Raw genomic sequence first — 72,089 nt, forward strand, 5'->3', positions numbered from 1 at the left:
ATTAAGTATAATACCTGAAAAATATCAGAAAACATTCGAATTTAAAAATAAATTTCAAAATATTTGTCTAGGAAATATCCCAAAAATATTTAAATATCATTTTCTAACCATTCGAGATTATTTGAAAATGGATTGGGATTCGAAAATTACAAAAATAATTTTGGATTTTGAAAAGTGGAACCAAATAAGCCTTATGACCAGTGTCCTAGAGGTTGGGTCTGATTTTACCGATTTTGGCTCGGACGGGCTTGGTCTAGACTAGGGTGGTCTGGATCGGGGCTTGGACACTCGGTCAAGGGACCAGAGGGTTCGGTCCTGGGGTTCAAGAGGATTAGTCTTGAACTTAGGTTGTTCTGTCTTAAGTCTGGGAGGCTCGGTCCAAGATTTGGCTTCCTCGGTCGTGTGATTTGAGAGTCTCGGTTCCTGGTCGGACCTCTTGGTCTTAGGTTAGAATCTTTGGTCAGATTTCTCGGTCCTTGTTTAAGAACACCGGTCCTAGGTCTCGGTCCTAATTCAAGAATACTGGTCCTAAGTCTTAGTCTCAACTCAAGAACATCGGTCATATGTCTCGGTCCTAGGTCGATTCTCTCGTTCCTTTGATTTGGTTAGGACCGAGGTCCTACTTCTCTGTCTTGGTCCTACAGGACTTGGTCATTGGGGACCGAGTGTTCTTCATTTGTTATAAATAATTGTAGGTTTGTATCTTTTGAAATAGATCATGAAATCATGATCTGTAAGTTTCAAACAATTTATATGAATATAAAGATCATAACCCCTAACCTTAAACACAATCAATCGAACTCTATAACAATTGATTTTTCAAAATTGTTTTTAGGAAAAAATTTAAGAGCTTTTGATTTAGGACATCTCATGGACTAATTCTTGTTCCTACAACTTTGAAATGATGACTATAGTCGAACACAACCAAAACAAGAACATCATACAAGTCTGTAACAACTTTCAAAACTGAATTTCAAACTTAATTTTTTTTTAAATTTCAGTTTGATCAAATATGATCGGGATGTTAATTTTATGATTTGGAAATCATCCTAACATATTTACAAACTTATTGGGCAACTATTTGAATCAAAATTCAAGCCTAAAAGCTCAAGAACACAAAATTAAAATTTTCTAGATTTTCAAATCAAATTTGGATTTTTTTCATTAAGGTTGAATTGATCAAATCTCTTTCAACAGAAAACTTATAAACCATCTAGGGATTGGTTTCAAATAAAGAAAACAAAAAATTGAACCATAAATATGACCAACCCGATCAAACTTGGAAAAATCCAATTTTGAATCATAAAATAATTTACAACAGGTCTGGTAGCTTACCAATGATTGGAGAACCCTCTAATGATGTGTATGAAGCTTTCCTAATCCCTGGATCAAAGCTTTGATTGTTGTAGAAGATTTTTACATAAATTAGTTTGTCGGAGTTCTTCAAGATCTTCAATCGGGCTGTAATGTTTGATGATTATTTGATGGATTGGAAGCTTAATACCTTTGGAGTATTAATACTAAACTATGTCAGTTATTGAAGTCGAATTCGACTTCAATTTTGCTTCTATAATCTTATCCCTTGAATTCTTTTTCGTCTTTGGCAGTCTAGCTAGAGCGTAGGTTTTGACTTCAAAGACTAAGAGAATTGAAGGTAAGGTAGAGACGTGCACGAGGGTGAAAAAATGAGGGAATAATGTCCAACGACTTGTACAGAATATTTTTGGCAACATTATCCAGGTTATTCATCTTCTTATCTTCAGTTGTCCATTTGCATTTTGGCTTCTAATTCTTTATCGGGCCATCAGTGATAACATACCACATGTCTTCGTCTTGTGAGGCCAGATGCACCTCCATGTGAATCTTCTAATCAACATATTCTTCAATGCAGAACATGGGGGGCTCATTGATGAAAGACACGATGATAATCGAATTATTGAGAATAGAAACAACTTGCTCTGATACCACTTGTTGGGATCGGGGTCGGCGATGGAGACGGGGGTCTCACAACGTTAAATGCTTACACACACTTTGTTTGATATTAACTCAGTTAGAAGTTAATATAGGTTTCTATTCTTCACAAGTCGTCATAAACTCTTGAACCGAGTTCAAGTGCGGAAGTGTTTGTTTCGACTTGAAGCTAACAAATAAATGGTTAGAAGATTCAGAAAGTAAAGAATACAGGACATAAGAAATGTTTATGGATGTTTTGAGTAAACTCTCCTACGTCACCCCTTCTTCTCGACCTTGAGAAGGATATTCTTCTCAACCTTGGGAAGAATATTCACTAGAAGATTTGGTTAAATACAACACACATGTACAACCCAGTCGAACAACCGGGACTTAGTTACTGCCTATTTTCAAACTCCTGGCACACACACAACACTTGTTAATAGACACTCTATCAACTTATAAAGAACTCACGATGATGGAAAAGTGATACAATGATTTTCGGTATGAAAACACTCTCTCACAGAAATATACTAAGGCAAAAGCTTGAATATATATATTGGTAGAGAGAGCGTATTTAATTTTCAGGATACCTAGAGAGCCAAGTCTATCTATCTATTTTTCCTTAATCTTCTTATATATCCAAAGCACAGCAACGGCCATATTTTCTTCAATGGACACTTGTCCTCCTTCCGTTGAATGAGTGTCAGGATAGTACATCAGAAAAGATCCTCTTTGATCTTGTCTGTACTGAATGATAATGAACCAATAATTCATTTAATAGAGCCTATTGTACTAAGAACGTTCATTGAAGAGAATTTGAATAGTCTTGGTGCTTTTAGCAGAACTTCAACATGATACCGGACAATATCAATTTTTCAGAATTTTGGTATTTACTCAAATTGGTCAGTTTTTTAAGGTTTCGGTATTTTCTCAAACTGGTCGGTTTTTCAGGGTTTTGGTATTTTCTCGAACTAGTAAGTTTTTCAGGGTTTCGTTATTTTCTCAAACAGATTTCGGTATTTGCTCAGTCGGATGCGTGCAACTTTAATATTTGCGCTTGGTGAGATTCAAACTGTTGGGTCAAATTATTTTAACTAAGTGTTGAAATAATTTAACCACTGAGATTTTGATGATGAAATAACTTATGAGTTTTGATACAGGTGTATTGAAACAATATGTTATAAGACTTGGATCTAATGAGGGTCATTAGACCGATTTTGGCTTTCGTTGCATAAGATTAGACTTACAGTCTAACTCATCGGAGTTAGACATGTAGTCTAATAGACATGTAATTAGACGGATGGTCTAATAGATACACGGAATTAGACGTAAGTCTAATGCATAAAATTAGACATAAGTCTAATGCATAGAATTAGACGTACAGTCTAACTCATCGGAGTTAGACGTGTAGTCTAATGAATGCACGGAATTAGACGTACAGTCTAACTCATCGAAGTTAGACGTGTAGTCTAATGAATGTAAAGAATTAGACGTAAGTCTAATGAATACGCGGAATTAGACGTAAGTCTAATATGTTTGTAATTAGACGGATAGTCTAATTGATATTAGAAATTAGACGTACAGTCTAACTCATCGGAGTTAGACGTATATTCTAATATATTTGCAATTAGACGGGTAGTCTAATTTATGCGGAATTAGACGTGCAGTCTAACTCATCGGAGTTAGACGTGTAGTCTAATAGAATGTGAAAGTTAGACGTGCGTCTAACTCCTTCAGACAAGTCTAAGGTAGAACCGGAATTAGACGTGCAGTCTAACTCAGTGGAGTTAGACGTGCAGTCTAATGGTTATTGGATAATTAGACGCGTAGTCTAATTAGTGAAAGTTAGACGTGCGTCTAACTCCTTCAGACAAGTCTGAGGTAGAACCAAAATTAGACGTGCAGTCTAACTCAGTGGAGTTAGACGTGTAGTTTAATGGTTATTGGATAATTAGACGCGTAGTCTAATTAGTGAAAGTTAGACGTGCGTCTAATTCCTTCAGATAAGTCTGAGGTAGAACCGGAATTAGACGTGCAGTCTAACTTAGTGGAGTTAGACGTGCAGTCTAATGGTTATTGTAATTAGACGCGAGTCTAATTCTATTAGACCAGGCGGTCTAATAGACGTTTTTCTATTAGAAGGAGATGACTTATTTCATTAGACTGATTTTCACAATCCGTCTAACTGAAACACGTCTAATGCTCAGATTAAGCAGTACGCTTGAATCTAGCATTTCACCTACCCACGTGCTATAGCTATACCCTACTTTTGTTCCACTTTCTAGTGAAGATTAGTACAACAGCTATATGCATCCAATTAAGGAATGCCACGTAAGAGAATTTTTCTCACATTACCTATTTTGCAGGTACATCCCTGATGGAATATTCGACGCACTACCTGTGATGTACGGCCACGATCCTTGTGCTCAGAACCTGCTGTGTACAATGGAGGTTTTCCAATGGAAGAGTGCCACGTATCATTCTTGAAGATTCGACCGTTAGCTCCTGCTCAGTATTTAATAAATCTCAAGGACAACAGACAATCTACCTCACGTAGTATCCTAACGAACAAGCAATCTGATTTTGCAGAGAGAGAATACTGAACTCATACTGTGAAGCTTCTTTCTGATTGTACTGTGTGTGAATCGAGAGAGAGAGCTAGAATCAAAACACCTTTAGCTGAGTGATATTCTTCATCTTGTAATTGAACATAAAGTGTTCTGTTCAATAGTGAGCTAAGTGTGTGTAAATTGTATTTGATTCGAACCATATTATAGTGAATCCTTCCGGTGGTTGGAAGAAGGGGTGACGTAGGAGAGTTTCTCCGAACATCCATAAACAAACTGCTGTGTTCTTCATTTCTATCATCTTTTCATATTTCATCTTGTGCTTCAAACCCAAGTAAACAATTCTGCCTTGAATCTGTTTCAAGTGTTTACACAAGTTTGCGTAGAATAGAAAGAGAATTAAATCCCTAACGGGATTTCTTTCAAACCGTTTTTCATAAGCCTTCATCCTTAGCCAGACCCCCGTCTCTATCGATAAAGTCGATCCTATCAATTGGTATCAGAGCCCTGTTTCTATTCTCAAGCCTTTCCTGAAATATGTCGACCATACCTAAAGATTCCAGTGCTACAACCATTCCAACCTTCTCTCGTGAAAACTACATTGTTTGGAAAAAAAGAGTTCGTGCTCATCACTCTTCTCTTCATGATGACATATGGAGAATTGTCACAGAAGGTCCTATCAAGATTGATAAGGAGAAGGCTGACTGGACTGCTGATGAAAAGAGGCAGAACAACCTCAACAACATGGCTCTTGATGTTCTGTACAGATCTCTCGATGACAGTATGTTCAACTACATCATCGAATGTGACACTGCCAAAGAGGTCTGGGACAGACTCACTCAACTGTGTGAGGGCAATGAGCAAACTAAGGAAAACAAGATCATGGTTGCCACTCAACAGTTCGACAACTTCAAAATGCGTCCTGGTGAAACAATGAACGATTTCGACACTAGATTCAGCAAGATAGTCTCCTCTCTGTCCATCCTAGGCAAGACCTATAGCAACCGGGAGCTTGTTATCAAGGTCATGCGTGCTCTTCCAAGAGAATGGGACATAAAGACTATGGCGATGAGAGAATCCAAAGATCTTAACAAGATCTCTCTCTTTGATCTCTTCGCTGACCTCAAGGCCTATGAGTTCGAGCTGAACTGTAGGATGGAAGAAGATCAACCCACGTCCGTTATCATTTCCAAGGCGCTGGTGACTGCTGAAGAGCCACCAACTGCTCCGGATGTGAAGATGGCAGCTCAGCAGCTGAGCAGCGATGCCATGTCTCTCTTTGTGAAGAAGTTTGGCGACTTCATGAAGAAAAGCAACTCTAACTCAAACTCTTCAAATTCTAATGATAATAGAAAATCTAAAGCTAATGTTACTTGTTTTAACTGTGATATTAAATGTCATTATGCATCGGAATGTCGGAATCCAAAGCGTGAAGATGCCAAGGATGATGGAAAAGAGTTGAAGGCTCTTATGGCTGGTGACGGAAAGAAAAGAGGAAGCAGCCATGGCTCGTACTTTTCATCCAGTGAAAGTGATGAAGAAGACGTGGCTTGCTTCATGGCCAGAGAAGATGAAGAAGGAAATCAGGAGACTAAGGTATTTGATTTCTCTTCCGAAAGGTTTTCAAGGGAACAACTGGTAGCTGCACTAGATGACATGGTCATCGAGTACAGAAAGCTAGCAGAATCTCTAAATGAAACTAAATCTTCATCAGATTTAAATAAATCAAATCTATCTAAAAGGGAAGAGTCAAATGTTTTTGAAAAGAAGATTGAAGAGATCTCATCTGAGAATGAGATACTCAAGGAACAAATTCAAACTCTTTCATCTGAAAACAAAAGGCTTAACTATGTTGTCAGTGCATGGACAAGATCTGGTGATTCTGTCAAATATCAGATCAGCATGTTGAAACCTGCTGGATCTAGATCCGGATTGGGATTTGATGGCAATGACCCTAATCTGTCATGCAAAAAGTCAAAACCAAATGACAAACTTAAGACAATAAGTTTTGTTAAAGGAAGTATGACTGACATTGAATCTGATCCTATTAATGAAGAAGTTGCCTTTAAAAATGAAATAGTCTATGTTCCGCCGACTATTAACTGGCTTAAGAATAAGCTAGAAAAAGCTAATAAGTCTGGGAATTTAAAACCTGACTCTAAGTCAAGGAGTTTTAAAAGAAAACCTTCTTCAAAAGCTAAAGGATCAGTGGTTAGCAGGAAGTCATCTGCTAAGTCAAAATCTTATGCATTAATTACAACACAAAATGGGAAGTCCATCAGAATAACTCAAATATGGATTCCTAGGGGACTAATTGATCGAGGACCCAATTAAGTATGGGTACCAAAATGTGTAAATAGTTTATTTTGTAGGTGATTCAGGAGGATCACAGGAAGGAAGCTAAAAGAGTACTCTTCTGAGTACACAGCTTGGAAGATCAACAATGGCATTTGCCATTCTGGAAGAATAAATGTTTTTATTTGTTAAAAATGTTTTTGGTCTTTGGACCACAATTTTTTTTATTAAACTCTAATGTCTATATTCATAATGAGAGGGAAAAATTACTTTGAAAGTAAAGATATTCTCTAGACGAATATCCTTAATCGGTCTAAATAGACAAGGGTGTCTAGAAGAAACAGTGTGTACTTATACGTATTTTTGCTCATAATCTATACATCTAAGTCTATATGTTGAGGTGTTATATCTACGCGATTAGACGGACACGTCTAATAGACGCTAGACGTTTTTACGTCATGAGCAAAAGGATGCTCACGTCTAATCAACACACGTCTAACACGTGGTGTTTATGCGGAATTAGACGTACACGTCTAATAAACATTATACGGATTTTTATAAACACGGAATTAGACGTATGCGTCTAATAGACTCATCCGTCTAATAGATGCTGTGTTATATGGATTTGTGGAGTAAGAAAAACGTCTAACTACGTGTCGATTAGCCTGATTAAGGACAGCTGTCCCACGTTGAGAGCTATCTGCTTTTCCCACTCAAAACATCAAACAGTCATCTCTTATTAACATGAAGACACGTGTCTATCAAGTTAGAGAAAATGACTGATATACCCTCATTTTTAATGATGACTTCTTGAAAAAGGACGTCTAACATTTATTAATGGGCCATACCCCTAGAATAGACGGTTATTCTGTATTTCCCTCTTTCATCTATATAAGGACATTATTGCATGAATTTGAAAGCTTTCAATCCTTCAAAATTCCTAAGAACCCTAGCTTTCTTTGCATTTCTCTCACTAAATCTCTCTGAATCCTGTGTCTATTTATATTTTTTCGAAAATGGTGAAGAAAATCACTCTCGGTCACTATACTTTGCAGGTGGATTTTCCATCGGTGTATACGTTTGATCAACCAGAGGTGGTGAAGATGTTCCAAACCCTATAATATTTTGGGTTAAGGAAGTATCTAGGCGGACCGTTCATCTTCTACGAAGACGAAGTTCGCGAGTTCTTCAAAACGGCAACTATGGTGGGTGAATCCATCGTAGCAACCGTCAACGGAACGGAGTTTTCTTTCGACGAAGTAGTTTATGCGGAGTTCTTTGAACTTCCAACAGAGGGTCATCTATTCGACTTGGTTCTCTCTTCAGAAATCATGGAGGAGATGAAGACAACCTTTTCTGAAGACGGTTCGAATATCCATGTGAATGGATTCAAGAAGGTATTCAAACCGCATTTCATTCTTCTGAACGACGTGGTGGCGAAGGCGCTACAAGGAAAAGCTGGTTCCTTCAATCTCTATAGCCAAGACCGTTCTGACTATATGTGTGCTATCTCAAAAGGGATCCAGGTAAACTGGGCTCATACCCTTTTCCAGAACTTGTGTTATTCTATCAGTCAGACGAACAAAGAAAGTATAACATATGCGGCTCAACTGAGTCACTTGTTGAAGCATTTGGGGGTTCCTGTTGGTAAACCGGTGCAGATCAACTCTCCAAGAGTATTTACTGCTCTTACAGTGGCTAGCACGCTGATGAGGTTGAAGAATAACCTTGAATCTTGCATCTGGTGCTTCCAGTTACCAGACTAGTGGAAAACCTTCTACCCGATCAAAGCCCTCTGCTTCTGTTCTGTCAACAGGAGCAAAGAGAACCAAAATAGTGAACGAATCGGAGGCTAGTTCCTCCAGTCTGAAAAGTTCAAACAAGAAGGACTCTGAATTTGTTGATTCACGGTTGAAGCAAGGTCCAGGCGCACTTGCTGCAACTCCAATGTCATCATTATCCACTCCCTCAACCTTTTGAGGAAACCTTCGAGGTCTTGTGCCTCAAAGGAGAAGAAAACAAGAGCGCCCCACGCGTCTAAATCTGCGAAAGTAAAGTCTTCTAAATCTTTGGCCGCTGTGTCTAAATTTGATGTTCCCGTAGTGGAACAAGATGAATCTATATTTTCTCCTTTGAGAGAATCTGTTGAAGGGTCTGCTGTTGAGTCAGCCGGTCCAAATGATGAAACTGTTGACAGGATTGAGTCTCCTATTGTTCAAACTAATCTTGTAGCCGTCGGTGCTACAGAGTCATCGCAACCAGAACAAGGTGTTGTTCTTACCCTTGTGGCTGGTGAACCCATTATTCCAGTTCCTAAAGATTCATTGGTAGCTGGGAAAGTTTTTCGTATGGAGCTTCCTGCTGAGCTCTGTAAGAAACCACAATCTGCGTTCGAACTGATGCGTTCCAGAAAAGGGACAGGTGGAATCGTGATTGGTGAACCAAGACCTGCTCCAAAACCTGTAGAGGTTGTTGGAAAAGGCAAAAAGATAGCAACTCAAGTTCCTGAAAAGGTATCGGAGGCAACAGGAATCGTTGACCTCATTTTAGATCAAGTTAAAGTTCTTACTACTGAGAAATTGGGAATTTATGAATCTTGGTCCATGGAGAGGCTGTCTTCCAAGTACAACGATTCTTTGTCAAACGCTGCCATAACTAAAGAATGGAAGAAGAGGGTGGCAAACGAGAAGAAAGTTTTGAAATGGGCAAGAACTTCAGAAGTTGGTGAGGCTCTTAAGAAAAGAGAACTGGTGGAAGCTTGCATATTTGGAAAAGCTCTTTTTCCAATTATCAAAGCCAGGAAAGCTAATTTTAATCCTGATGTGAAAGGAGCTGATGTTGAAATGAAGGTATTGAAGAAGTTAAACGATATCCTGGATAGTTATGTCTCTGTTGTTTCTAGACACATTCATGGCGTTGATTGCTCTGGTGCAGAACCTCTCAATGAAGAAGAAGCTATGGATATTCCAGATGATGATAATGATGCTGATGAGCTAGATGCTGCTCTCTTGATCGAATTCGGGAATCTTTCTGCCGAAGAGAGACGCATTCTAGATCAACCCTTTCAAGAAAATGTGATTGTCCAAGAGCCTGAACAAGATCTTGAGACAAATGAAGAAGAAGTTATCATAGAAGATGTGACTGAGGAGGCTTTTAAAGCTCCTTTTGAAGAAAATGTGATTTTAACCCCTGTTGCGAGAACAAAGGATGTTCAAGAGAAATTGGCCGAGGATACTCAAGCAGAAACTGTCAGAACTGAGGGGGAACCCTCTAAAGAGAAAGTCAATGAAGAAGAAAGTTCCTCATCTGAGGAGGAACAGGATCAGCAAGCAACTTTTGTGAAGCCTCGTCTATTTCCCGACACCATTGTGGGAAATTTTCACGAAAACCTCAATAATCCTATTCACTACTCTGGAAATCTGCTTGAGAGATTTCAGAGAGCTGAAGAAGAAATCTTAAAAGAAGAGCGAGAAGAAGCTGCTAAGAAAGCGAAAATGAATCAACCGGAGCAATCCTTATAGGTTCATACAAACTTTGAGCCTATTCAAAGCATGGCAGTGGAAACCGAAGAAATTTCGTCTCATGGAGAGTCATCTGCCGGAGGAAACAAAGTGCTAAGATCTATGAGGTCTATGCTTTCATCAATTCAGAAGACCATGTCTCAGGCCATGACCTTAAGGGAAGAAGAAAGAGAGAGTTTTAACAAGATTTTCACGGTTCTCACTGAGCTGGATAACACTTTGAAGAAGAACACATATGAGACTCATATCGCCAATGTAAACTTCTCAAAGTTTGAAAAACAACTTGTCAATCGTCAAACGGAATTCTTTGATATTGAAAGACAATTCAATGATGAACGCCACAAGGAAACCTTGGAAGAATTCAGTCTGGTGAAGAATCAGATGGTGGAAATTCGGGGATGTTTGAGCAGGAATGATAATGAACGTCAGGAATTTGCTGATTCCATTGCTAGGAAGTTTCAAGAAAAGGAGGATGCAAAGGCCAATGCTGAAGGTGCTCAACCCCGACCAGCTCAAGGAGAATCAGAAATGATGGTGTGTCAACTGGCACAAGATCCAGACGAGCTCCAAGCACTGATGACAATTTGTTAGACTTTAAATTATGACCGAGCCTTTCAAGTTCTTTAATTCAAGAAACGAGTTTTTGATGATCGGGGCCGATGGTGGAATTCAACACTCAAGCGCAGCGGATATAGAATGAGAGGAGAATTCGAGGTTAGGGAGAGAAAAGCCGAAGGGGAGGAGAGAAATACCACTAGATTACACCTAGCGGTCCAAGAAGGGGGAGGAGGGCCGAGAGATAACTTATAGCACCAAGTTCCAAAATATTCAATTCATAGCCCCAAAAAATGGGGTGGGCATCACCATTTAAAGAGGCTGGTTTGCCCAAGAGTATTCGGTTACAACAAACTTTCAAAATAACAGAATTCAGTTCAAGAGAAATAAGAGAGAAAGTAAACAAAATATAATTATTCCATAAAAAACATAAACTGGCCCATATGGACACTTGGGCCGAGAGACGGGTGCATAAAATATTTTAGGACCGAGGTTTTTGATGAGCAGTTCGTAACATAATCTCCCCCTTCGAGGTTCGTCGCCCTCGATGAAAAGAACATGGACTGGTCAGCCTCTAATACACATCTTCAACTTCAAAACTATTGCTTCGGTCGGGCTTCGGCACATTCAGCAAGGGTCGCAGCATAAGACTGTATTTTCTCAAAAAACTTTCGGCAGAATCGCTTCAGTAGTGGAACTGGTCGGGTCCTTGCGGTCTTTTGCGATGCTGGGTCGCTTGCCACTCCGCCCATGTGAGGAATTTCTGTGCACCTAAGGTCGAGTTTTTCAGTATTTAGAGCTGGCCTTGGTTGCTGCAATGTCCCCAGCGCCTGGTGCAAAAATAATTTCTTCCAACTTTGATTAAACTCCATACTTGTCTCAAAAATCTAGGCCAAGTCTTTTTCCCGAACCAGCATAATAGCAGCATCGAAGGAGCCATAGCTTCTAATTAGATCGTTAGGAATATCTTCCAAGGTCAATGCCGCGAGTGAAACAGTTTGGCCTTCGGGCTTACTCTTTATTTGTATTTTGGCAGCAACATTATATTCATCTAAGGTCTTTTCCAGCTGGTTTCCATGCATCAGACTGGCCTGCAACCGAGGAATCCCCTTTAGGACCGTGGTTCTGTCTTGCTTCTCATAGGATAGGGTCAACTTTTCAAAGTCCCAAGAAGACGGGCCTAGAGTAATCAGCCATTCAATTCCCAGCACAATATCATATCCGTCCATGGAAATTACCTTCATTTCTATTTGGTATTCATTGCCTTCCATCGACCACTTCAAGTCCTTGCAAACACTAGAACATAACACATTAGACCCATCGACCACTTTAACCGATTGCACCCTGGTTGCTATGCTTTTGTGGTCTATTTTCTCCAAAATCCTGCTATTGATAAAATTGTGGGTGCTGCCTGTATCAATCAGGATCACCACCGGCAGGTTCCCAACTTTGCCAAGAATCTGGAGCATTTGGAAAGCTTTAGACTCGGTCAAGGCATGTAAGGATATGGCTGGTTCATCCCTTGAGCCGAGCAATGAAGGTAGATCATCCAAAACAGGTTCTTGGTCAGGTTCTTTATCTTCTTGATTGGCCGAGACCATGAATAACTTTGATTTACACCTATGGTTTGGTTGCCATTTTTCATTGCAAGAGTAGCATAGGCCCTTCTTTCTCTTTTCATCCATTGATGCTGGGTCTAATTGCTTAACATGGCCCTGGTTTGCATTTGAAAATGACCCATATGATGAATTCTTGAAGTCAGTATTGGTGCTCGGCCCGGCTGTGTTGATATTGGATGGCCTGGGCAGCAAGGATGCTTCAGCGCTGTACAAGTTACCACTGCTCATTAAGGACCGATATGTTGCTTCTTGGACTTTAGCCATGGCCATGGCTTCATTTAAAGAATCTGGGAATCGCAGCCTGATGCAGTTTGCAATTTCCTCCCTTAGACCGGACAAATAACAATCTATGACGTACTCCCTTGGCATGCTGTAGAGTTTTTGAGAGATCGACATGTATCGTAGATTATATTTTTGAACCAACCCAACCTGTTTTAAATTCATCAGCTGTCTCATTGGTGTGTCATGTATAGAGGGCCCGAATTGAGTCATAAGGTCTCTTTTGAACACGTCCCAAGATAAGGCTTCCATATGATTTCGGTTTTGAAGATATGACCCGTACCACATTCTTGCTTCTCCAGAAAAATGAATGGGGGCGATTTCTAATTTAGTGGCATCCTTAGTTTTGTCCACTCTAAAAAATTGCTCGGCAGAAATTAGCCAGCCCTCAACATCCGACCCATCAAACTGAGGAAAATCGACCTTGGTTAGCCGAGTAGGAGGAGCATAGTGTTGGTCGCGATTCTGGCCAGGGTGCGGGGGCCTAAATGGGAAGTAACTGTGGCAAGAATTATCTTCATAGGGTCTGTGGCGGGGTTCTTGCACATTTCCAGATGCCCCGCTCTCAAAGGCTGCCATTCTTTCTTCAGCCGCATCAAATCTTCGGTCTATGGCAGCTTGCATCGCAGCTGTTTGTTGGGACAGGTTTTCAATGAGGGCCTTGAGCGCATCCATTTCTGATTGCTGGCGAGTTTCTACCATGTTGAGAATCGGCCAACTCTGATACCAAGATGTTAGACTTTAAATTATGACCGAGCCTTTCAAGTTCTTTAATTCAAGAAACGGGTTCTTGATGATCGGGGCCGATGGTGGAATTCAACACTCAAGCGCAGCGGATTTAGAATGAGAGGAGAATTCGAGGTTAGGGAGAGAAGAGCCGAAGGGGAGGAGAGAAATACCACTAGATTATACCTAGCGGTCCAAGAAGGGGGAGGAGGGCCGAGAGATAACTTAGAGCACCAAGTTCCAAAATATTCAATTCATAGCCCCAAAAAGTGGGGTGGGCATCACCATTTAATGAGGCTGGTTTACCCAAGAGTATTCGGTTTACCCAATGTTTCGGTATTTTCTCAAACTGGTCGGTTTTTCAGGGTTTCGGTATTTTCTCAAACTGGTCAGTTTTTTAGGGTTTCGTTATTTTCTCAAACAGATTTCGGTATTTGCTCAGTCGGATGTGTGCAACTTTAATATTTGCGCTTGGTGAGATTCAAACTGTTGGGTCAAATTATTTTAACTAAGTGTTGAAATAATTTAACCACTGAGATTTTGATGATGAAATAACTTATGAGTTTTGATACAGGTGTATTGAAACAATATGTTATAAGACTTGGATCTAATGAGGGTCATTAAACCGATTTTGGCTTTCGTTGCATAAGATTAGACTTATAGTCTATCTCATCGGAGTTAGACATGTAGTCTAATAGACGTGTAATTAGACGGATGGTCTAATAGATACACGGAATTAGAGGTAAGTCTAATGCATAAAATTAGACGTAAGTCTAATGCATAGAATTAGACGTACAGTCTAACTCATCGGAGTTAGACGTGTAGTCTAATGAATGCACGGAATTAGATGTACAGTCTAACTCATCGGAGTTAGACGTGTAGTCTAATGAATGTAAAGAATTAGACGTAAGTCTAATGAATACGCGGAATTAGACATAAGTCTAATATGTTTGTAATTAGACGGATAGTCTAATTGATATTCGGAATTAGACGTACAGTCTAACTCATCGGAGTTAGACGTGTAGTCTAATATATTTGCAATTAGACGGGTAGTCTAATTTATGCGGAATTAGACGTGCAGTCTAACTCATCGGAGTTAGACGTGTAGTCTAATAGAATGTGAAAGTTAGACGTGCGTCTAACTCCTTCAGACAAGTCTGAGGTAGAACCGGAATTAGACGTGCAGTCTAACTCAGTAGAGTTAGACGTGCAGTCTAATGGTTATTGGATAATTAGACGCGTAGTCTAATTAGTGAAAGTTAGACGTGCGTCTAACTCCTTCAGACGAGTCTGAGGTAGAACCGGAATTAGACGTGCAGTCTAACTCAGTGGAGTTAGACGTGCAGTCTAATGTTTATTGGATAATTAGACGCGTAGTCTAATTAGTGAAAGTTAGACGTGCGTCTAACTCCTTCAGATAAGTCTGAGGTAGAATCAGAATTAGACGTACAGTCTAACTTAGTGGAGTTAGACGTGCAGTCTAATGGTTATTGTAATTAGACGCGAGTCTAATTCTATTAGACTAGGCGGTCTAATAGACGTTTTTCTATTAGAAGGAGATGACTTATTTCATTAGACTGATTTTCACAATCCGTCTAACTGAAACACGTCTAATGCTCAGATTAAGTAGTACGCTTGAATCTAGCATTTCACCTACCCACGTGCTATAGTTGTACCCTACTTCTGCTCCACTTTCTAGTGAAGATTAGTACAACAGCTATATGCATCCAATCAAGGAATGCCACGTAAGAGAATTTCTTCACATTACCTATTTTGTAGGTACATCCCTGATGGAATATTCGGCGCACTACCAGTTATGTACGGCCACGATCCTTGTGCTCAGAACCTGCTGTGTACAATGGAGGCTTTCCAATGGAAGAGTGCCACGTATCATTCTTGAAGATTCGACCGTTAGCTCCTGCTCAGTATTTAACAAATCTCAAGGACAACAGACAATCTGCCTCACGAAGTATCTTAACGAACAAGCAATCTGATTTTGCAGAGAGAGAATACTCAATCATCTTGCTTACTGAACTCATACTGTGAAGCTTCTTTCTAATTGTACTGTGTGTGAATCGAGAGAGAGAGCTAGAATCAAAACACCTTTAGCTGAGTGATATTCTTCATCTTATAATTGAACAGTGGTTGGAAGAAGGGGTGACGTAGGAGAGTTTCTCCGAACCTTCATAAACAAACTGTTGTGTTCTTCATTTCTGTCATCTTTTCATATTTCATCTTGTGCTTCAAACCTTGAATCCGTTTCAAGTGTTTACACAAGTTTGCGTAGAATAGAAAGCGAATTAAATCCCTAACAGGATTTCTTTCAAACCGTTTTTCATAAGCCTTCATCCTTAGCCAGACCCCCGTCTCTATCGATAAAGTCGATCCTATCACAAACTCTGGTCACCCGCGTGATAGGCGAGAATACTTACCACTATACTACAGCGATATGTTGTTATCTTTAAATATATTAATATACTTGATATGACTTAGCAGTTTTATATATATATATATATATATATATTTAACTTATATAATTGAACTTAGTTTTATCTATTCATTATTAAAACTTTTTCATAAATTATATTCTAACATAGTCCTTCCTTCACCATCCATGAAGATGAATGTGTTGTCGTCTCTCACTCACTAGGCACACATACAACTTCATCCATCAATAAAACATTCAAGAAAAAGAAAGAAACTTTCACCGAGAAGGGAAAGTTTCCACACACAAAATCGAAAACACTTCAACAAATTATGGATTCAAGGTTTGATAAGTTTAGAAGCAAATTTGAGTGCATTTGTGATCAAATGACATCACATTATGTTGTTATTACAAATGTTTTTGATTGTGTATTCTAATAAATCTGAATCCCTAAATGCTGAAAAGATGCATGATGTTATGTTTAATTAATTAACATTAGCAAAAGTAGTTGAGATTTGCTAAAAATAAACTTGCGAAAGTATAAGTTCTTTTCGCGTTGCCATGTCATTTGAGACGGTCCTTTATCCTTGAGTTTGTTCATCCATCTTTCGATTTGTGAGTTATGTATGGAATTTATGGTTATGTTAGATTTTTGTTTGCTGAATTTTGTGTATAATTCTAACATTTTTTTTATATAACATAACCACCTAGATTTGCTGAAGAAACACCTAGTGTTGTGATAGTGTATTTAGCCTATATAGGTAAAACGGATGTTATTGACCTAGATGGACATTTTTTTAATTATTTTGTTATAATGTCATTATTTGTATCAATAAAGATGAAAACTGCAGTAAGTATATTTTGATCCATCATTAGTGTATAATAATAATTTGGAGCTTATATCTTATTTTGTTTATTTTATATTTTATGGCGAATTGTGAAATTAGGGTACTTGATCAAGAGATAATTGAAATTTTGAATCTCTTTATTTAAACTTCACACTTTAGGCTCCTTATTGTTAAAATCATATAAAATGAGGTTTTACTTTGACGATTTTAATGTTGTTAACTTATTTAACTAGATGACATTTATAAATAAATAAAATATTTATATCACTAATTTAATTATAAATTTTTACCGATTTTGATTTTTTTATTTGTTTATTTATAAATGTTAGGTAGATAATATTTGTGTTTGAAATCGTTATGACAAAACCTCATTTTGTATAAATTTAACAATAAAAAGTCTCAAATTGTCAGTTTTAAATAAAGATGTCCGCAATCTCAATTAGCCCAATAACGAGTCTCAATTCGACAATTCGACTATTATTTTATTAAATTATGACACCCATAAATATTTTTTAAAATTTTTAAAAACTATAATAACAAGATTTTTATATTTTTAATTAAATAAAATATATAATAAAAAGACGTGATATATTAATATTATTTTTTTTAGACCATCTTCAACACATAAATCCATTTTTAAACCTAAAATACAGTAAATATCACATCAAATAGTAATTCATCTTTAACTCAAAAACTCATTTCATATTCTTTCTTTACCCTAACTTCTTAATCTTATTAATATTATTTAATTATTTATCAACTTTACATGTTTAATCCTAATCATTTCTTATTCATTTAATAAAATTAATTATACATCAATAATTCATACCTAATAAAATAATTTAATAATATTTTTTAAATAAATCAACATATTTTATTAAAACAAACATTATTAATATAAAAAAACACCTACTACACATAACATTTTAATAATGTTATTTAATCACCATGTCAAAAGTTAAAAAAAAAAATACTATTTTACTTGTCAAAAATTAATAATATTAATAATTATAGCATCAAAAGTTATAATATATATATATATATATATATATATATATATATATATATATATATATATATATATATATATATATATATATAATTTAAGGGTCATTTTGAGATGGGATGAATAGTACTAAAGCATATTTGTGTTTAGCCGGAAAAGAGCGAGCATGATGTATTATGCGAAGGAAGGACACCTAAAACTCATTATCAGTGCTAGTTGAAGATACACTTACATTGCAAATTAAACATCATTAATATTAGTGTCAATTTTAATAATTCCCTTCAAATCAAACATTGTCAGTAATTATAATGATTATTTATTTTTAACAATCACTTAAATCAAATATATCAATTCTCAACTTTCATGAATCTCATCCGATAGTTCTGAATAGTTCTGAAGTTCGTTTCTCATCTCATCTATTTTCTTTTCATTCATTTCTTTTTTCTTTTTGTGTATGTTATATTCTGTGTGTTTGAAAAAATACATTTTTGTTTTATTTACTGAACTCAAACTAATTAAATTAAAAACAAAATAATAATAATAATAATAAACTGTTTTTTTTTTTTTTTACTTTTAACTGATAAATGGTTACCTGAATCTCTGCCCACAGCACAATAATAACTATTAACCATTATTACTCCTTGTGTTTCTATCCTATCACTTGACATATTTGTTTGCAGAAGCACCATTAATGCTACCCGTTCAATGGATTAAATCATATAACAAACCAATCCAACTTTTTTCAACAATACTTACCCAAAATATATTTGAGAACAATAATTGTAAAGTTTGTTTTGCTTTTTATTAATTATTTTACTTAAAAAGTTAGCAAGATTAAATCATTTTTAATTATGAGTGAAAATCAAACAACTAATTCTATTAAAAAATTATTGAATTTTTAAGTTGTACCAAAGGAAAAAATATATATATATTATATTTCATTTTAGTTTAACTTTTCCCAAACGCAATGGTATCTCTTTCTGGAAAGACCCAAACTGAAATCTTTAATTTGTTTTATTATTGGATAAAAAATCAGAACTAACTCATTAGATGATCATGTTTCCAAAATGGTATTTAAAAACAAAACAAAGATGGACAAATTTTATGAAAATTGATAACCAGTACCAATGAACAATTGAATCTGATTCGGATTCAACTCGATTTGCTTAACAATGCTTTAAACAACAGATGTACATAAAAATAGAGCAATTTTTTTGAATTGGTTATATTCATCAAACACAGAAACAACAATCTAATAGAAACAAGAAGTGATTACATATAGATGAAGACAGTTTCTTTTCTCATTAGAGATCCTTAATTATTTCAAAATTTAACAACACTATCGGGTTTGGACCGACAAACCTTCAACTTTTACAATGTTGTGGCCATCATCTGCTGCGACCCAATCATAGGTGAATCCCTGCGCTTTAATATAGATTTGTAGATCTCAATGATAATCTTCTCATCGTACTCCTTTATTGGTCGAGAACCGAACCCAGAAACACCATCTCCTCCTAAACCACCAGGTCCTATAAGACCCGAATTGGCAAATCGAAGCATGAAATTCATGTAGGCATCTCTCATCCTCCTAAGAAATGTCTTGGGAGAGAACCGGATCTTTATCTTCCGCCCGATTTTAATCCCCCATTTCCGTCTTTTCCGGATCGGGTCCTCGCCGATTTCGGTGGCAACTTGAACTGGAGGCCTGCAAGAGGTGGAGTCAAGGCGCTCGTAATGCCTTTTAGTCCAGTAGCCCTTCAGACTCTTGTAAACCTTCACTGATACACCTTCCATTGATTAAGCAAATGGGTAGTTTACTTCTTCTTCTTCTCAAGTCACAAATGAAGTAAATAAACACAAAGATATATAGAGAGAAAAAAAATTGTGAAGCCCTTAGGGAAGTGTGTTAACTGTTAATAGAGGGCGGGGGGTCGGTGGGATGTCATAAATGAAGTGCCATCTTTCTTCTTTACTTTATTTTTCTGATAAATCTAGTTGATTCTATGATTATTAAAAAAGTAGATTTTGACCACTAAATAAAAAATTAGGAAAAAATAGATATACTTTTATTTATTTTTTAAAGCTATATTTTTCACAAGAGTTATTCAAATAATTTTTTACTTTTTCTCATAATGAAATTAATAAATTAAAAAAAATTACTTTTATTAAATATTAATATCTTTTAAATATTTATATATAAGAATTTAAATTTTGATAACACAAACCTATAAATTATAATAAAATAATTGATCTTTTAATAGGAATTCTCATATTATTCTTAATAAATATGCTCTTTTTAATATTAAATAAGTATAAAATATATTCTTCATTCATTTTAAAAACTCAACACATTTAAATATTATATATATATTTTAATATTATATTTTTTTCAAATAAATAAATTGTTTTTTCATTTAAATATTATATATATATATATTTTAATATTATATTTTTTTCAAATAAATAAATTGTTTTTATAAAATAATTTATTTTAAAAATTTTATTAAGATTAAAACTTTTTTATTTATAATCTATTTAATTCAGAATAACTAATAAAATATTTATATGATCTTATTATTTAAAATAATATTTTATTTTATATAAAAAATAAAAAAACTAATTTTTAAAAATATTTTAAATAGAATTGTTATCTCAAAATATTGTATAATTATGTAGTTTAGTTGGATATTTATTTAATAAATATTTCTATAATTTAAATGAAATATATTATTTATATATATATATATATATATATATATATATATTATAATATAATATTATTGAAGTTTTTAAAATAAAAACATTATTTTAAAGTATTTTATTTTTAATAATTATAAATAATTTATATATATTGGATTATTATGTTATTAAAAAAATTAAAATCAAATTATATTTTTAAAATATTTTATCACTTATTATTTTAAAATAAAATCATAAAATAATAATTAATAAATTAGTTAGTGGTTTGGTTTGACTTTTTTTTCTTAGTTGCCTCGTGAATGAAACCATCAATTACCTTTCTCATTCTGAGTTAAAAACTATAAACCAAACATTTCCTTAGATGTAAGAGTTCATATAGTTAAATTATATTTTATGGTATTAAATTCTTAACTATAACTTTCTTCACACTTATATTTATATCTAAATGAATTACATGTCATTTTCTACTTACTACACCTATTACAAATCAGTCTCAATCATCATGTGCATTCACATGTTATACATAATTTATCTAATTTAATATTCGCAGCATTATAACAAGCACAACACATTGAACAATTGAGATTATGGGTTACTTATTGAATTAGAGTGAGGATAGGGAGCACGATTTTGGGATCGACTCGTACAGTGAAAGTGACATCGCTGTTATACGAAAGTTATACGAAAGTGACTCCGCTGTATCTCTTTTGTATAACAACGAGGTCTCTTTTGTAAAACAGCGAGGTCACTTTCGTATAACAGCAAAGTCACTTTCGCTGTAAGAGTCGCTCCCCAAACGGGCCCAAAGTCGTGTTCCCAATCATTTTTTTAACAAAGTCGTGTTTCCAATCATTTTTCATTGAATTAAAAATGTTTAACATTGAGAATAAAAGCACAACATGAGAGGTGAAAATTCATACAGATAAATTATAAGCATTCTTGATCTTCTTGTGGAAACAAAAACATCTTAATTTTAGTGTTTATTTGTAACAAGAATTGTTGACTTTATTTGTTTAAGTCATTCAAATTGTCATTAAAGTTTTATCACTCCCAACAAATCAACTGTGGGCAGTTTCTGATTTAGACATATTCACATTCTTCTCCATAAATTGACCTTGGTATTGAATATAGATGTACTAAACTCATAACACTAACAAAAGTAAATGGGTTGAATAATAATTTAAATTATTAACAAAGAATTGGGTATCAGGATGAACCATTTACAGAACCAAGAGTTGGGTCTTTTCTTTCATCCTTCAGATCCGATCACTGAAAATCCGACCTGACCATATAATTGATCTTACTGCTGGAAGAGGTGTACAACTGATCTTGGTGAGGGTTAAAAACAATTCTTCAAGAAGATATCTAAAAAACATACAAATTTCATGATAATAAGATAGTTGAATGGTTTGTGGTAAGCAAATTGGCTGCACGGGTCACATGTTTCATAGTAAATGTATCTGGATATCTGTAGAGATTTACTGCCGGTTTCTTAGCATATCAGAATACAGATCCCTAACCATGTTAAAAAGTCTTTCCAAATGAAGTAATTAAATAATTGTTGCATCACAGTTTATCTAAAGCTAAAGTTTCAATGGGGTTTCTTGGTCATTCCCATTGTACACTATAAATCTCAGTTCCATTCAATCTACATGTAAAAATGCACCCCAAAATGGTACAAACTAGAAAAATCTCCCTCTCTTCTCTGCGTACGAAAATCAGATTCTCCAACAGGGATTTCTGGAATGGTGATAACACACAAGAACTCAGGGATTCAAATGATCTACATTGCTTTCAAGCCTGCAAGCTCACGTAATTTCTCACAAAGAATGAAGGTGATAGTCGTCTGGGGACCTAATCTGGCAAAAATTGTAAGTCCCCTGAAAAGAAGGCATGTTAGCTAGCATAGCAATAGGAATGTACATCATATTTACAGTCTTCTGCATTGGGAGGGAGTGGGAAAAAAGGAAGGATTTTTACAGTATTGCAACTTTACCCCTTGTATAGTCCTCTTGTGCCTTCTGTACTGACCACCTGAAAACGGCAAGAGAATGCAAATAAAATAGATAGATAGACCAATCACAAGTACACAGAAATGCTTTTGATTTTGTTCTCTAGACATAAGAACATCAACTTGGGATGAAAAGGAACACAAAGGTATGTTAATAATACCTGGTATGCACAATGAAATCCATTTCTGTACTTTGTATCCGTAGCAGTATTGCGTTGCAACATAAGACGGGTTTTAATCATATCCATGGGTGCAGTGACAAGGGTGCTTACCGTGCCTGCTACTGTACTTGATCTTCAAAAAAACAATGTGGAGAATGTGAATAACATATCAAGAAAGAAAAGAAAAAAAAGGTAAAGGAGTCATACACTAGGTGTAGGGGAAACCCTTCTTCTAGAGAAGTCCATCGGATCAAAGCCTGCAATAATAATAAAAATGCAAGAGAAAATAAGGACATCAAAATATAAATTTGGGCTAAAGACAAGAATATCACGGGGACCCAGACTGTGCTGATTTCTTCATCAATCAAAGTTGAAAAATAGCATTGCTTAGAACTTAACCCGCTTAGATTCATCATATGTTGCCAGCTGCGACGCAGTCAGAGCACCTGCCCTCGCCATTGCAGGGCCTACACCTTTCCAAAGGGCAGTTATTCTCTCTTCTGAAACAATTTTCCGAACTTCTCTAATGGCTCCTCCTTTAGAGTCAGGATTCATCTGCAACCGAACCTACAACGAAACTGAACACAAAATTAGACAAGGTCTGGAATTCTAAGGATTATGTAGAAGAAAAGTGGGAAATAACCTTAAGAACTTCTACGGGATTTGTAAGAGCAGTAGCAAAAGCACCGGAAAATGCTCCACATGCAATCTTGAGCAAAATATTGGTGGAATCAAAAGCCAATTCGCATATGTACTTTGACGGCTCATATAATCCAAGTCGAAGACCTCCATAAAGAACTGACCTTATTAATGCAGGCATCAACCCCAAGTATAGGGACGTTGGCCCCTCATTCTTCACTGTCTGGGTAAGAAGTCGACCCTATGAATGAATTCAATCAAGAAACTTCTCAAGCAAGCCGTGAAGGGAAACAATAATTCTCAGAAAGATTTGATGACAACTCTCAGTATCCTACCATTCCAATTAAAGGACCCCTCTTGCCTACGAGTTGCATTTGTAGTCGAACTTTGAGAACATCTGCAACAAAAATTACTATGATATCTAAGTTGTCTACTCCATACTCGAACTCCTCTAAAAATAATCGAACTCCACAAACCCAACATTTCACTGAATCTGTTGTCCTAATAAAAGGTTACTCAAGTACACATATTTCTTATTGTTCTTGGTTAACTTTTCTTATATTATCCACTATAATCAGCCCTTAGCATACTATACAACAATCCACCAAAGGATCCTAGCTATTGCCATCATTAGAAATAGACAGCTTGAATGCCCACCCTTCCACTCTGTATCATAAGAGCATAGCAATCTCAAGTTACCATCTTTCCTAAAACTATAGCATAAGAATGGACAAAACTTTGGTGCATTCATCCCAAACAATGACTGGGTTAGGGGAACAACTTATATTTGAGATTTTTAATTGAGAGCTACAACAATGTAGTAAAATATGAGATGTTAACAAAGAAGAGAAAGTGTAGAAGAAAAAGATTAACTTAACCTAGAGGGTGGGTGATGCTTGTAGCAGCAGCTACAGAAATCCCACTTGTACCGAAATGATAAATGACATCAGATGCCGAAAATCCCCATTTCCTCTTCGTTATACCTGTCACATAACATTTTTTGTTTCGGATCAAGCACTTACAAGCAAATCAGATTGGGAATCAGGGTCAGAAGAAGAAGGAAGCCGACAAGATCGCAAGAGTGTTCAATCTTTGGTCAATAGATAATAGTAAAGAAAGAGGATATTGGGATACCTGATGACAGCGGGAGGGAATTGGGGTTAGGAGAGCCAGAACCCATTCTCTCTAATCTTGGTACTTTTTCAAAACACGGATGGGAAGGGGGGCCGAATTATTTAACCATTTAAGGGCTCTTTGGTGCTGCCGTTCTCAAATCGAATTCCTAAATCTCTTCCTCTTAATTGATCTTTTCTTTTTGATTCATCATCTGATTTTTTTCTCCTGTATCGATATAGTGTTGATTGATGATGGTTTTAACTATTTTGAAACCAAGGGTTTTAGTTATTATGAAGGTTGTTGCGGTTTTGGACAATCATTTGGTTTCTCCTTTTCATGTTCAAACGATGAATTTGGTTTTATTTTTCCTAGGAAAACAAAGATTGTTAAGCACATGAAATAAAATAGGGCAAATCAGAACCAATACAATCACCAACTGAACTAAAAGTCTTGATGGACAGGCAAATAAGATCGTTGAACAAAAAGATGTGGGAGAAAAACCCGACAATAACTCTGCTACATTGAAGTGTCTCAAAACTATTGGCTTGGTTATATCCATATTCCATAGCATACATGAGAATTATTGGAAGAGTTTGATCCTATAAAACAAAGATGTCATGTCTTTTATTCATGTATTTGATTGTACTTACTTTGTCATCCCTCAACTTTTGAGTTGTCCTAGTTTGATATATATATATATTTCTAGGTGTTGTTCATATTTGGGTTATTTTAATAACATGGTAGGTGTCACACGGTATTAATTCGCAGCGGAATTTTTACTCAATTTTTCACCCTTGTGCGGCTTGTTTTGCGCACCAAAACAATCAGCCAACTCCGAGGTTCACTTCTCTCACAAAAATGAACGACTCACTCAACAAACAGTCAAGTCCCACAATAATAAATCAAACATTCAACAAAGAGAAACACACACAACGATTACGGGCAAATGCCCAACTTTATAATATATTCACTCACAAATATCGATTACAAAGAGGCTATAAATTCTCAAGGCTGCACACAAAATGACTCTCACTTGTGGGGGATATTTTTCTATCCAAAAATCCAACAATTTGTCTTGTGCAGTTCAAAAGATATTTATAGCCCTAAAGAAATAACAATCTGCCTAGGAAAATAATCATTTTAGTGTGTGGGGGTCAATCTTCCGGGCAGTTGGTGCTGATCGTGGGTCTAGCTGGTGGGCGGTTGCTGCTGAACGTGGGTCTCAACTGCCAGTCGTGGGTCTCAACCGTCCACTACTGCAGCCCACGTTCTCCATCGGTTTTTGCTGCACACCTGCTGCTGGACATGGGTCCTAACTGACCGAAATCGTCAATTATTCCCACGTTCTCGACCGAGCCCAACTGGTGCTGACTTTTTCCCCCACTCGACCCATCATGCCGATATTTCCGGGTCCACGACCCATCATGCCGACATTTTCGGGACCCCACTCTGATCGCCCTTGGTCCTTCTTTAACCGTCTTCGGCCGACTCCGTATTTTCCGCACTCGATGCGCGCACACTCAATACGTTGGTTGTTGTCACTCTTTCGCACCTAGGTCGCACGCACACGACCCCACCTAGGCATCCCCTCGGTCCGGGCCTTCCGCAATCCGGCTCCCGACAGACATTTTCTAACACGTTGTGCATTTGTCGCACGCACACGACACCTCTTCGACACACTTCACCCGGTCCTAGCACTCCACACTCGTGCCACGACAAACGCATGCTAACATCATTCTCTCGGTCCTGATATTCAACCCTTCGGTCCCGACAGCAACTTTGATTACTTAGCATTCTGGTGCCAGTGGCGGAAGCCCTCGATACTCTTCTCGGCACCTCTCGGTCCTGGCCAACACCAAGCCAAGACAACTCGGCTGAAACCTTGCACCTAAGTCGCCCGCACACGACTTCGTCTCGGCACGCTTCTTCTCGGTCCTGGCACTTCACAAGTGTGTCAGAATATAAGCTTTAGTTACTTATCCTTTCTCATCTCCGGTACCCTTCCGCACCCCGCGACTGTTTTTAGGCACCTCTCGGTTCTGGCCCTTCGCAATCAAGCCAAGACCGAGACCAGCTATTTAGGGTCATAACAGTAGGTATGTAAGTGATTCGGTTCGGTCGGTTTATATATCGAAATGTACAAACAAATTGTTGGCGCCGATTTATTTAAATCACAAACCGTCGGTTTCGGTATACAAGTCGGTTCGGTTTGATCTGTTTTACAATTGTTTCGATCGATTTATTCGGTTTGATCGGTTTTAAATATAGTTTAAAAAAATAGCTAAATTTTAAAATATTAACTTTATTAATATGATTTAAAGTCATAAAAAAATCAATGTAATTTATTATTCTAATAAGAAATAACAATAAATCTATAAAACAAAATTCCAAATGAGGCATTCAAATAAAATTCTCTAATATACATATATATAATATATAATGATATATCACAAGATTAAGTTCTCTCTACCCAAGGAAAAGAGAACTTCTTCTTAAAGCGGACTTTGAAATCAAGATTCTCACATTTTAGAAATTAAAATCAGAGACTTTTTCATAATTAGGGGGTAAAATAAAGTCTTTGGAATGGAATTGAACAACAGTTAATGCCTGATAGATGAAGGCAAAGGCGGAGTTTATGTAGTTGGCGGTAGTAGGTTATAGCCTAGGGTAAACTTTTTTAAACACTATATATATATATGTTGGGTATTGGTTGGCTCAACATTGTGGCTCAATCTCTAGTAACCCACTTACTGGACTTAACCTAATAATATAAATAGATATTACTCTCTTGGTGAGAGGTATAGAGAAAAAGCTCATTTGTGGTGTTTGATTGCTAGTGAAAGGGTGAGATAGTGGTGCAACGGAATCGATAAACAAGAGAAATTGAGTCAAACTCCAATCGCATTTACACCCAACAGTGGTATCAGAGCTAGGGTTTAGGGTTTGTAATTGGAGTTTGAGATTGGGTTGGAGGATATGAGTTATCTTCACCAATAAGCGCATATCTATTTTTCTTGGGCATCACTTTTTTGGTTTCTCTTTCCTTTCTCTTTTGCTGGCTGATTTCATCATTGGGTTTTAGTGGGAGAATTATGAAAGGAACCCAACCCATCCTGTTTAGAGAGAGAGAGAGAGACTGTTTGTCGGCTAAAACTTGCTCTGATCTCATCGGCTTCTCCGATATGATCGTTTGCTCCGATGAAAATTTATCTCTATGGGTTTTTTGTCTTCTGTTTCTTTTTTCATCTTGCTGCTTTTATTTTCTGATACTGCTGCTACTGGAGGAAGAAGAAAGCCGACGCCACCTCTGAAGAAAAAGTCGTTGTTGTCATGTTCAACCGTTGTTAGTGTCGCAATTGTCGCGACCATTGAGAATCAAAGTCGACGCTGTGCCACTGCTGAGAAGACGAAGTAGCAAATCCCCGAGCGGGGTGGCTAAGTCGAAACTTTATTTAGTTTCGCGAGGTATCATAGCTTTAACCTCTTATTATTTTCTACCATATTAATTATTGATTGTTTTAATTTGTTTGATAGTATGTCTAGTGTTAATCAATATGGTATGGTTCCGTTTAACGGAAAAACTGATTTCAACATTTGGAAACAAAGAATGAAATGTGTTTTAATTCAGAAAAAAATGTTTTAAAGTTGTTAGTTAGGTTTATGATGTTACTGATACCATTGAGAATAAAAGTGAAATGGATGAAAATGTTTTTGTCTCTATATACTTGAACTTATCTGATTCTATGATGAAAAAAATTGGTAATTTAGAGTGTGCAAAAACTTTGTGGGATAAATTATCTAAACTTTATACTTAAACTTCTCTACCTAATAAAATGTTCATACTTGAAAAGTTTTTCAAATTTAGATTGGATATGTCCAAGGACATTGAAGATAATCTAGATGTTTTCACTAAACTTAATTCTAATATTAAGTTGTGTGGTGATAAGAACATTGATGAGTATACCCCATTTTCTTGTTGAATGTTATTCCTGATTCTTTTAATGATGTGAAGTTTGTCATTAAGTATGATAAAAATAATGTCACTCTTGATATTGTTGTCAATGGTCTTAAGAGTAAGGAGTTAGATTTGAGACACTCTAGGAGGGGTAAACAGTCTAGTGGAGAAGTCATGCATGTGAGGGGTAGGTGGAATGCCCAAAAGAATGTCAATAATGAGAATTCTTCTAAGAAGTCTTATCCAGCTAGTAAAGGTAGATCTAAGTCTAGGTTTAATGCTAAAAAGTGTTAGAATTGTCACGAGTCTGGTCATTTTATCAAGGACTGTCATAAGCCTAGGAGAATTCAACATGTTAAAAATGTTAATGTGGTTGTTTATGAGGGCAATATGGGTGATATTTTTATGATTAATGATCTATGTGATTATGCTAGCTTGAACTATGTGTTATCTGATTCTTTGTGTAAATCTGACTGGCTAGTTAACTCTGGTTGTACTTTCCATGTGACTCCATATAGATATTTATTTTCTAGCTATAAAGAGATTGAACATGGTTTTGTGTCTATGGCAAATTCAAAAAATTGTAATGTGTTAGGAATATGTGATGTATGCTTAAGGTTCTCTTGTGGCTCTGTGTTTACTTTGAAGAATGTGAGGCATATTCTTAATTTGCGTTATAATTTGTTGTCTTGTACATCTCTTGAGAATGATGGTTTGGAGGGAAAGTGGGGGAAAGATGTTATGAAAATTATGTGTGGATCTTTTGTTATATTTACTGTTAAAAGGATGAACAATATATATGTGTATCATGCTAAGACTATATGTGACTCTGTGAACTCTGTGATGATGATAAATTTGTTCTTTGACATAATAAATTAGATCACATGAGTAACAAATGTCTAGAAATTTTGCATAAAGGTGTTTACTTTGGTAGTGATAAATTTTCCCACATCCCTTTCTGTGAATCATGTGTGTTAAGAAAACAGCATAAGGTGAGTTTTCTCATCTCCTCCTACCCAAACGTGTCTAAGTGCTCTAATATACTTGAATATTTACATGCTGATGTGTGGGGTCCCTCTAGTGTTGCTACACATGGGGGGAACTAATATTTTCTGTCCATAATTGATGATTACTCTAGGAAAGTTTGGGTGTTACTTTTGAAACATAAGTATAAGTATGATGTTTTTGAAAAGTTTAAGGAGTGAAAGATTTTGATTGAGAATCAAACAGGTAAGAGAATCAAAACTCTTAGGACAGATAATGGTCCTGAGTTCTGTAATAAATAGATGAATGATTTATGTGATACTTGGGGTATTAAAAGGCATAGGTTTGTGCCGTACACACCACAACAAAATGGTATTGCTGAGAGAATGAATATGACACTTCTAGAGAGGGTGAGAGTTATGTTAGCGTCATCTGGGTTGTCTAAGAAGTTTTGGGGGACGTTTTGCATACTGCTGCTTATTTAATAAATAAGTCCCCTAGTGTTCTGTTAGGAGATAAATGTCCTGAATCTGTGTTTTCAAGTAAACATCTTGACTTGAGCAACTTGAAAGTTTTTGGTTGTGTTGGCTGTGTGCATTATAAGGTTGATAAGTTGTAGCATAGGTCCAAGAAATGTGTGTTCTTAGGCTACCCTGAAGGGGTGAAAGGTTATAGAGTTTGGAATAGGAGTGAACCTAAGCTTAGGATTGTGATAAGTAGAGATGTTGTCTTTAATGAAAATGACTTTCCTTGCTTGCATATGTTCTCCACTCCTGTTAATGATTCTCCTAATAAGGTGGAGCATGTGCTAGTAGTCGTTAATCAACCTACTAAACATGATGGGAATGTTCCCAATGAGGTGGAGCATGATAATGTGCATGATATTTATGATTTACATGATTCAAATGTGTTGTCTAATTCACATGATTTACTTGATGATTTGCATTATTCAAATGTGTTGTCTGATTCACATGATTTGTCTAATGATTTGCATGACTATCAACTTGCTAGGGATAAAAGTAGAAGAATGACTATAATGCCTGCTAGATTTAGGGATAATAATTTGAATGATTGCAATATGTCTGAAATTGTTTTTAACATGTTTGAATCCCTATACTGTAATGAGCCTAGCTCTTACAAAGAAGCTTTGAGGTCTAAGTTTTCTGTTAAATGATTGTTGCTATAAATAATGAGATGAATTCTTTGAGAATCAATGATACTTGAAAACTTGTTACTAAACCTCCTAATTATTCCTTAGTGGATTGTAAATGGTTGTATAGTGTGAAGCAAAAGTCTGAAAAAAATATATTCAAGGCTAGGTTAGTAGTGAAGGGATTTACTCAAAAGGAGAGAGTATATTATGCTAAAATTTTTGCTCATGTTGTCAAATTCACTACTGTTAGAATCATGCTTGCTTTAGTTGCTCATTTTAATTGAGAATTGAAGCAAATGGATGTTACTACTGTTTTCTTACATGGTGAACTTGATAAAAATATTTATATGCATCAACATGAGGGGTTTGTTGACCCCAAGTTGCCTAATCATGTTTGTTTGTTAAAAAAGACCTTGTATGGTTTAAAACAATCTCCTAGGCAATGGAATATCAAGTTTGACAAGTGCATGAAATTTTTTATGTTTAAAAAAGTCTTATAATCATTGTTTTACTTTAAGAATATAGACTATGTAGTTTCCATTGAAGTCTTTAAGGAAGCAATTTGGCTTAGGGTTGTATTGTCTGAAATTGGTTTTCTTGACAAAAATGTGGTTGTATTTTTTTTATAATCAATATACTATTCAGATGTGTAAAAATCATATTTTTCATGATAGAACTAAACACATTGATGTTATGTTTCATTACATTCGAGATATTGTTGAAAAAGACATTGTTAAGTAAGAAAAATTCCTTCAGAATTTAATCCTGTTGATATGGTACTAAGTGTTTACCTGCTGAAAAATTTATTTCATGTCAACAGATTTTAAACTTTGACTTAGGGAAAGTTCTTTGAGGTTCGTCCTTTGTGGACATTGCATGCTTTGTGCTCTTCCGTTCAATCTTTGTGATTTTCGCATGTTTTGTGCTCTTGCGTTCAATCTTTGTGATTTTCGCATTTTTGTGCTCTTGTGTTTGATCTTTGTGATTTTCGCATGCTTTGTGCTCTTGCGTTCGATCTTTGTGATTTTCACATTTTTTTTGCTCTTACGTTCGATCTTTGTGATTTTCACAATCTTTGTGTTCTTGCCCTTAGTCTTTGTGACACGAGTTTACCTTGAGTATTCTCTTTGTTGCCTCAGTGGTAATAAATTGGCAATGATGTGTCTTGTGATTCCGTGATTGTGTTTTACACTGCTTTGAGCCAAAGGTGGATATTGTTGGGTATTGGTTGATCCAATATTGTGGCACAATTTCTAGTAATTCACTTGCTGGACTTGACCTAATAATATAAATAGATATTACTCTTTTTGTGAGAGATATAGAGAAAAAACTCATTTGTGGTGTTTGGATACTAGTGAAAGGGTTGGCGCATTTGGTGAAGTAGTGGTGCAACGAAATCGATAAACAAGAGGAACTGAGTCAAACTTCAATCTCATTCACACCCAACAATATGTTTAACAAATCAAACTTTGTCCAGCTGACACTGGAGCTGAACGGTATAAAGGGTCAGGTAATCAGGGAAATTTGAAGAAATGAATCTGATAATTGGTCAAATTCGAAAAATGACCCACGCTTGATAAACCTTGCAAAAATGACACTTTCAGCCTATGAAATGTCCGTCTTGCCCTCATGTCTTGCCCTCATGAATGTCATTACAGCTCATATACAAGTATTTCATAATATATAAAACTAATTTGAAACCCTCATTTTTAAAGAAACGTTTCAACTCACGACTTTCTCTCCAACCCACGACTCTACTCTCCAACTTTGTTCAACATCAGTCAACACCATCGTCGCTCAACTCTCATCATCGTCAGTGCGTCTCGTCGTTCCTATATTTAAGTGAGTTTAGGGTCTATAATTTATGTGTAATGTTTTCATTATTCTGGCGTTTATGTGTAATACTCCAATTATGTGTATATTGATGGATAATCCTTTAGGTTTTGGGTTTATGTAGATTTTAGGGTTTATCTGTGTATATTCTGATGTTGCTTATCTAATGTTTATCACTCACGCGTATTGTAATGTTCTTATTATGCATGTATGGTTTAGAGTTTATATAATATTCGTGTATTGCTAATTCACGCACATTATATAACCCGCATGTTACTTTTTCTCTACACTAACAAGAATACATAGTTCTGTTGATATAAATATAGTAACAATGAATACATGGTTTATATAAAATCACCATCCTTCCCATATACCTTCCCCTGAAGTAAGCCAGATGTTTGAGAGGTAAATTGGTTTCTGTTAACCTATCAGTTTTTTGGGAGTTTACATTTCTCTGATATTTTGGGAATATCTATCTTTAATCTTGATTTTGCATATATAAGGCATGTTGCTGAGGATCTGGATGATTGCATGCTATAAGGCATTTCTCTGATAGTTTGATTGCACATACTGGATGATCCCGGTTCAGCCGATCCGTGTGCATATGTTGACTTTGCGTTTATAAGGCATGCTGCGAGGAAGTTTTAGGTCCATACCTTATTCTTGCTCTGTCTTGTTGTTTTATGGGCATCATTAAACATGTTTGAAATGTCTGTAACATTTTTGCAGAAGATGTATCTGTCCACGGACCAATGACAGTCACAATTTCATGGTTCTTTGGGGATAAACTTTATAGTGGAATCACTTATGGAAAACTGCACAGACGAACAAGTTGAGTCTCTTAGGACAGGCTACTGGCGGCTGGTGGGAGAAGGTGAAGCACCATTTTGGGAGGGCGAGGATGATCAAACACCTATTGGCATGGGTACACGATATTTATCCATGGCCATAGTAAACAAGAAGCAAGGAAATCCAGTTCCTTTCCAATGAGAAGAGTTTCCTCTACTTTGAGGCTATTTTTCAGTTCCTTTTAATGTTGCATAATTTATGACCAGATGTATTTTTATGTCTTTGAGAATAAGTTGACTTACAAGTTTCACATTTAATAATTAACTTATATGTTCAAGGAAGAGTCAATTTAGTTTTTTTTGTTAGGTATAATATATTTTTGGATGATCCAGATTATAATATATTTACTCTTACTTTATTTGATATGATTATTTTATGGATCATCATTATCTAGTTATAATTCATACTATTTTAATTTTTAACAGATATGATAAATATAATTTTCTTCAGATCAATATTCAAATGAAAAAATTCCATACATTGTAGATTTATTATAGAGCAGTATTTATTTGTTTAAAAGGAGATTGGAATCTTAAAAGATTTTTTGTCCTAGGTTCCCTCATTATTTCCTGATAATAAAGAAAAGTGCTGGTGGTGCTGCTTATTTATGAAACAATCAACAAACATTATGCCAAGAATAATGGTCTTCCCCATCTTCTGAAAAAGCTATGTTGCTTTCTCATTAAATATCTATTTTTGCCTTGTAGTGTTGTTTTATGCGTTTAATCTTTTCATCTGGAAGGACCACCTCCTTCAAACTGATCTCGTAACATCTCATATTTCTTGAGCTCAGACAGGGTTAGTGATGGAGTTAGCTCTCCCAAAACCTGCATGCCGCAATTCACAAAGTCACGAAATTAAAAGTATTGTTATTAGTTCTAATCAGCATTGTTTGTTACCTTTATAAAGTCATCATATTCAACAATGACTGTGTTGTCTACAATATTCGCAGAATTTGGATCTAGAACCTGTATATAATAACAACAATCAAAATAAAAAACAGTCATATAAAACTGCAAAAAAGGGGGAAATGAAGGAGAGAATTTGTGTTACCTCAGACAGACAAACAAAAAGATACCTTGCATTTTGCAGCCTGAAACCATGCATCTCCACATAAGGCATAAGTATCGGCACCAGTAAAGTTTGGGGATATTTCTTTGCTATATCATAAAGGAACACATCTTTATGCAATGTAAACTTCCTGGACAGTGCCTTAAGTACACTGCAAAAACAGGCAGCAGTGTGCAAACATGACATGAGTTAGTTGGAAAGAATAAAGAATCACAATTAATATAGACACATAATGTTGGTTAAGAAGGTAGAGCATATTGTTCCCTATATGATGTAACAGTATTAACTCCAAGTCTCCAACATAAAAAAGCTTGTCAAACCGCCCAGGCCGTAGGAGCGCAGGGTCAATCAGATCTGGCCTGTTTCTAGCTCCAATTATAAACAAATCCTGTTTTTAAAGAAAAAATAAGTTAATGGGTGTTGTTCTTAAGGAGCAAGTCAGAAAGAGAAATTGCAGATATTGAAGGAAGTACTTGGGATGAGTCATTGAAGCCATCTATCTCTGCAAGCATTCTGTTGAAGATAAAAATATTTAAAATCTAAGAAAAATTTAACTTATTTGAAAACTTATATTTTGTCCCTATCACTATCACTGTCAACTCAAAATCTTATTGGATACTTTCCAAAGTTATAATTGAAAGTGATTTTTTTTTGGATCAGGAAGATCATCGTAGTGTAATTTTTGTTACTTTATTTTGTTTACAATTTATATTTTAGGTCAGGATCAAGTTACTTTTTACTTGTAATTTTTTGCAAACATAACAAATGTAACCTTTTTCCTTGGATCATGTTCAACATGAACAAATGGTATACTAAAACAGTCAATAACACAGTCGGTAATCGACGACAGAGTAATACATCTGGGTTGAACAAATGGGATGTGTGTTTCTCAATGAAAGAGAATCCACTGATGTTTATCTTCTTTTTACATGCTAATAAGAACAGACCCTTTTACCTATAATGCGCATGCACGAGGAACATTGGATAAGCAACACCAGAATGTACACATAAACCTTAAACCTAAGGATTGTCCATCCATATAAGCAGGGGTATAACCCTTGTTGGCCCAGATTGATTTTGTTATAGTAAAATAAATTTTAAACAACACCAAGCCCGTCTAGCTCAGTTGGTAGAGCGCAAGGCTCTTAACCTTGTGGTCGAGGGTTCGAGCCCCTCGGTGGGCGTATGGTTTTGTTTTTCATTCATTTTTTTTTAAATTAAAATCCAAGCAAAGTGCCCATATGGGTTGGGTGGGGATCAAAGACCCATGTGCCATTTTGAATGCCAAAATTTATTTATTACACATAGGGGAGTGGGTCCAACTACTTCAATTCCGTCTGCTATTAATTGCAAATCAAACAAGACCGACTACACACAAACAATTACAAACTCTAGGCATTTTCATAAATCATATATTCATGTTTGTCTCCACGGATTGGAAAGAGATTATTCAAAATACATATTACCATAACTTAATTACCGATGGACATCCATCACCTTTAAGAATTGATCATTGCCAGTTCAGACTTCTTTTAAACCATTCATTTCTAGACAACTACAAGAAGATAATCATTCACACTTTGAGAACCGAAGCTTATGATAATCATCTAATGATTGTGCAATCAATTTGTGAAAATAATGGTATTGAGATACCTAATATGAATATCATTAGCATTAAACAACTTAAAGTTGTCTCGAAGTTTCAAAGCAGAGCTAAGTTTAAGAAGTTCTACAACCTTATCATCAAATCTGCTATTGAGCTCCTCAATTTGATAATGATATACGTTATACGTCTAATGATATTCTTATTAACGCTCCATGTTTCTACTGCAACAACAGAACGATCATTCTCATTTATGAAACTCTTAAAACATCTCTTTGGAATAAGATGGAAAAAAAAATCTTGGCAGATTCTATGATTATCTACATTAAAAGAGAGTTTATTACAAAGATAGATATCGATTCAATAATCGATGAGTTTTATTCAATGAAAAATCGCAGGATACAACTTCAGTAGTTCGATTCAGAATCTACAATTTCCTTTTCTAGGTGATTTTATAATTTTTCATAGTATATATTATTTCATTTATAACTTTTTTTTGACAGGTCAGCCATATATGGTTTTTATTTCTGGCTATGCCCCTGAATATACACATACATTGGAGTATCACACATAAACGTCATAATAATAATAATAATACACATAAATCTTAAACCTAAACTCACCTGAATATAGGAATGACGAGACGGACAAACGGTGATGAGAGTTGAGCGATAATGATGTTGAACTGATGTTGGAGAGTCTTGGAAGTTGGAGAGTAGAGTCGTGGGTTGGAAAAAGAAAGTCGTGAGTTAGAATGCTTTTTTTAAAAATAAGGATTCCAAATTAGCTGGGAAATTTGACGAAATGACCTTCATAATAGGGGTAAATGAGCTGGTGACTAGCGCATAATTTTAAATACGCTAGTGACCACTTCATATTTTTTTTTAAGAAATTGCCCCAATCGCGAGACACAACCGGATGTCATTTGAAAAGTCCACAAATCGCAAGACGCAACCCCGGTTGCTAGAAGCAACTGGCAATCGCAAAACGCAAATTTTTTCAAAAAAAATTCAAAAAAAAACAAATTTGCGAAAAGGTAATGTAAATATGAATAGCCTTTTTGACAAAGGTGGTTTCAGGGTGAATTATAGGCATTGTGTTGTATGGGAATTGTTAATATGGGAGCACATCGGAATTGTTAGTTGCGTGTATGCATCAAGCTGGAGATGGTTGAAAATAGGGGAGGAATATGTTAGAATTATATTACCAATTAAATTGAGAAGAAGAATTAAAGAATTTGTAGAAAGGAAGAAATTAATGTTTTTAAAATAATCTAGGGATGGCAATTTAAAATCGTCTCGCGTAATTGAATCGAATTATCCTGGGTGATTTTTCTCCAAAATCGAACGAAATAGAACGATAATGACATTTGTGTCTTCCGTCCCGACCCGTCCCGATTTCACCTGAACACTATAAACACAATTAAATATATAAAATCACCAATATATTTATTTATTTATTATATTTTATAATAATTGTAAGTTTATTTACTTATAATAATATAAATTTTCAATATATTATAATATATTTTATATTAAAAAATTAATTTATATAATTTTTTATTTTTTTTAAATATCTTATAAACGGTGTTCCGCGGGATTTTCTGAAACCGAACGGGGCGGGAATGATATTAAAAAAATCGCCAAAATAAAAACATTACGGGAATTATTCACCCTAAACCGCCCCATTGTCATCCCTAAATTAATCATTTGAATCATGAATCTCACAAAAAGAATATATAGGGGTTAAAATAGCTTGTTTGAGGATGTTTTCAAGGCCGGTTTTGAATTTTTTCTAAATTAAAAATGTTTGATAATTTTTTTGAAAAATCAGTTTTTTGAGGTTAATATATCAAAAACACCTATATATACTTTTATTTTTTTCTCTTTTTTTAGTTAATAAAGAATATTTTTGGTATTTTAATAAATATAATGAGTGAGTAGATTAATGAAGTAATGGTTAAATTGTAAGTAAAAAAATCTAAAAACCCAAAGATCAACCAAACCAATGGCCTGGACAAAATGAATATGCTACAAAGTTTTTATGATAATTTGGTGACCCAAGTTTCCAGTACATAGGAGTAGCATAGTAATTTGCAGTTTTTACCATTCGCCCAAAGTCATAACTTTGGATTCCAATTCTATAAAAGGATCTAAAGAAAATCCTAGATTGATGTACCCAAAAACCTAATGAGGTGGGAGAAATTCATTTTCCAAGAGAGGTTACTCAAGACAAAATTTTCTTCCTAGTTTTCTTTAGTGTTGTTGAAAGAACATGTAATTTTTCTTTGTAACTTGATTATAGTAAATAGCTCAAACTCTTCCTAAGCAGTGGATGTAGGTCATAATGTTAAATCAGTATAAAAATCTTGTGTTGTTTAGTTTTGTTCTTCATTCTCTTCTACCTATTCGTGCTTATAGGTGTTAGTGGTTGTCATTTTCTTTCTGATACACATTGATTTGATTTTGAGCTGTATACTTGAATTGATCCTTGTCCTAACAAAAGGGCCATAGCAGCAATTATGATGATCATTGCTTCAAACATTACTTCCTTAAAGAACTAGACTTAAAATCAAAAAAATAATTTGAATAATAAATTTAGAATTTTATACCTAGATCATATAAGGCAAATCCATAGATCTGGCTTCTTTCTCACAAGCAAGAATTTCATCTATGAAATGAAATTTGAAGACGCATCACCAATTCAAGATTTGAACATTTCATTCCCAGAAAGCTTAAAGGAATGGCATCATCACTTGAAAGACTTGAAGTGGAATCAATAAAGATCAGGCAAACAGAGTTTATTCCTATTTTCATTCTGTACATCAAATCCTCTCCATTTCCGCCCAAATACCTCAAAAATAGAAATTAAAATAACGAAAATACAAGTATTACATCTAATTAAATAGTCAAGAACTCGAAGTTACCATTTTCAAGCAGACCCATATGGATACTAAGGTAGCTTCCCAAGGGTAACCAAATACCAATCCCATATCTCTAGTGTAATATCAATATCAATGTTGGGGTGGCGACCCTCTTTCATTTATGTCTTATGTTCTTTGTCATGATCGCTTACCCACCAAGGATCAGACAAAGCATAATCTCCGAAAGTGAAAGGAGATCCGAGTTAAGGATGTAATTCTGTAGGATACATAATTATGAATTCTTATATCAAACACAAGTGTAATTAGGTGAAGTAGAATAATTTTCCTTTCAGGAACCTTAACAGCAAATATTGCAGTTCACTATTTTTTTTCTTTGGAATTCAAGAGACATAAATAAATCAAATAGATGGAGTAGCATTTTGTAATATCGTATTTAAAATGATGATTGTCATGGAAATGGAAACCGAGGTGACCTGTATAACACAATTTAATATGTGTACCTTCTTTTGTGCTCAACTTCCATGACCAAAAATGAAAATGAAATACATAATGACACGTGAGAATGTTCATTTACCTCAGTGGTAGAACATAAAGTTCATGTTCATAAAGTTATAGGTTCGAGCCTTGATGACCATTTAGAAAAAATAGTAATAGATGAAGAGAAATAATCACAACAGAAAAGTAAAGTTATTAGGGATGCAATGCAAGAACTGTGATCAATGGATCATTCAGCCTGTGGTGGTAGCTCACCACATTTCACTATTACACAAGGAACCCGAGGATAACCTGACTTGTACGTCTCTTGTGATTCTATAACACTCACCGCATCCATTCCATCAATCACTCGTCCAAAAACAACATGGCGGTTGTCCAACCATGGAGTCTACAAACATGAGAATGTGAGTAATTACCAACTAGCATTAACCAAATAATGAAATTATTATTAACATCATTATCATAAACATTTCTGTTGGTGTTTAAACATAGACGTTATCTAAATATGTAACTCAAAAGTCATTTGTTACAAACATTTCTGCTCAAGGTGTGCATGGGAAAAGATATGTTTGGCCAAGAACTAGTTTTGCATTATTAGTATGAGCAACATCCAAAGCTTAAAGCTAAACTATCTTCAAACTGAAACATGACAGTTTATTTATGGAACTAATCACCTTTATACCAAAACAATCAGCTCTAATTATCAAATACACAAATAAATTTCAACACAACTCCTATTAAGGGGGTAACTGGTTCAGTTGAGTTGCTTTTTTAATATGCAAAAAGAAAAAATAAACAATATTAATGAATGAATGCCTCAAAATCCTACTTACCTTCACTGTGCAGATGAAGAATTGGCTTCCATTGGTGTCAGGCCCAGCATTTGCCATGCTCAATACACCAGGACCAACATGTTTCACTAAAAATGAGATCAAACTTATATATATCAGGTCACTCAGTATTCAGGCAAGGCAATTCTCAGTGACAGAGAGTATCTTAAGTACTGAAAACGTACATTTGAAATTTTCATCCTCAAAACGAGAACCATATATGCTTATTCCTCCAGTTCCCTGCATTTGTCAATTTCAAAAAAGTTATCTATCTATCATCTATCAAATGCTCCCCATAATCTCTAACTCTATCTCACCCTAGAAATATGCATGCCATTTTCATGCATCAATATAACAATCTCTATCTCAACACCTTACAAGAAGCTGAAAAAAATCAATCTTCCAACTCTTTGCCTTATTATACATATAAGTGGAAAAAATTGCCCAGTTCAAATAGGAAGCAAAAATGTAAGCCGATTACTATATCTTCTTTTGAGTCTTCATCTACATCGATACTCTACTGACTTTCATTAGATTATAATAAAATTTGGACTTGAAGATGCTACTGCAAGCATGATTAACTTCAAATTAAAATCTGAAGTATATATGTACTTGCCTCTAATTTCAAGATACTTATTATGGTGGTCATAGTTAAATATCTATGGACTAATACAGAAACATAACATCATGTTTACTTAGGGTGTGCTCGTGTGTAAGTGAGACAGAGAGATTGAAAGATAGAGATCATACATCTCCTTCAGTAAAGTCTCCTGATTGGATCATGAAATCTTTGATAATACGGTGGAATGAACACCCTTTATAACCATATCCTTTCTCTCCTGCACAATTATTAAAAATAGAAATCATGATGCAAGAGAAAAATGGCTGCCCCAAGATTTGGCTAGCAAAATTAGTGTTGATAAATTACAATTTTCATCTCTAAAAACATCCTTAAAGAGTTATTATGCTCCACTTTAATATTTTCAATTCCTTACCAACAATATCCTTCTTTCACTCATTAAATGTAATTACTGATCAGCTCAAGCTCTTAATTCTCAAATGCAAGCTCTGAAGTGCATTAAATAGGCTGAAAACTAAATAAGAAGTCAATTTGAGACATGAAGTTCAGCAAGATATTCCAATCATGTTTTTCCAATTAAATGTTTACCTGTGTCACACTAGTTGCAGAGTTGTCAATGATTTTATGATGATATAGAGTATTCAAATCAGGGCTTAAATTTTGTCTTTTTTCCTTTTTTTAATAAATTTTAGATTCGGTTTTTTGTTAACCACGAGCTAAACTACATTAGCTGATCAAACAAAAATTAATCCAACAGAATATGTACTTTGAAAAGATAACAAGGTTGGTTTTTTCCTAACTTTAAGGTTCTTCTTAACTATTCATTTTTTGCCTCTATCTTAGATCTAAAAAGTTGTGTTTTTCTGTTTCCCACAGGCATGATTTTTACACATTAGCTTAAAGAGGATTTGATGATACAATTAATGTGATAAAAAAAAAAAACTCACATAGAAACTTTGTACCAATAGTTCTAGTTCAGTTTGAACATAACTCAAATTTTAAATTCAAATTCGAATATTTCTCTAAAGATTGAGCTTTTGATTTAATTTTTTACCAAGAATAAATGACATGGAAAGATTAGATTACACATAAGTTCATGACTTCAACATTCATCTTATTGTCTTTTCCAGGAAATGCATTCAGTTTTATTCACCATATCCGAATTGTGTCATTTTCCATCAATAAAATAAACTCAATTGTGTCGTAATGAACTAGACTACTAGAGTATAATAAATAAACAATGATAAAATCAAGAACTTCAAACAAGAGAAATCTTTCAAGTCGCAATGAATGAACATCCCATCAATTTCAGCATGTAGCATTCACTAAAATTGTAAAAAAAAAGTAAAATACCTGTGCATAAAACACGGAAGTTTTCTACAGTTTTAGGAACAACATCCCCATAGAGTCCTATAACAATCCTATCAAGAGGTTCACCCCCAACTTGTACGTCAAAGAAGCATTTGTTGGTCACTTTTGGTTCAGTGGCTAGGTCCTGTAACCAAGAAGTAGAAGACACTACTGGTAAGCATCATCTGAAGAAGAAAAGAGGAACAAGTTTTCTTTCTTACTTTCATTCATTCTTTGAAGTGCAGAATTTTGTTGGTGTTGCAGAATATAAAGGAATTAAGAAGGTGAATGAAGGGACCTACTTGATCATCAACAATGGAATTCTTGCACAAAAGCATTCTTCTTCCATTTGAGAATGAACGTGTTGGAGAGAATTGCAAAGTAGGAGAACTGAAGTCTCCAGAGTGAGATGGTGCTGATTTGAATGCCTTTATCGGCCTAATAATAGTAGTATTATTATTTAGCAGGCGGAGAATTCGTTGTTGACTAATCTTGTCCTGATAGAGAAGAAAAGAAGCCTAATGATAATATGATTAGATTAAGATTATAGAAGAAGAAGAAGTAAATGGATTCAACCCATTTTAGCAGGAGCATGCATATATCCAATTCAATAAATTAATTAGATAACTCGACTGGACTCGCCTGTTGGCTGGGGCGGGAAACAGTGCAAGAGAATGCATTCGAAGTCACAGATAGCGCAACGGCCATGATAGAATCAAAATACCAATTCCTTAGCCTTTTTCTCTTCTTTCCTGTTGAGCTGAGCTGACCTGACCAGACCTGACTTTAGCTTTGCTTTGCTTGGACTGGAACTATAGATGGATAAGCTAAGGGCCCCCCCAACAACAAGCTGCATCCGCTCAAAGATTGATTTTCTTGGATTTTTCTCTTTTCTTTTCCAAATTTTATTATTTATTGCACTGCAGCATTCTTGTTCCATGTTTTTCATATGTTCAAAATTATGGGTTTGTTTAATTTTTTAGTTATATTTGTAAGTACTAGCTCGCTTTGTCATTTGTTAAAGCATTATTAATGTCGTTAAAATTGAAAAACAAAACACTGGAAGCGAAGAATACAGAGATAAGGGTCATATTCATGTGGGTCTAAATCTAAATGACAAATATCTTCAACACAAAAGCAAACAAACCATAAAAAGCTATGATCAACACTTCATCTTTTTATTCACCATCAAATGTCTTTTAACATGTATTTCCTGAAATCTTTTTGCACATCAATCAAGGTGAGATAACTATGTTGATGAATTTCATAACAAGCTAGGAGGAGGAAGAGGAGGGACTGACTAAGTAAATACATGTTATTGCACTAATAATCATAAAAATCAGAATCAACCTTTTTACCTTGGAATCATCCATCCCATCTCATCTAATAAGCTATAAGCTCTATTATCCATTGGTAGATGCTGAAGTGCTCAACAGCAGAAAAGGAAAGCCCGCGGTCACTACTACCTCAACTATTACTACTAGACCAACACAGGCAACCCCTTCTTTGTCAAAATGAGTTCTTCTCCAGTTGGAACAATAATGTAGTTATAATGCTCTTCTCATTCATTCCATCAGCAGGATAAAAGACCTTTAGGATCAATGAGTTTTTGGGTTAGGAGTTCTCCCAGCCTCCGTTCTATTCCAGTCCACACACCATCTCCTTGAATTTTAGCAATTTATCATTTGGATACTTTACACCAAAAGAAAGCGTCAGTTGTTGTATCTCCCTCGTCAGCAGCAACACTTTCTTGCCAAGCCAAGACAGACATAAACCGATCTGAATAGTTCATCATATTCATTCATTGCTTTTATCCACCACACATTTACAGACCAGTCAGTCAATTGCCTCAACCAATTTGCTACAACTCTCTCTTCATTGGCCCAGCTGAATTGTGTTTTTTCTGGTGGATTCCTTGTTTCCAAGCAACATCCATAGATTTATCACCACCCGACTGATGATGATCAAGATCATCCAATGAGTTATCATTCGGCACCTTTGACGGTCGGTAACTTCCGTTCTTAGAAGAAGCGAGAGACATGTTTAACTTCTCATCATCTTCTGACGGGGTTCCCGACCTAGATTCTGCAAGCATCTCAATTGATCTGTGTCTCACCCCTGATCTAAAGCTTCTAATGTGTCCAGGAGGGATTTTAGATGGCAAAGGGGCATAGGCAGGTGCCTTGGGCATCATGAATTCTTTGGGGAGAGCATCCATGTCCATGTAACAATTCCTTGTTTTTGAATCTTTAATCAAAGCAGCCCAATCTTCTGATTTCATCAAAGCACTCGCATTCCCCATAACCTGTCAATAATAACCTCGGTTAAAATCTCTAAATGAAAAAGATATGCCATAAAAAATAGATAAAAGATTAGTATTATAATATCTTGAGATGTAAAAAGCAGGAAAACGGACCCAAAGAGCTCTTCTTGCACGTGTCAGAGCTACATTCATCCTTCGGATATCCGCAACAAAGCCCACCCCGTGGTTTGAGGCACGGACACAGGACATTATTATCACATCACGCTCTTGGCCCTGAAAAGCATCTACAGTGTTGATGTAAATATCTTTTCCCTCATCTGAATTCAGAACATTTTCAAACTCCCGTTGTAGGCATTTAAGTTGCAGCTTGTACGGCGTGATTATTCCCACAGTTACTTTTCCCATACCCAAAGATTTCAAACTTTTCTGAAGATGCTCATATAAACGGAAACAAAACTGTGCTTCATGTATATTCTGATAAGAAACAGATCCACCTCGTTGAGATTCTCGACCATGAGTAATATCAAAAAACGTGTAAGGCCTCAATAATGGATCTTTATAATACAGTTCGTCGGGTAAATTGGAAATACTGTCACTGTCGGTAAGTCGTCCTTGGTAAAAGTAGCGAGAAGGGAAATCCCGAATTTGAGGATGCATCCTATACTGAACAGATAACAACATTGTAGGACATCCTGCTTGCTGGAATCTCTCGAAAAGGCTTCTACTATATAACAATGTACCTGCAGCTTTGCTGATAACTGTTGCAGGAAGTTGTTGGGGATCTCCAACAAGAACACATCTAGCTGCACCTAACGAAAGTGGAGGAAGAATAGCTACCTCACTAGCTTGGGCCGCTTCATCAATCACTACCATGTCGAAACCATGTGTGAGACGGGAGAACAACTTGCGACCGCTGCTAGAGACGGTCGTAAAAACAATCTCGGCTTCATTAGCAAAACTCGCTTCCAGATTAGCCCGAGCATCTTCCAAGTTGAAATTCCACCCAGGACGGAACTTCCCTTCTAGAATTAAAAGACGAGACATCTCCACCAATACTTTATCCTTACTCTCCACAACTGCAGCAAGGTTTTGTAGCAAGGCGTCTCGATTCTGGTCACGAGCCACGAGAATGTCAGGGTCAACACCAACAGAACCTTGAGAACGTCCTGCAACGGCTGCAATGTTCAAGTCCCTTTGAAGACTAGCTATCTGCTGAGACAACTGAGCTTCACGGCTCTTTAACTCATGTATCCACCTAAATATCTCATCCCTACTTTTCACCAACAGCTGTTCTGTTCTTCGCTCAACAGAAACCGCTTGGGCGGCGCGAGTTTGAGAATCGACACCGACTCGAGCCACATCAGGCCGGTAGACTTTCATTTCGCCATCGATGAAACCCCGATCAAGGACACGTGCTAGCAATTCATCAGTAGCTGCATTTGAAGGAGCACAAACGAGCATTCTTGGCTTTGGACAAAGTTTTGGGAGAGTGCGAAAAAGGTTCTGATCCATGCTTTGCAGGACATCATCTATAGATCCGGTGACAAAATTCTCTGTGGTGTTGTTGCTCTCACTGACTTGCTTATAGCTTTCTGGTGCTAGCTTCTTAAGCAATGCTGTGTAGTAGTGTTGATACTGAACAAGATGAATAACATTTAGCATTCCCCAGACCGTGTGTGTCTTGCCTGTTCCTGGGGGGCCTTGTACTAGAGTAAAAGGCCATGTCTTTGTAACACCGCTACTTGTGCCAGCAGCTGTATGCATTGCAGCCCACTGAATAGCTGATAGTTGTGGTCCATTGAAAGTCCTATGCAGATGATCACTAAAGTTAGGAGTAATGCAATCTGGCAAGGCAGGGGACTGATCCTCATACTTTGGGAAGAGCTCTGGACTAGGCTGGAGAATAGCATTTTGCATCTGAAGAAAACAATTCATTGTTATCACATTCAACAAGTAGGAAAGACATATTAAAGCGCAAAAAGAACTTACCTGTGAATTTAATCGGCGGAATGCATGCAACCCCACGTACTCCCTCTGAGTGGTGGCAAGAGAACCAAGCACAGACAGAAACCAGATACCCTTTGGTTGAAGTTTCCTCAAAATGTGATCATTCTCAACTTTGCTGAAAAATAAATGTTGTATTGACCAAACAAGAGGACTGAAGTCATCATCCACATTATGAAACAATATTACTGCAATAAACATATATACTGAAGTGCTGATAATATAGCAACCAATGTCTAACCTATTAGCATCATACAAGTCCCCCACATAAAAATGGAGAATTGCCCCTGGAGGATCACGAGTGTCAACAGGTATATATCGTCTCACAGTACCGGCTACACGTCCAATCACCTCAGACTCATCATCATCTCTCTTGGATCTGAGAGCTAATAGACATGAACACCATTTATTACCACTCCACAACTGTTGCATAGACAATCAGATAATCTACAAATAAAAATCATTTGAGAAACATTGCAAACCTGTTCCAGGCCTGGGAGTTGAAAGAACTGCAACATCACCTTCCTTGAATGTCCATTTGGATTCACTAGCCAGAAGAACTATTACATCATACCATCCTAGAAGAAAATGAAATAAGAATAACAAATTGAACAGTTACCAACCTTAACACCCAAAAGAAGAAAAATAAAATAAAAATCGAGTGGTCACAGGGGTAGCAAACCAGCAGAATCATATATGGTTGCATTTACAGATCAACATGTTAAAAGAAACTAAGAAGCTTAACTGGTACAAAAGCAAGATGTAAAACAATCTTCTATCTGAACAAAATAAGTGGCAGTTTGAGAAATAATTACCGCCTAAGAAGAGCTAAATAATCCTGTAACTAAAAGATACTATACAGAGTTATTATAAGGGAAAACACCTCTTTCTCGTCTTTCAACACCCTTCACCCGGACCATTATGTGGTCTCTGGAAAATGTTTCCGTCAACTCTTCCCAGGTGCTACATAGTTGTGCACGACATTCCTCAAAAAGCAAGGGCTCAAATACTCTTACATACTCATCGACAGATTCAAACCGCCCAGGCACACTTTGAAGTTCAGACTCCTCTGAAGAAAATATTCAATAAAAGAAATAACATCAAAACAACTTACATTTTTAAAAGGACCACAACAATCATTTAACTCATATAATGAAAACAGAACAGTATAACATCTGAAATTTGGCTGCAAATGAAAAAAAAAAAAAAAAAAGGAAATTTTACACCTACAAATAAATATGCACTACAAAACCACAAATCATGTAACAGATAATAATGAGTGACTATGGTGTGCAATAAACTTTCACTACTACAAAATATGTAAAAAACGAAAGTAGATAATTTAAGGAAATAGCAACTAAATACTAAGCCTATGTGGTTATACATCAGCTACTCTTAAAAAATCATAACAGTAGTCAACAAGAACTTAGATCAATGTCCTTTTACTAGTTGTACTTCATGTTGACTTGTTAGTTAACTTACCTTTAAAATAATAAGACATGCACTGAAAGGTTGTAAAGACATAAAACAGAAAGACTTGGGCTATTATCTAGGTACAGTAGTCTTGCAATAATGTCTTTTTTATGGTATGGAGGCTTTGAAGGATTGCATAGATACATAAGTCATAAGCGGGCCTAAATGCGAGAAAAAATGAAAAACAACTTTTTTTCTTTAAAGTATGTAAGTTATATTGCACAAAGTGGGGAGGGGACACATATTCTTAACTTTTATGCCAATAATCTGCTAAAGATGGCCAGGAAAAAGAATTCTCAGCACTTGTTTAGTATAGAACCATGAACAACAATTGTACCACCAAATATCCACAACTTGTTCACAAAATGCATAATGCAATCGAAGACGGCCAATATATAGGATCCTTGACTATTGTTGTATTTATTATGGCTATCCTATCAGGGTGTCATTTGATGTTTATTTAGATATCATAAAAACTACTATTGGAGTGCAATAATATCAAAAGGTCTAGATCTTAGAGAAGATCTTTCTTACATGAATGGTTATGACATTGATGAAAGCTAGAGAAAGTAAACAATTAAAGAAAACTGTGTTATGCCAAACAATCAAGAAATGAAACTGTGCATAGCTAATAAGCATAAAACCTCTCATCTGATATGTTGCAAATAAAGAGACATGAAGCACATACCTACCTATATTATATCAAAGAACAACAAAATTGTGTATCACTATTTATTTCAAACAAAAATAATACATTGCATTACCTGTGTGATTCCACATCTTTTCATTGGTCACCTCCCTAAGAAGGCGCTCCACAGAGGTATCTTGATGCTGATTGTTGGTCACTAGTTGCTTCTTGGACGGAAACTTTTTAGAGCTCAATTTAGAATCTATAGACATTTGACTAGTAATAGTAGCCTTCTTAGCAGGTAATTGCGAACTCTTCAGCTGCATTGCATCAGCAGGCTGCCTCCATGGACTTCTTTGAGTTGAAGGTGGGTGGACATCAATAACAAGATCTGTGGCACTATTCAACCTTCGAGGCTTACCTAAAAGTCCTGAATTCACATCACCATTGCATTCAGTTTTAGAATCATTAGATTCTTCACAAGTTCCTTCATCATATGATGAATCAACCTGTTTTGAGTCCCTGATCATAGATGGACCCTGCTGCTTTTCTTCAATGCATTCGGAAGATGGAGTTATACGAACTTCTCTCATTATACGAGTGGTAACAGGAGCTGGAAAATTCTGCCTTCGTGGTGTTGATGCTTTTGTTGTACCAGCTTGCTTGACATCCTCCAAATTGAGAAACATAGTCTGCCTACTACGCTTTTTACCAAGCATTGCTTCCTTATGCTGATCAACCTTAGGTCGCTTACCAAGACTATTTGCATGTCTAAGAGCATGTGTTGCTTCAACTCCTTTAAGTCCCCTCTGTTTTGGGAAGGAAGTAGATCCTTCCTGGCTTCCAATCAACTTATCATCTTTGACGCCTTCTGAACTTGGACTAACATTGTTTTTTTGGTTATTATTAGTGTGTAGATCAAAATTGAGGGATGAATGACCTCCACTTTCATCTTTGTCACCGTTCCTTGGAATATTATCCACGGTCACACTATAGTCAGTAAAACCAACCTTACTATCGATTAATTCGTCCCTAGTCATTTTTTCACTACCTGCAACAGATTGTTCAACCAAAATGCCATTTGCATATGCATCAGCAGACCCCTCAGCATCAGACCATTCACCCTCCTCCTTCTCCACAAGCTGGATATCTGGATAATCCTTATATTGGTGGGATGTACAAGTATTGGCCTCACCCGTGACTCCTTTAGATACCAAGAGAATGTCAGAGCCAACATCCCTAGTTTTGATCTCTTCTGAACTTAAAGTTTCTTGAGCACTTCTTTGTCTGACAAAAGGCTGAAAGCCAGAAACTGTAGATGCATGAGAGAAAGCATGGTTGTTCACCAAGCTGTGAGGAACATTTGCAGCAATGTTAGATGTTGGGGCAGTTGAGGAAGACACATCCTTTTGGGGCTGGATGTTGGACGTATCGATCTCTTCATACTCCTCGGTTGGAAGTTCATTGAGATCAAATAATGGTTTTTCTCTAGACCCCATATCAAATAAAAATCCATACACAGTGAACCCTGTATCCTGTTAACAGTACTTATCCAACTTTGCTAATAAAATACAAAAAGCATAGATGTAATTGCACCTGCATGACAATTTAAATTAAATGTAAGTTAACTATTCAAATTGATTTTTTTTTCTTGCAATTGGTATGGAAAGTGTGATTGATAGTTGCCAATTTTTTGGTGAAAAGTGTTGGAAAGTTTTCAAATTTCTAAATGGTGGTCAGAAAAAAAAAAATGGATCACTTTTTCTTTTGCCAAATGGAGATTTAGTTTGATTTTTTTTCATACTGACAAAAGACTATACCAAAGAGGCGAATACTTGACACAACAATATAAAAAGGCTAATTGAACAAGAAAATGATTGCCACTTGACGACAAAAATATAATTTAAATAAAATATTTACTCTTAAAAAATGTGATCATTGCATTTGAAATTAATGAAAATTAAGTAGCATGCCCAAGGATAGACAGATGTAATTAAATGGACAACCAATATCTTAAAGATACCATCAAGCTGAAGATGTTTGAGAACAAAGACATCAGACATTTGAAGTGAACAACAAACATAAATCCAATAATGTGAACCAGTAGCAGATAGATCCAGGAACCATTTAAGCATAAAATATATGAAAAAAATAGGCAAAAAGTGGTTCCGGATAACAAAAGGAAAAGAAGGCTAAAATAGACTATGATGTCACTGGTAGAGGTGTCATGCGATTAGCTCTTTGAAGCCAAATATATTTCATCATACATTGAGTACGTTAAAGGTCATTCGTTCATCAGAAACAGGAGACAAAACTAAGGTTGACATATTAGTTTCCTTTTATTGTACAGCTAAATATCTGAAACATATAGAGAAAAATTAACCATTCACTTAGATCACTGTAGATGCCGCTATTGCTCATCTAAATCTTTGTATAAGGATCCTATCAATTTTTCATTATAGAAGATGACAAAATCAATTTAAAACCCTAATAATGGATGACCTAATTCGCAGCAGAGGCAGAACAGATAACCTAATTGGCAGCATTCATAATCATATCAATAAGGAAAGCATATGGGGGTTCATTCCCAAATCAAATAAAGATCAAACAGATGCAAACCTAATCAAATCGAGTAATACATTAGGGTTTGAGATAAATCGGGCAAGTCATTGAACGTTTAATTTTCTATCGCAGTTGAAAGAGTCCTAAGTCCTCCTGATCCCATTCGAGAGCATCAGTCATGTGAGTTAACATTGAATCCAGTGTAGATCGAAGGTAATACAAAATTGTCTCTTGAGACAGATAAGGAATTTCAAAGGGTCAAAGGCATTCCAATAAAAATATGTTTTTGAGAGTGCAATAATCGGAATCAAGACCAGTCGAAGTCTTTTGGCAACGAATCTGGAGATAAAAATAATATATGAATTCCCGTGTTTAAGAATAGAGAGAGAGAAGGTTACCTCTTTGCAATATAAACTTCCGCGGTTAATCAAAGAGGATTACACACTAGAGAGAAAGATCGATTAAAGTAGAGTCTAGCGAGAAAAGAAAAGGATCGAGCACAAAAAGTGAGGGGAAGAGGGGCATCTAGAGGGGGTTTATATAGGAATGTCTCGGCCAAATTATCGGCCCAATTTTCCTCCGGTCACCGTAACTTGTCCGGCGGCATTTTATCGCTAAAAACATTTCTTTATTTATTTATTTTATCAATGGGCACTATTTTTAGAAAGATTATATATTTTTTTAATTTAATTAAATATATATATATATATAATTAAAATATTAAGATATTTTAATATTAAAATGATTGAATTAATAAAAAAATTACAAATGATTATATGTTAGTAAACAAAATTACAAATTTATAATGCATAAATTTAACTTCTTATATAATCATATCACATAATATAATTATTATTATTATAGTTGAAAAGACAATTTTTTTTAATAATTTATATTTTATATATTTTTTTTAATTAGAAAAACTATATAATCCTTACAATTATAAAAAATTATTTATAGATATAACAAATTTATAATAAATTTATATGTATAACCATTTAACAAATATAAATATAATTAAAACAAACATATTAATATATTTATATCATTTAAATAATATATATTTTAGAAATATTTTTTAAAATAACAAATTTATATTTAAGTATATTAATATATATAACATCTTTATCATTTTTAACATTGAGGTAGTTAAATGACACACAAGTTTCGGAAGACAAGCTCGAGTCCAAACGTCGTCGTTTTGAGTCAAAGCGCGAACGCGTGTTCAGACGGAGCGTTCCATCTTCCTCTATTGGTATTTGGGCGTTCCTTCCGCGTTTGAGCTAACGACGTTGAGGTGCGTGTTAATTGATTTGGTGCTTCATAGAAGCGCTTACCTTTCATTTTACTAAGCGACGCGTCCATATTCGTAGAAGGTTGATGGTTGTGTGGTATGTTGTAACTTGTAGCCAATTCTCCTATTTTTGAAGTCACTAAATCACATTTCGTTTTCAGTCTTGAAGCTCGTTTGAATTTGAATTTTTGTTATTCACTCTTTTTGACTTTATTTTCGACCTATAAAATACACAAAATATTTAAACAAGACATAAATATTTATTTTGTCTATGATTTTATTTATTTATTTTATATATATATATATATATTTATTTATTTATTTATTTAGAATTTTATAAATAATTAATTTAAAATAAAATGTGTATAACATTAATCTCAAATTATCTATTTGATTCATTTGAACACCTCTTTTTTTTTTTATTAATTTGGGATAATATTTATTTTAAGTTTTTTTTCGTTGTTTTAATTAATTAGAATTTAATAATTAACTAAATTAATTATTAATTTTTAGTTTGACCTTGATTTTGATTATAATTTGATTTTGATTATAATGAATAATTATTTTCATATTCATAAATTGGGTAGGTAAAATTCTATTATTTATAAATATAATGATATTTTTATTGAATTGAATATTAAATAAAATTATAATACTTAGATTATGATTAAAATAATATTCTTATATTAGAAAATAAAAAATATTTTAACAATTAAATAAAAATAAATTTAAAATCAAACAAATTCTCAGAACTAATCAAAATCATTTTCAAACAAACTCCTATAACTTATCAAAGTGTTTGAGAGCAGCTCAAATTATGAAATTTTGGAGTGTTTCTAAAACTGAATCTTTGATACGAGTGTTTTTTTTGTAAAAAGTAATGGGAATATAAATAAAATGAAGGTGTTTTATTCATGAGTTGAATCATTCATTCTATTCTCAATTGGAAGCAATTAATCTCAATGTTTGGTTGTATATTTTTTCTCCCATAATTTCTATTTTATTTTTTTTAATATTTATTTTTTCTCTCATAATTATAATATATATATTTTCTTATAATTAAAATAATAAAAAAAATTAACTTATTTATAAAATGAAATTATTTTAATTATTTAAATAATATTAAAAAATTATTTAAATAAAATATAATTAATAGCAATTTTAATAAAATATTTTTTAATAATAATATAGTTATTTTTATATAATTTATTTTAAATATTATATATTAATAATTAAATTATAATAAATTAATTAAAATATAAAAACTTAAAAATAAAAGAAACAAAATAAGTTTTATATAAAAAAAATATTATTTAAAAAATATTAAAAAAAGTTAAATATGAAATATTTTAATAAAAATTGTTATAATATGTGTTATTAAGTAAAAATACGTTTAACTTAAACGTGTTTGACTTATTATTATTATATAATATTTGAAAGACTTTGTCTATTAATTTTAATTTTAATATATATATATATATATATTTTTAAATGTAATTAGAAAATAATAATTTTAAATAAAAAAAAATATTTAATATTTTTTATAAAAATTAAATATGAAATATTTTAATAAAAATTATTATAAAAAATTATATAATGTGTTAGTATGTAAGATGTTATATTTAGTCTAATGTTTGATCCATTATTATTATTATAAAATATTTAAAATACTTTTTTTTTATATTGTTTTTATGTTTGATAAAAAAAAAATTGTAATTCTATTGACGTTGAGAACTTTTTTAAAATGTTTGAATATTAAATTTTTATTTATTTTTGATAAAAATGTAATTAATATGATTAGTGATTAGATATTAGGTGTTTATAATTTATTGTTTTATTAAATTAAATTATATTTTAATATTTTATATACTTAAAAAAAATGAAGATATAAAAGTTAATAATATTTTATATTTTTAATTAAATAGAATACAATAAACAAAAATAAGATTGAAATATTAATATTAGTTTCAATTACAAAATAACAATTAATAATTTCTCTCAAAATAAATTCAAACATTAACATTGAAAATAGTCATATTCAAACATTACAATTTTATCAATCATACTTTTATATACATTCTCAACTCTATCAATAACATTCTTATTCTTATTCTCATTCTCTTATTTTAATAAAACACATTCTAATTTCTTGTATAAATGCAAAATTGATGGGTTATCTGTTCCAAATAAAGTTAAGAATTGTCAACTAATTTTTCTCTTTAAAAAGAAAATATTTCGTTTGTTAAAAGCATTTTAAAGATTTGATTCGAGTTTAATTACCCTAAAAAAAAAGGCATAACAATATAATATACTCTCAATCGTGAAAGAATTTTCTTTTATTTTAAACTTTTAGTCATTTAAAAAAAAATTATATTTTTACAAATTTATTTTTGAAAATTATCCACTTATTTATACTTTAAGGTAATAACTTAATTCATATAATAGATTTAAGGATTGAACTCATTTATCCACAGAAAAAAAGATTGAAATTTAATAACTACAAACACACTTATGAATAAGACAATGGATCTTGTACGAATTCAAAAAAATGTGAACAATGAAGTTATTTTTCAAATAATACATGTTTTATTTTATAAGTACGAGGAATTTTTTTTTTTGAGATTTTTTAAATGAAAGTTTTTTTTTTTGGGAAAACAACTTAGTGCCATTTCATTAAAAAAACCCAAAAGAGGGAAAAAAATACAAAAGTTTAAGATCAGATCTAGACAATTTCTAGATTTGACAATGAAACAATAATTGAATTACAGACAATAACAATAATCAATTAGCGCCTACAGCGTTTTTACTTTTATTCTACTTGTGACCTTCTCAAACGAAATATCCCATATATGGCAGAGCTTTCTATTCTCTTCATTCTTTTCGATTCCTCTCCAGGATTGAATGAGTGCATTTCCATCTGAAGTTATATCTCTCCAAATATCTTCAGCGGTTTTACTTCTTCCACTGTGAGTTCTTGAATTTCTTTCTTTCCAGATATTGTAGATTACTGCTCCAAAGTAGCATTTCAACATACTTACATAGAAGGATCTTCCTTTTGCTTTATTCTTCATCCACTCTTGGATTTCTTCCCATATTCTTGGAAAGTTGATGATGTTCATGTTTGCAGCATACACCCTCCAGATTTGTATTACAAAAGAGCATTCCCCAAATAAATGGTTTATGCTTTCCTCAACTCCCGAACATAGGACACAGTTGATATCAGGAATGTTTATATATTTTCGAATTCTGTCTTTTGTTGTCAACCTTTTCCTGTATACCAGCCAGAGAATAAATTTGTGACGAGGAATAATCTTTGGAGACCATACCACATTATGCCAATCTACCTCCTGTCCTCTTGTTCTAACAATTTCCCATGCCTTTCCTGTAATAAACTTCTCATTGCTTTCTGTTTTCCAGCTTATTTCATCATTATTTTCATTGAGTTGCTTCTGCCTCATTAGGTTTAGGATTCTATCACCTTCTGGAATACGCCTCAAAAGTGAATCACATCTACCTTCATATACGTCTCTAAATGAGTACTTGATGTATTCTCTTCTAACTCTGTTTCCTTGCATTTCTTCTTTGAATATAATGGGAATATTATCTAGCCAAGGATCATGCCAGAATAGTACCCCTCTTCCATTTCCAATTGTGGTTTTCACCATTTGAAAGGCATCTTTTCTTGTTTTTAGGATTTTCTTCAATGACCATGTCATTCTTTCGTTGATGCTTAGTGTCCAGATACTCTGCTCTTCTTTCATAAATCTTGTATGCACCCATTTGACCCATAGGGAGTCCGCTTTTTGCTCCAACTCCCATAAGCTCTTGATGGTGAGGGCTTTGTTCCATTCAACACAACTTTTTATTCCTAGTCCTCCTTCTTCTATGGGAGTGCAAACATCCTCCCATTTGACTTTTTTTCCTCCTCTTCCTTGTGTTCCCCATATGTAGTCTCTCATGATTCTATCGAGTTCAGCCATTACTTTCTTTGGGATGACTATCTGTTGTGCCCAGTAGCCAATAATTCCAAAAATGACTCTTTTAACGAGCTATATTCTACCTGCATAAGACAGTTTTTTCGTAGCCCAACCCAAAACAGAATTTCTAACCTTTTCTACCAGTTGTCTAAAGTGATTGTATCGGAGTTGTTTTGATGACAGGGGTACTCCAAGGTATTTCACTGGTAGTTCACCTTCCTTGATTCCCATAATATTGAAAATGTTTTCTTTCCTTTCTTATTTTGTTAGGTTACAAGTTCGAAACATACCTCTAGCATTTTTAATGAAAGTTATATATACAAAGAGGTCTCGTATACAAATATCATGATGAAATAAAAAACAAACAAACTCAAATTTATAAACTATTTAATCATTATTTGATTGTAATTTCTTGAGAAGAGTTCGAGAATAATTATTTCATTTTTTTTACTCTGAAATAGAAATTGGATTATTCGTATTTATGATTAATGTAACGATTCTAACTCATTAGAATTTTTTTTATATATCATTCTAGGATTGATTTCGGATGAACAAATTAAAAAATAATCTAATATATAAGAACACAAACTCAATTTTATAAAATTTTAATTTCATTTATAACTTATATTATAAGGAAAATGATAACTCACAACGTTCTTATAAACTTAATGAAGGTTATGGGTTCACCCTCAAATTTGTGAGAAATAGCATTCTCTTCTCTAATAAAATTAATAAGTTGGTAATATATTTATAGTGTTTATATAGATATAAGTTATGAGGGTATAAATTGTAAAGAGATATTAAGATTTATAAATTAAATAGATTGTCAGTGTTTGGTTGAGATTATATAAAATATGTATAAATTATATATATATTTTATTATTTTGTGTTTGTTTGGTGGTATAAGAAAGTAATAAAAAGTGTAAAAGACTATTTTACCCTTATATTTATATAAAAAAATTAATTATTATTTTAATATTTATCTTAAAGATAGTTTTAATTATTAATTATATTGAAATTAATAAAAATAATATTTAGTTATTATATAAATGTATTTTAATACTATTGTACGTTTATATTTTTTATATATAATTTCTTATAATTTAACTTATATAGTTATGTAAATAAAATTTATATATATTAATTAATATTTAATGATTATATTTAAAATATATGTTTGTATTATTATAAATATTTGTATATTTAAAAAATATTAATCTTTTTTTATAAAATAAAATATTAATAATTTTATAAAATAATATTGAAATTATAATGGTATAATTATTTATTAAGTAATATTATTATTTAAATTAGAAATAGTTAAATATAAATTGATATTTAATTATAGTTTATTATTATTATTATATTTTTAAAATAATACAAAAAGAAATAGAATATAAAAAATTTATAAAATTAAATGATAAAATAGGAATATTAAATTTTATAAAAAAAAATGTATACACAAGTAAGAGTAGGTCTTTTCTAAGTATAATTTATACTTAAATAATTTTGTTGATATAAAAATTAATCCACCAAACAATAATTATAATTTAGTATAGGAATATTTATATTTTATCTGTATACACATATCAAACATGGCCTTAGGTATACAATTTTAATAATTTATTTATTTTCAATTTTTATTATTCAATAATTTAATTAAAAATATCAACTTTAAGTCTTTATTCTCTTTAACTTTTATTATTGTTAAAATATCTTAATATTTAATTATTTATATATATATATATATATATATATATATATATATATATATATATATATATATATATATATAACAAAAACTTAAACATAAATTTGTTATTTTAATTTTTTTTGAATAATATCTATATTATTTAATATATATATTTATTATAATAAATTTATTATATATATATATATATATATATATATATATATATATATATAAAGGATAAACAAATTAAATATAAAAATTATTAATTGGTTCTCTCTTTCTTAACTTATTCTCTTAAACACTTAAAATACAAAAATAATGAAGTAATTAACTTTTAGTAATAACTATGATTCAAGTTTAAATAAATATTAATTAATTATATTATATTTAAATAAAATTTCTCATTTATTAATTTAATATGTTAAGTTAATAAATTATAAAATATAATTAAAAAATGAAAGAAACTTTTCAATACTGATAAAATATACATTATATGTTGTAAATATATACAAATTTATAATACATAAATATACCCTCTTATATAATCAAACTTAATATATATGTATATAAATTTATGTTTATAATATATATATATATATAATTAAATCAAACATGTTAATATATTTATATAATTTAAATAGTATAATATATATATATATAATTTAGAAATATTTTTTAAAATAACAAATTTATATATTTAAGTATATTAATATATATATATATATTAATATATATATATATATAATTTTAACTACTTCAAGGTAAGAGTTGAGTTTGTAATGCATTTTCATTTACCTCCTCAAAATGTGACATTTTGACATTTCATTAAAATAAGATTTTAGGTCTATTGACTAACTTTGGTTTTTTAGAGTTTGTAACTAATTTTCTTGTTTAAGAGATTAAAAAAATAGATATTGTGTGTTAAACGCATTTTAGAGATTCTGTTTTATTATTCGAAAATTTATTACAATCGAAAAGGGCATCAACGATATGTTCTTGACGCCGTTCACAATGAAGTTCTCTAATTTAAACCTTAGACCATTTTAAAAATATATTTTATTTTACAATTTTTTATTCAAAATTATTCAAATCATATTTATCCTTTGAGATATTAATCTACTTTTTATCCTAAATATAGGGAATGAACTCATATGTTCATAGTAATATGTTTATGTTCGTCCTGTAAGATATAAGAAAAGTATTAAAATTTGATAAATATAAACACATGTGGATAAGAGGACCACGATATAAGAAAAGTATTAAAATTTGATAAATATAAACACATGTGGATAAGAGGATGGATTTAGTGTGAACCTAAAAAAATACTAACAATAAAATTAAAGTTAAAACGTTCTCAAATAATAAAGATTTTATTTTATAATAATGAAAAAATTATATTTTCATTCATGGTTAATTGTTTAAAGTAGAGATCACTCATATACACAACGTTGAGACTTTTTTTCACGTGTAATCAAACATCGAATCAATATTTTTTTTTAAATAAAACGCATTTTTACACGTAAGATTTTTCTTTAATAAATTAGGTGACAACTTTAAATGAGATAAGCTGGTCTTATTTTAGTTTCTCATCTCACACTTAAGCGATATGACTTCTTAGAGTCGTTTATTTGCCTCGTTTTATAAGATTCGAGAGGATGGTAAATTATATGACTTAGTACAATATTTACGAATTAAAATTGAATACTAATTTATAGTCCGATTTGATTTATCATCTCTTTTACGAGATTCGAGAGAAATGTAGAAATCAATATATAAACTATTAAGTTCAAAGATTTCGATAGTAAAAAATTAGACGGACAAAGCCTTCCCTATGGACCTCCTCCTATCTTTTTAGGGTCTTTCTTCCCCTCTTAAGTAAAAAATTAATCATATTTATACAATAAAAACATAAAATCTAAAATCTAAACTCAAACCTTAAAACTTCAACACACCCTCCCTTAAATCAATTATTTGAAGAAAAATGTGATTTTTTATCTTAACATGAACCTGACTTATAGGGGATCATCTATTTCTCCCTTAGGATAACTATTTTTGTTGTGCCGGAACTTGATATTTTTATGGAGCATTAATACACTTACTTAATAGAATGGACCCATGGAAGATAAGGACTTAATAGACTTTCCATTTGATTCAAATTATTTGCCTTATATTTTTTGGTTAGCTGTATATTTAAGTTTATAGCATTTTATTTATTAACAACTTATTTAGGCGAGTTTTTTTGAAAAACGGTTTTTCATTAAAATCTCCAAAGTGGAAGGGTCAAAAATCAAAACTAGACAAACTTTAGCTATGATTAAGGATGACAATAAAAAAAACCTTAAAAAAACTGATTAGTAGTATTCATACATTTTAAAAAAACAGAGACTACAAACAGAAAAGACTATATTCAAACCTAACCATCCCAGCCTGAGATTTTCGCATGCCATCTATTTTTATTGAGAGACTATTTTCCCCTTCCTCTTCCTCTTCTTCTAACGATGAAATGAGATTGTATTGAAGATGGTGATGAGTATTATTGTTTCTTATTTTGAATTCTCTCTTTGTACGAGTCCATTTTAATTTGATTGAAATATTTGTTTTAGAGAATTTCTGGGTTTTACATTTGTTATCTTCAAATTGAATTTATGTATTTTTGTCTTCCTTATCTTCAACTTCAGCTTCAAACTCCACATTGATTTTGAAATCTTCTTTATCAGCTTTAAAATTCTCTATTTCAGCTTTGAAATTTTGGGTGTCTTTCTTTTGAGTTTCCTCAACAACAATTTGAAGTTCATCTTCCATTTTTATCATAATCCTTTGCATTGCAGAAAATTTTATTTTCCTCTTCACCTTAAATCTCTTTACTTGCTTTCCTTCGCTGCTTTCCTTTTTCTCATAATCCCTCTTGCTTTCTTCTACAAATGTTTGATCTTTGAGTTTAACCTCATTTGTTTCTTTTTTTTCTTTTCTTCTTTATGGCTTTTCTACTCTTCTTCTTTAGCTTTATCACATTGATAGGAAAATGTTACAGAAAACACACATTTTTAGTTTCTATTCATAAGAGATCTCCATGACATTGTGTTTTCTTTTTCTGTTAACAACTGCCATTTTCATTGGCAGAACACTCTTAGGATGCACTTCAATGCTAATTCTAGTAAATGACAAGTGCTTTCCTCCTTCTATTATTGGGTCCATATATAATATTTTCCCAATTGTACCTGCAAAATAACTAATTTATTCAGCATTGTACATATGAGTTGGAATGTTTTAGAGCTTGAACCAAATCTGGGTAGTTTGCTTTGGTCTACTCTGTAGATTCATATCTTTTGATCACTTTTATAGCTTCATACAATTTGATCCTATGTAAGTATGCCTTTTTATCCAAAATTTCTTTTAAATTTGAGTCCTTTTAATTATAGGAAGTAGAGGTTATGTATGTTTGTAGAAACTTTTTTAAGCCCCTTTTCTCCCCACTATTTAATTAGAGTCTCTTTGGTAGTTAGGAATGATACTCTGTTTTCCCAATAAAGTTCCCAACCACTACAAACTCTTAGTCTTCAATACATTTCTCCTCTACTTTAGAAGGCAGTTTGAATTCAAAAGGAGAGTTGAGTACCTCTACCTTTGTTTGGATATCCCCCAAGTAGACTTTTCCTTTGTAAACATGGTCTTCAAATTTATTTTTTGCTTTATTCTTTTACACCTCGTTGACTTTCCATGTTTAATTACTCTTAATAATTTATGTCTTGTTTTGGGAGCCTTCATCAGCTCCTTTATTGCATCAACTGACCATTTAACTATATCCTCACATTATGTTTTCTTCAATAAATTCTAATTTTGGAGATAATTAATATTGAGTTGAAATGTTATTTGTTGAACTTTCTTTTTACTGATTGTGATTTCTCCCTTCTTAGCATGCATTATGAATTTGGTAATATATTTTTTAAGACTAAACATGTTGACTCTTTCATTATAATTAATCTTCCAAATTCCTTCTTTCTTCCCCTATTTTCATGCTGCATTTTCTTCATATTTTTTATCAGTAATTGATTCCTTACCTTTGCTGCATTCATGTTTTTTCTGGATAATTTCTTCATCAATCCTATCAATTTTCTTTTCAGCAACCTCCCTTAAACCTTACATCACAAATTCTTTGACTTCCTTATACTTATTGATTTTTCTTTCTTCCCATTTTAATGAAAAACAGAACAAAGCAACAAAGCAACAAAGAAGAGCAATTACATAATATGGTACACCAGAAACCCTAGCTATTATAGAACAGGGTAAACCAGAAACTCTAACCTTCCAACCAAGCTTTGTAGTTGAATGACCGACCTAATAATTAAAGTCGATATCGTGATGTTCGTACCAATTGTGCCGATCGTGCACATGTTTGACAAGTGACACTAAGCAACTAACAACGTGATCACAATAAGCGAACTATGACCTTGATACCGTGCAAATCGTGTTGATCGTTCTTTCGTTAACTTACTTAGTATAGTTTTTAAGAAAAAATAATAATAATAAAATTGTTAAACTTATCAAATAAAGATAGTAGGCAATGTGACTAGGACTAAGGAAACCAACTGAACTGGCTTAAATCAAAACGACTTAGATCGGATCGAAAATGAAATCGAATGATTGTCATTTTGAATTTAGCGATTCGGTTGATCAATTTAGTGACAATCAACTGATAAACCGACAAACCAGTCATAGTCAAAATGTTAAAATGACGTATTATTCAACCCGCAATAAAAAAAATACCTAAATGTCCTTCTTAATGACTATTTTTTAAAAACTATTTAATTGTTATAGATGTTTGAAAACTACTGCTAATAATAATAAAAGAATATCTTTTTATTTATTTAAGTTAAACTGATTTATAAAGTTTATTATTATTATTATTGCTGTTATTTTTTAAAATGGTTTTAGGTATACTAATATAGTATTTTGTGATGTTTTTAGCAAATTAATAAACCTGACCGAATTGAACTGATAATTTACCATTTCAGTGGACAAATAGACTAAATGGAGCTGTTTACCCACTTAATTATAACCTTATTTTATTTTTTAAAAATGTACATGACACTCCCATTTATTACTCTAATTCAATTTATGACATTCTTTTATATTTAAACTTTATAAATCTAGTTAAGGAAACTGAAAAACAAATAAAATATTTATATATAAATATGTATAAAACACTAATTTGAAATTAATAAAAAGAAATAATACTTAATATATATAATAATAATATTTTAAGTCAACAAACACCGCATTAATTCAAATCATCGTCGATATATAATTCACGTCATCATGTATTTTCTCTCTCCTCTCTTCACTCTTACTCTCCATTTCTAAATTAAATTTTGTTTTTAATTATCATATATATATATATATATATATATATATATATATATATATATATATATATATATATATATATATATATATATATATATTTCCTTACCATATATCATCTAAAAAATTATATATATTAATATTAATTCAAAATATAAATATATTTTTTTTTATAAATGCACCTACCTTTATAATTTTTATATTTATATATATATATATACACAATTTTTTTTGTTTAGTTATAAATGCACATACCTTTATAATTTTATATTTATTTGTTACCTTAAATATATATATTATATTATTTTTCATCGATAATTTTATATAATTACATTTTATCTTTTATCATACATTTTTTCTCTCATCGTATATATATATATATATATATAATATTTTCTTTATGAGTATAAATAACTTTTATGTTAATAAAAAAATTAATGTAATAAATATTAAATCCAAAATATATATACATACACAAAATAATAAAATTATTTCAACAATTATAAGTGGTATATCAGTTTAAGTGTTCACATTTTATGCTTAAAATCAGGGTTCGAATTCCAAAATATGCAAATTTATATATTCAAGAATGTATTTTTGACTATAATATATGGTAACGTAACTTTTAAACAAATGATAAGTATCTGAAAGTACGTGTGAGGTCGTAATTAGTAGTTGGTTTGGCGATCATTTGATAGTCTGAGGTCACGAGATGGAGGTCGGGTGGTGGGTGGTTTGTCAAGTATGAGACCGAAATTAGTGGATGTTATGACGAGAATTTGAAAGTGTGTGAGGTCACGAGATGGAGGTTGGGTGGTGGGTGGTTTGTCGAGTGTGATATCAGAATCAGTGGTTGGTTTAACGATCATTTGAAAGTGTGAGTACACAAGATGGAGGTCAGATGGTGGGTGATTTGTTGAGTGTGAGGTCGGAATTAGTGGTTGGTTTAGCGAGCATTTGAAAGTGTGAGGTCACGAGATGTAGGTCGGGTGGTGGGTGGTTTGTCGAGTGTGAGGTCGGAATTAGTGGTTGGTTTGACGAGCATTTAAAAAAGTGTGAGGTCACGAGATGAAGGTCGGGTGGTGGGTGATTTGTCGAGTGTGAGATCGGAATTAGTGGTTGGTTTGACGAGAATTTGAAAGTGTGAGGTTACGAGATGAAAGTCGGGTGGCGGTTAATGATTGGTTTGATGTTAGATAAGAGGTCTGTGATCAATTGAGATTGATTGTTAATTTTTTGAAGTGTGAGTAAAAGAGAGGTCGACTAAGATTGGTGATTGATTTGTCGAGGAATAAAGACTAAAGAGACATATGAAAAAGATTGAGTCACAAGATTAAGATCAGTTCTGGCAAAGTCATGATCAATTCTCAACTAACATTGGTTTGCCAAGGGGATAAAGAGACATATGAAAAAGTGTGAGTCACAAGATTAGTGTTAGTGGGTGGTTTACCGAGAGGACAAAGAGACATATAAAAAAGTGTGAGTCACAAAATGATGGTCAACTGGAGAGTTAATGGTTGAGTTTCACGAGATATAAAATGTGTATCATCAATTGAGATCGACTAAGATTGATGGGTGATTTTGCCGAGAGGATAAAAAATGTATATGAAAAAATGTAAGTTACAAGATAAGGGTCAATTGAGGGGTTAAGTGGGTTCCGAAAAGATAAAATATATATTAATATTAAGTTTAAGATTAAACTTCATTTTTACAAACTAAAACTAAAACTAAAACTAAATTTAAATTAATTATAATTAATAATATCAATTTTATCTAAAATATTTATAGATAAATAATATTTTATATATATTCTTATCCAAACATTTATTTTAGTTTTAAATAGTGTTATTGTATCTCTATTAAACAAAATACAAAATATTAAAAGGAGAATGAGAGAAAAAAAAACATAAGAAAATAAAGATAAATAAAAACATTTTAATTTATATTTTTGTGCAGCAATAATTTATAATAAAAAAATATATAACCATTTATTCATAACCCCAATTATTTTGGAGGCTGTGTAAATAATAATAGTCCATCTAGCTTATTGAATAAATGAATAGTGAACAGTTTCTATGTGTTATTGTGGTTTTAGAGAGAGAAAGAGAATTTTTCTAATGAATCTTATCCTCCCTTTACTGAATCCCCTGTTTTCTCTCTCTAAAACCTCAGCTTTCGATGGCCTCCTCGACTCCTCCACCTCACTGCTCTCTCACCACCACAAAACCCTATCTTCCCCATCAGCCCCACCACCTCCATAGCCACCACCGCCACAACCGGCCGAGCCATCAGCAGTGGACCTCCCAAAAGGTTTCCTTACGCAAAGCTTCCTCCTTGCCGGCCCCGTCAAATGCCGTTTTACCTCCGCCCGTCCCTGCCACTGTTCCTCGCCCGTTATCCGGCACCCGCAACTTTGGCTCGCTATCTTCTCTCCCTCCCGCAAGATCGGAGCTTTCTTCCGATTTTTCAGGTCGACGCTCGACTCGATTCGTCTCCAAATTACATTTCGGCCGCCAGAAGACCGGTGTTGCCAGCCGACACAGTTCTTCTGCCGAGGAGTTTCTTCATCTAGCCGTCAGATGCAGCGGCGGCGATGATACGTATTTAGACTCCTTATTGATGAGTTTTGAATCGAGGTTTGCAGGTACGGACGATTACATATTCTTGCTTCGTGAACTGGGAAATCGGGGGGAATACTCAATGGCAAAGAGATGCTTTCACTTTGCGGTCCGGAGAGAGAGGAGAAGGAACGAACAAGGTAAGCTTGCCAGCTCCATGATTAGTGTTCTAGGAAGACTAGGAAAAGTTGACTTAGCTAAGGAAGTGTTTGATACTGCTGTTAGAGAGGGTTATGGCTGTACGGTCTATTCATATTCAGCTTTAATCAGTGCATATGCAAAGAGTGGGTTTTGCGAGGAGTCTATCAAGGTGTTTAAGACAATGAAACAGTCTGGACTGAAGCCTAATCTAGTCACTTACAATGCCTTGATCGATGCCTGTGGAAAGGGGGGAGCAAAATTTGAACTGGCAGCTGATATATTTGATGAAATGCAAAAAGAAGGGGTTCAGCCTGACAGGATCACATTTAATTCCTTACTTGCTGTTTGTAGTGGTGCAGGGATGTGGGAGACTGCACAGAAGTTATTTAGGGAAATGGTTTATAGAGGGATTGACCAAGATATCTATACTTATAACACTCTTCTGGATGTTGCTTGTAGTGGTGGGCACATGGATGCTGCCTTTGAAATTATGTCAGAAATGCCTAGGAAGAATATATTGCCTAATGAGGTTACCTATAGCACTATGATTCGAGGATGTGCCAAGATGGGGAGGTTAGAGAAGGCTCTAAGATTGTTTGATGAAATGAAATTTGCGGGTATTAATCTGGACAGGGTTTCTTATAACACATTAGTTGCAATTTATGCCGGTCTTGGTAGGTTTGAGGATGCACTTAGTGTTGCTAACGAGATGGAGAATATGGGGATTAGCAAGGATGTCGTAACCTATAATGCACTCCTTGATGGTATTGGGAAGCAAGGAAAGTATACCAAACTTAAAGAATTGTTTCATCAGATGAAATTGGAGAATCTTTCCCCAAATCTGTTGACATTCTCGACTTTAATCAGTGTGTACTCCAAAGATGGTTTTTATACAGAAGCAATGGAAGTCTATAAAGAATTCAAAGAAACAGGCCTGAAGGCAGATGTTGTGTTTTACAGTAAGCTGATTGATGCATTGTGCAAAAAAGGACTAGTAGAGTCTTCTGTTTCATTACTTGAGGAGATGACAAAGAAAGGGATTCAACCCAATGTTGTAACTTATAATTCTATAATCAATGCCTTTGGCTTGTCAAGAACTGGATACTCTGACATAGACAATAATGATGATACAAGTATTGAACCAAATGATGCATGCATAACTTCTACACAGTTTCTTCGATCAGTAACTAACGAAGATGCCATTTTGAACATATTCCAAGAGCTGGTGGCTGGAGATAGCAGCAGACACCTTTCAAAGAAAAGTAGCAAAGGGAAACAAGAGGAGGTTTGTTCTGTGTTGGAAGTTTTCCACAAGATGCATCAACTGAGAATAAAACCAAATGTGGTCACTTTTTCAGCAATTCTGAATGCGTGCAGGTATATCTCATCAGTTTTTGTATCCATTTATCCCAAAATGCATCAAAATGGTCAATCAGTTGCACATCATTTATTACTTACTGTTTCTTCTGATATTCATTGCCTGCCTGCTCAACCTCTTTGTTTGTTGTTGCAGCCGTTGCAGCTCATTTGAAGAAGCTTCATTGCTATTGGAGGAACTTCGTTTGTTTGACAACCAAGTTTATGGAGTGGCATATGGACTTCTGAGAGGAGGCTATGGAGATAATATATGGACACAAGCTTTATCTCTTTTTGATGAGGTGAAGCATATGGATTCCTCTACAGCTTCTGCCTTCTATAATGCGTTGACTGACATGCTGTGGCATTTTGGCCAGGTTTGACATTAGTGAAACAAGTCTCACTAATCTGAGCATTTCTTTCTGCTTGAACAGCACTTGTTTTTTTTATAACTTACAAGGATTATTGAATTCCTTGTCTGTTTCTGGAATCCAGAGACAAGGAGCTCAACTTGTGGTGCTGGAAGGAAAACGACGTCATGTGTGGGAGAACACATGGTCTGATTCTTGCTTAGATCTACATCTGATGTCCTCCGGTGCTGCCAGAGCTATGGTTCATGCCTGGCTGCTCCAAATACGTGCTGTTGTTTTCCAAGGACAACAACTGCCAAAGTTATTAAGGTAAGTAAATATTTTCTTATCATTACATAGCCTTTCCCCAAGTAGTAGGTGTAGTAAATGTGTAAGGAGTGGAATTTGTAGAGAAAGTAAGAATAACAAATTGAGAAACAGGGTAAAATTGTAGAAAGGTTAGTAAAGAAAGTGTTAATTATATAAGATGGGTTGTTGTTATTGGGTGTGCAGCATCTTAACTGGATGGGGGAAACATAGCAAAGTGGTTGGTGATGGAAGTGTAAAGAGAGCAATAGAGATGCTTCTTGGTGGGATGGGATCCCCATTTAGAGTTGCACAATGCAATCTCGGGAGGTTCATAGCTACTGGGGCTCTTGTTGATGCATGGTTGAGAAACTCATGCACCCTCAGACTCCTCCTTCTCCACGATCAAACGACTCCTCAAACTCATGCTACAACATCATCATGTCTACAACCTCTTCCCTTATAGTAGGTAAGACAGTCTGTTTCTTCTTGCTTATTCTTCTCATGTATTATATGTCATGCACAAGTCTTAACATATATATATTTGTATCTGGTAAATGTAAAATAAGTTGTGTAATTGCTCTTTCTCTTTTTTCCTGCCTTTTTTTTTTATTGGAAGATGGATGTCTATGAGTTATCTATGCAGCTTCCTACATTTAGCATGGGCCAACACTTCATTTTCTATGGGAGTGAATTATTGTTGGACAAGTGTAGAGAGAATCTAGCTAATTTCTTCCTTTTTATTTATTTTCATTTTTCCCTTTGGGGATTATGAGGCAAAAAGACTATCTTAAATTAGGAAGCAAGAGGTTGCAAGTAGGGGTAAGCAGTTTGGTCTGTTTTTTTAACGGTGGTGTCGATTTTTCAAAATTTGTAGTTGTCAGTTATAAAGTCGGTTTATAGTTGAAAATAATAAATATATAATATAATAACTTGAAGTAAAATAATGATAAAATTAGCAATATATATATATATATATAATAAACTAAAGAATAAAAAATAATTTAATAATAAAATAATAATTTAATTTTAAAATAAAATATATTAAAATATTAATTAAATAAAAATAAGTTAAAATATATATATATTAGAATATCAATTAAATAAAAATGCATTTAAGAAAGAAAAAAGATATAAAATATATGAAATATAAATATTTGTGGTAAGGAATTGAACTGAATAAAAAGATTTTATTTTTTTATTTTTTAAAATGATATATATACTCAGTTTAGGAAATTATAAACCGGTGAGAACTCGGTTCAATCGAATTATAATTATTTCGGTCATTTTTCATTGTTGTTTTACATTGTCTTTTTTTATTTGTTTAGTTTTCCTTACACCCAATAGTTGGCCTTGCTGGATAAGATTGCTGTAATGATAAGGTTGATTATTCAGTGAAAAAAATAAGAATATTAATATATAAGAAAGAAATTAAAGTAAAATAAGAAATCACTAAGAATTCAGTGAATCCATTGTAAAATGCTAATAGAAGCAAGACATCAAAATTGAGTCTTAAAGATTTTTCTTAAATCAAACTTTCATCAAAATTAAAATGAAAAATACATAATATAAATAAAATATTGATTTTGCAGCCCAAGAATAAATCCAAAAAATAATTATAATAACATAATACCAAATCTAAGATATAAGAAATAACTAGACGAAAATAATGCTTAAATAGAAAAATAACTATGATTAGATAAACGAGGAAAGAAATAACAGCCCAAAATCATAAGTTAAACCATACATCATAAGTTAAACCAAATAGAAAAATAATTATAATTTGATATATGAGTCAAGAAATAAGATGTCACATCCTAAAATCACGCTTTTCTTGACCGAGAAATCTGCGGTCTTGACAGAGATCTACGACCGTAGATGATGGCACCTAGGGCCGAGTGGTCCGACCGATGATTCTGCAAACAAGGAATTATCAGGCAAGTACTTTTCTAAACGTTTCTAAAACCCACAAGTGCTATTTATTCATGTATTTTATATAAACGATGCATATGGTTTCAAAACATGTTTTCATTGCAAGTCCATGGTTTTTTAAAGAAGGATAGTTTTGAGTTAAGAGCTATGGAATCTAAGAGATAATCATGGAAGTATTGACGGATACGAGAGGATGGCTACCAGGATGAGCTCTGGTGGTCCGATGCTCTCAAATATGGCTGAAGGAATTGACGAAGGGATGCCCACCCCGGAGGATCAGCTCTTCGGGCTAAGGATCCCGAATATGTGCTCAAATCTGCAGCTATACATGATTGATTGATGAGATACCCTTAAAAACCCTTATGGATGCAATGTCTTAAAAGTGTTCTTATAAATGTTTGCTGGGTCCCTAGGTTCACTATGCTTGTGTGGTGTAGGAATTCAGCCAACGGATTTTATGACAGGTGAAGGAAGAGTTGGAGTGGAAGCGTGGTGTTGGAGATGTGTGTGGAAGGAGGGACCGAGACCGTATGACTGACTTTTCTATCAACCTTTTCAATGATTGAGTCAGATAGGCACCCTAGAGCTTCCGCATTTATGTTCGAAATCACGTTGATTTAGGTGCATGAAAGTAGGAAATTAGGGCGTAACATAATAGCCCAAAACTATAAGCTAAGTCAAATATTCTAACAAAGACATTCCAATCATTTCTCGTGAGAAAAGCGAAATCTATGAAATATACAATCGGTCTTATCGACTTTGGTTGCATTTTCAATGAGTTTTTTTTACTGTTTCGATAATGAAACATGGCTTAGATTTTGCTCATACAGCTGTCTCTAGGTTAAACTATGGTTGGTCAGAGTTACGTTACGTTGATGATAGAGATTCACAAGATGGAGAGTGACTAGAGAGCAAAAAAATTATCTATCAAACTCTTTTATATTCAAACATTTTATTTTTAAAAATAGTAATATATTTGTATTAGAGTCAAACATTAGGTGATTCTTTTAATGTTGGTAATAGGTTAATTAGCTTCATCAATATTTGTCATAACTCTACCATATTCAAGATAGAAATAAAAGGGTAAAGAATTGTAATTTCTTGATTCTATTAATGAGCATAATGGTTGTGTATATGCTATACAAGATCATTCTAGAATCCAGGTATTACAATGTCTATTGTTCATATTGTAGTTATGGAACTACAAATCTATACACAAAAGGAATATAACATAAATTTGTACAAATCAATTAGCAAAGAAGTTTATTATTGGTGTGTATGATTGCTAGTGAGGCTATGATATTCTCTAAATGTGAGCCTTTTAAGTCAATTCAATCACATACATCCTTACATCTTACATTAAAATGGTGCGCATAAATGAAGCGGTATAGTTATTCGTCCTCATATTTGAATTTCATCGTGATTGCATTAACCTCTTCATGGTTAAATTGTCTTTGGATATTGTTCAATTCTTACATCTACAGACAGAGTCACCTTATGGATTTGAGTCCAACTCAGCCATTTTCTTATATATACAAAGATCAAGAGAAGGGTTGGGAACTTGGAATGCTAGTTGTGTGTTGGATCATAAAGATATATTATTAATACTTGTTTGATTTTATAGCTATTTGGTTATTTTTATAATTTATGAATATTTTTTATTTATCAAATTGTATATATTTACTTTATTTTCAAATAATATTTTACAATATATATATATATATATTTTAAAATAATTAACATTAGCACTGTCTACATATTCAAATATTGTAAAAATACATTGTGCACCTCAAATTTTTTGTTTCGAGCTTCACCAAAACTATAATTTCTCTACCTCCCTATTAGAAACCATAGGCAATTATGTATATTGTCCAAAATGTCACATTCTGAAATCATGTGAGAGGCCTGATTAATTTCATATATTATTAATTTTTATTAAAAATGCTCAATATATATATAAAAAAATGAATCAAAGTTATTAGGTTGACTATTTTAAACCAACCAAAATAACTAAAATGGAAAATAATTTTGAATAAAGAACAAAAATTTTAGGTTGAATTTTATTTGGCTTGTTTGGTTCTTTTTTCATTTTATTTACACTCATAACTTGAGTTTTATAATTT

At 33.5% G+C, this 72,089-nt stretch overlaps 5 protein-coding genes and 1 non-coding gene across 9 annotated transcripts; 2 read left to right on the forward strand and 4 right to left on the reverse strand.

The window, feature by feature from the left end:
- Nucleotides 1-19,047: 19,047 nt before the first annotated feature.
- Nucleotides 19,048-19,668, reverse strand: LOC124921577. Its single transcript, XM_047462254.1, has one exon. It carries the CDS (start codon nt 19,586-19,588, stop codon nt 19,166-19,168), a length of 423 nt encoding a protein of 140 aa, XP_047318210.1. The 5' UTR covers nt 19,589-19,668; the 3' UTR covers nt 19,048-19,165.
- A 2,297-nt stretch (nt 19,669-21,965) lies between these two features.
- Nucleotides 21,966-24,786, reverse strand: LOC124921586 (mitochondrial substrate carrier family protein ucpB). Of its 2 annotated transcripts, none has more exons than XM_047462263.1 (9): nt 24,440-24,786; nt 24,184-24,288; nt 23,641-23,702; nt 23,310-23,546; nt 23,066-23,233; nt 22,874-22,923; nt 22,667-22,799; nt 22,491-22,528; nt 21,966-22,374 (listed from the first exon to the last, which is right to left on the reverse strand). In XM_047462263.1, the coding sequence occupies exons 1-9, from the start codon at nt 24,483-24,485 to the stop codon at nt 22,278-22,280; spliced, it is 936 nt and encodes a 311-aa protein (XP_047318219.1). In that variant the 5' UTR covers nt 24,486-24,786; the 3' UTR covers nt 21,966-22,277. The 2 variants fall into 2 exon arrangements, with proteins under 2 accessions (XP_047318219.1, XP_047318227.1); XM_047462271.1 differs by having other exon boundaries at nt 22,475-22,528; nt 24,440-24,785.
- A 10,591-nt stretch (nt 24,787-35,377) lies between these two features.
- TRNAK-CUU lies at nt 35,378-35,450 on the forward strand. Its single transcript has one exon. It is a non-coding gene; the product is annotated as a tRNA-Lys (tRNA).
- A 3,825-nt stretch (nt 35,451-39,275) lies between these two features.
- Nucleotides 39,276-42,805, reverse strand: LOC124919683 (peptidyl-prolyl cis-trans isomerase B-like). 2 transcript variants are annotated; one of them, XM_047459998.1, is made up of 7 exons: nt 42,651-42,805; nt 42,311-42,505; nt 42,012-42,153; nt 40,829-40,917; nt 40,264-40,318; nt 40,082-40,167; nt 39,276-39,636 (listed from the first exon to the last, which is right to left on the reverse strand). In XM_047459998.1, the coding sequence occupies exons 1-7, from the start codon at nt 42,714-42,716 to the stop codon at nt 39,478-39,480; spliced, it is 792 nt and encodes a 263-aa protein (XP_047315954.1). In that variant the 5' UTR covers nt 42,717-42,805; the 3' UTR covers nt 39,276-39,477. The 2 variants fall into 2 exon arrangements, with proteins under 2 accessions (XP_047315954.1, XP_047315953.1); XM_047459997.1 differs by having other exon boundaries at nt 42,311-42,526; nt 42,651-42,797.
- Nucleotides 42,806-43,156: 351 nt separating this feature from the next.
- Nucleotides 43,157-51,495, reverse strand: LOC124919682 (helicase sen1-like). Of its 2 annotated transcripts, none has more exons than XM_047459995.1 (8): nt 51,337-51,495; nt 48,513-49,972; nt 47,159-47,344; nt 46,758-46,853; nt 46,517-46,661; nt 46,261-46,393; nt 44,425-46,188; nt 43,157-44,313 (listed from the first exon to the last, which is right to left on the reverse strand). In XM_047459995.1, exons 2-8 carry the CDS (start codon nt 49,873-49,875, stop codon nt 43,870-43,872), a joined length of 4,131 nt encoding a protein of 1,376 aa, XP_047315951.1. In that variant the 5' UTR covers nt 49,876-49,972; nt 51,337-51,495; the 3' UTR covers nt 43,157-43,869. The 2 variants fall into 2 exon arrangements, with proteins under 2 accessions (XP_047315951.1, XP_047315952.1); XM_047459996.1 differs by lacking the exon at nt 51,337-51,495 and adding an exon at nt 50,996-51,013.
- A 13,832-nt stretch (nt 51,496-65,327) lies between these two features.
- LOC124919685 (pentatricopeptide repeat-containing protein GUN1, chloroplastic) lies at nt 65,328-68,621 on the forward strand. Its single transcript, XM_047459999.1, has 4 exons — nt 65,328-67,399; nt 67,536-67,755; nt 67,874-68,058; nt 68,242-68,621. The coding sequence occupies exons 1-4, from the start codon at nt 65,442-65,444 to the stop codon at nt 68,498-68,500; spliced, it is 2,622 nt and encodes an 873-aa protein (XP_047315955.1). The 5' UTR covers nt 65,328-65,441; the 3' UTR covers nt 68,501-68,621.
- The last annotated feature ends 3,468 nt before the right edge of the window (nt 68,622-72,089 follow it).

The sequence above is a fragment of the Impatiens glandulifera genome, chromosome 1 (assembly GCF_907164915.1).
Source record: "Impatiens glandulifera chromosome 1, dImpGla2.1, whole genome shotgun sequence".
In the NCBI taxonomy this organism is placed as follows: domain Eukaryota; kingdom Viridiplantae; phylum Streptophyta; class Magnoliopsida; order Ericales; family Balsaminaceae; genus Impatiens; species Impatiens glandulifera.

Coding starts and splice junctions, on each gene's coding strand:
- LOC124921577 (XM_047462254.1), bottom strand. CDS start 19,588: ATGGAAGGTGTATCAGTGAAGGTTTACAAGAGTCTGAAGGGCTACTGG.
- LOC124921586 (XM_047462263.1), bottom strand. CDS start 24,485: ATGGGTTCTGGCTCTCCTAACCCCAATTCCCTCCCGCTGTCATCAG. Junction 23,703..24,183: donor AAGCATCACCCACCCTCTAG/GTTAAGTTAATC, acceptor TTTTTGTTGCAG/ATGTTCTCAAAGTTCGACTA. Junction 23,234..23,309: donor ATCCCGTAGAAGTTCTTAAG/GTTATTTCCCAC, acceptor GTTTCGTTGTAG/GTTCGGTTGCAGATGAATCC.
- LOC124919683 (XM_047459997.1), bottom strand. CDS start 42,716: ATGGCCGTTGCGCTATCTGTGACTTCGAATGCATTCTCTTGCACTGTT. Junction 40,918..42,011: donor CTTCCGTGTTTTATGCACAG/GTATTTTACTTT, acceptor ATAATTGTGCAG/GAGAGAAAGGATATGGTTAT. Junction 39,637..40,081: donor TCTTCATCTGCACAGTGAAG/GTAAGTAGGATT, acceptor TCATGTTTGTAG/ACTCCATGGTTGGACAACCG.
- LOC124919682 (XM_047459995.1), bottom strand. CDS start 49,875: ATGGGGTCTAGAGAAAAACCATTATTTGATCTCAATGAACTTCCAACC. Junction 46,854..47,158: donor TGTTGAAAGACGAGAAAGAG/GTGTTTTCCCTT, acceptor ATTTTCTTCTAG/GATGGTATGATGTAATAGTT. Junction 46,662..46,757: donor AACTCCCAGGCCTGGAACAG/GTTTGCAATGTT, acceptor CATGTCTATTAG/CTCTCAGATCCAAGAGAGAT.
- LOC124919685 (XM_047459999.1), top strand. CDS start 65,442: ATGGCCTCCTCGACTCCTCCACCTCACTGCTCTCTCACCACCACAAAA. Junction 67,400..67,535: donor GCAATTCTGAATGCGTGCAG/GTATATCTCATC, acceptor TTGTTGTTGCAG/CCGTTGCAGCTCATTTGAAG. Junction 67,756..67,873: donor TGCTGTGGCATTTTGGCCAG/GTTTGACATTAG, acceptor TCTGGAATCCAG/AGACAAGGAGCTCAACTTGT.